At 36.4% G+C, this 72,089-nt stretch overlaps 1 protein-coding gene across 4 annotated transcripts; it reads right to left on the reverse strand.

Moving 5' to 3' along the window:
• Positions 1-10,183: 10,183 nt before the first annotated feature.
• trbd (ubiquitin thioesterase trabid) lies at positions 10,184-55,045 on the reverse strand. Of its 4 annotated transcripts, XR_014127846.1 has the most exons (10): positions 54,808-55,045; positions 44,281-45,665; positions 39,775-39,974; positions 36,954-37,224; positions 35,226-35,470; positions 31,932-32,173; positions 28,807-28,955; positions 22,900-22,947; positions 17,793-17,972; positions 10,184-10,513 (listed from the first exon to the last, which is right to left on the reverse strand). XR_014127846.1 is itself a non-coding variant. In XM_081734660.1 (9 exons), exons 2-9 carry the CDS (start codon positions 45,378-45,380, stop codon positions 17,894-17,896), a joined length of 2,334 nt encoding a protein of 777 aa, XP_081590786.1. In that variant the 5' UTR covers positions 45,381-45,665; positions 54,808-55,045; the 3' UTR covers positions 11,657-17,893. The 4 variants fall into 4 exon arrangements, 3 of the variants coding, with proteins under 3 accessions (XP_081590786.1, XP_081590787.1, XP_081590788.1); XM_081734660.1 differs by lacking the exon at positions 10,184-10,513 and having other exon boundaries at positions 11,657-17,972; XM_081734661.1 differs by lacking the exon at positions 10,184-10,513 and having other exon boundaries at positions 11,657-17,972; positions 54,787-55,045.
• Positions 55,046-72,089: the final 17,044 nt, after the last annotated feature.

The following is a 72,089-nucleotide window of genomic DNA, read 5'->3' on the forward strand; positions in this document are numbered from 1 at the left end:
TGGAAGGTTTTTTTGTTGTGTTTTTCTTGTGCTTGTATGTAACTTCTGTCATGGTTGGCACATCTTTGGTGGAAAGAAATAAAACATCACGCTTATCCCTCCACTTCCCCACAATCACATTGGTATTGCTTTGCAGAGCTATCATTTCACCTTTTTGGAGTTTCGCTGAAACTACTGGTTTTGGATTTCCTTTCCGTTTTTTCCTCAAGGTTCCTATCAAATGTGTTTGATTGCTGTTGAGTTCGTGAGCCAAAGCAACACTGGTATAAAAATTGTCTGTGAACAACGTTCTACCGGCATTCAATAACGGACTCATCATTTCCATCACTATCTTTGTTGACACAGCTTGCTTTGTTGATTTGGCCTCCTTTCCTCCGTAGAGTTTTACGTACCAAGTGTATCCACCCTTGACACAAAGCTTGAATAATTTCAGTCCGTATTTGTGTCTCTTCCCTGGTATGTACTGCTTGAAACTAAGTCTTCCTCGAAACGGAACCATTGTCTCATCAATACATACAGTTTGCTCGGGTATGTACACAGTCTTGAATTTTTCATTCAGCATGGCAATAAGGGGATTGATCTTATGCATTCGGTTAGATTTGTTTTCCACTGATTCGTTATCAGAGAAATGAAACATACTAAGAAGTAGTTCAAAACGGTTTCGAGGCATACACTTACTAATATTGTTTTCATATAGTGGACTTTTAGACCAGTATTTCCTGATATTTGGTTTTTTATCCAACCCCATCCATAAAATCAAACCTAGGAACTGGAGTATTTCACTCTTATCTGTATCATACCACATGGACAATCGTGCATGATCAGTTGACGTTTCGTTTTCAATATGAGAAATAATACATTGTTCTGCGTATCTGTTCGTTTCAGTTACAATTAAGTCCAATACTGAGTCATCAACAAATAGCTCATAGTATTTTAGAACGTCTTTTGTACCTTGCAAAATGTCAATAACCTCGACCGCCACACCACTATCGAAATCACATTCAAACTCGTGCAAGTTTCCAGACACTGGATACCACACAATTTCTTTTGTGGAACTAGTCCCAGATTGGGTTTCCTTTGGGTCCGTTTCGGAATCACTCACTTGAAGGCCACTAAATATTGATTCACTATTTTCTGATCTACGTCTTCTTTTCCGGCATGGCTTAAGGATATGTTCGTATTCTTCACTGCTAGAAGAATCACTGACAGTCTTGGGTGGTGAAAAAGGAGGATCATCAGAATTAGTAATGTTACTAAATAAATCTTCACTTAAGTCACTCATATCACTTTCCATTCCTTGCAAGATATCTCTTATTGCGTCCTCGTTTGCCATATTGAGGTGAAAAAGAATTATTACACGGAGCAGGTGCTTCTCACAACAGCGTAATGTTAACTGAAATGCACTACAATTTAGCTTCTAACAACAATGAACTTTGACTGCCTGCAGCGGTACCAACTTTTGAGTAATTAACGGCCTATCGCTATATGTTGTTCCCGGGGGCCAGTACTAAATAAGTGTATATCTGTTTCAACGATAAATGTATAGAAAATCTCTACACAAGCCTATAATCTGTACACTGAATCATGCAGAAAATATATGCACATGGCCCACAGGTAAAAACTTTTTGTGCATACAATTTATGCACATGGCCAAATAAGGGAAAATAGAAAATATGTAGTTGGTCCCAAGAGGAAAATTCTGATTTTGACCCTTGGCGCTTAAAGTGTTAATATCTTTAACAACGAAAGATCTGGGATTTGCATGTACGCTTACGATTTGACCTGGAGTCCAAGTTTGACCTGTTTGTATCAGACAATTGTCCCCAGGCTTTAATTCTACCAATTGTTTTGATTGTCTATCATAATACCTTTTGTCTTTGTTTTGTTTTTCTCTTAACAATATACCTACATTCTCTTGTACTTTCGGTTTTAATAATACCTTGTGTATAGGCAACCTTGTTTTAAGTGTGAATTTGGGCCGGTGAAAGCTCACTGCCCAATAAGGGAGAACTCCTATACTCAAGTAAAGCTAAATAATACTCTTTTCCTTCCTCGTTACACTTTTTAAGAATTCTTTTTGCTATGCCTACCGCTTTTTCCGCAAGACCATTTGATTTTGGATATCTAGGACTACTGTTAACAATCTGAAAACCCCACTCTTTAGCAAATTGTTTACATTCTTTTGACCCAAACGGAACATTATCACAAACAATAATAGCTGGAATTCCATGCGTCATAAAAATTGTTTTGAGTTTCTATCACTTCACCTGAGGATTTTGAATTTAACGGTAGCAGTTCCAACCATTTAGAATAGTAATCCATTAACACAAGAAATGATTTACCACCATATTCTAAAATATCTAGACCTACCTTCTCAAAAGGTAAACTTGGGATTTCATGCGATTTCAGTGGTTCTTTACAATTTGATACTCTGTATTTTTCACAAATTCGGCATTTCAGAACCATGGTTTCAATATCAGTTGATAATCCAGGCCAATATACTACTTGCCTGGCCCTAGCTTTTGTCTTTTGTACACCAAAATGTCCCTGATGTAACTGATTGAGAATCTCTTTTCTCAACGTTGTAGGAACAATTATCTTATGATTTAAGAAGACAATACCATCCTCTACTACAATTTCATGCCGTAATTTGTGGTAAAACCTGACTGACTCATCGAGCTGTTTTCTATCTTCAGGCCAACCTTCATAATACATTTTCATAATTTTACACAGAACAGGGTCCTTTTTTGTTGCTTCAATTATTAGTTTTTTCTTTGACTCAGTAGCTTGTACATTAGCAGCTAAACTATGTATTACCTCCGTAATAAAATTATCTGACTCCTCCGTTTCATGCAAAAAATCACGAGACAACAAATCAGCAATGTACATTAGTTTACCTGGTACATATTTCAATGAAATATCATACCTTAACAATCTAAGACACATTCTTTGTAACCTACTTGATGGTATATCTGATACATTTTTCTTTACAATAGCCAATAATGGTTTATGATCTGTTTCAATAGTAATTGGTTTGCCATACACGTAGTAATGAAACTTTTTAACCGCGTGCACCATACTCAACAATTCTTTTTCAATTTGAGCATATGATTTCTCTACTTGAGTAAGGCTACGTGAACTAAACGCTATCGGGTGGCCATCTTGCATTAGGCAACAGACTAGCCCTTGGCTTGATGAATCACATTGTATCACTATTTCTTTCTTTGGGTCAAAGGTACGCAAAACCGGAGCAGTTGATACAATCATTTTTAGTTCATTAAATACTTTGGTATGAATAGGTAGCCACTGCCACTCTACATTATTTTTTAACAGTTCCCTTAATGGAGCTGTGATAGTTGAATATTGAGGAATAAACCTACTTAAATACGTAATCATGCCTAACACCCTTTGTAGCTCTTTCTTATTGGATGGAATACTCAACTCTGTGATAGCTATAACGAAATCATTGTTAGGTCTCATAGGCTACCTTGCTTATTAAAAATATACCCTAAGTATCTCACCTCACTCACTTTATACTGAAGTTTTTTGGGATTAAATTTGACATTAAGCTGCCTAGCTCTATCTAGTACTTGCTTCATTATTTTATCATGTTCCTCCTCTGAGTTTGCTGCAATTAACAAATCATCAGAATACATGATAACACCTGGAATGTCACCAAAATAATTCATGTTGAGCTTCTGAAATATTTCCGGGGCAACTGACAAGCCAAATGGTAATCTTAAAAATCTCCAACATCCCAAAGGAGTACTGAACGTACATAATTTGCTTAAGCTCTCATCTAATTCTACATGATAGAACCCATTTTTCCAATCCAGAACACTAAATACATTTTTATTACTTAACCTTGCACTAACTTCCTCTACTGTTGGAAGCAAAGAATAATTTCTTTTCAATGCCTTATTTAGATCCTTCGGATCTAAGCACAGTCTTAGTGAGCCATTTTGTTTCTCTACAATAACTAAATTACTAACCCAGCCACTAGGATTTTCCTCTTTACAAATCCTTTCTTTTTCCAACCTACTTAAAGCATCTTTTAATTTTGGCTGGATTGTCAACGGTACCCTTCTGGGAGGTCTAGTTATAGGTTGTACCTTTTCGTCAACCGTAATATGCAATTTACCAGGATATTTACCAACACCTTGAAATACATTATTGTTGTGCCTTAAAAATTCATCTTTGTTTACAACATCTACGGGGTTTATTGATACACGTTCTATTAACCCTAATTTCACACAACCATCTAGACCTAATAACGGTTTGCATGCATTATTATCCTTAATTAAAAGAAAATCTATGTTCGCTTTTACATTTTTGTGAGTACAACACAGATTTACAATACCCAACGGTTTTATTTTTGTACCACCATAAACTTCCAACACCACATTTGTAGCCTATATTGTGCTTGTGAGTCAATTTGCTTGTAAACCTGTAACGGAAGAATATTAGCTTCCGCTCCCGTATCAAGCTTGAGCTTAACGTTTTGATCTTGAATTTCTATCATTTCAGTCCATTCACGCACTTCCCCCACTTGTGTAACTGAACAAACCTGGGCAGACGATATCACTAACAAATCACAGTCTTCATCTTCCGACTGAATTTGGTTATGTTGTACTCGCTTTATCGCCTTCATTTTGCACCCCACTGCAAAATGGTTGTAGCCCTTGCACTTCCTACACTGCTTACCAAACGCCGGACAACTTGCTTTACTGTGTGACGTGTTACACTTTTTACATAAATACACTAACTGTGAAGTACCGTCACTTCTACGTGCCTTATTTTTATATTTTTCTGTATCCACCTGCTTTTGCTTTTCTACTTCCCTTGCACTTTTTGTCGCCGCTGCAGTTTTCTTTACGGCTCCAATCGAGGCATCATTTTTATGATGTATTAGTTCAGTTTGTTGCTTACACAGTTCCGCTGCTTTCCCTATTTCTATGGCTTTATCCAATGTCAGTTCTCCAGCCCGAAGCATGCGCCCTTGTACTTCTTTATCTCGAACTCCTAATACAATACGATCTCGTATTACGCTATTTGTCTGCTCACCAGTCACATGTCTTCACTAGTTTCTTTAGGTCAGTCACAAAGGAATCAAATGTTTCACCTTCTTCTTGTATGCGGGAATTAAACACATAACGTTCCACCACCACATTTTTGTGCGGAATAACATATTCCTCAAATGCTTTGAGTACTTGATCGTAATTATTACGTTGTTCGTCAGTCAAATTAAACGTATTAAAAAGTTCAACTGCTTCCTCACCTATTCATTGAATAATATAGCAACCTTTACGTCATCTGCCTTAGCACTATGTCCTGCAGCCTTCATGTATATAGTGAAACTTTGCTTAAAACTACGCCACGAAGCTTGGATATTTCCCTCCAATTTTAATTTTTCTGGTATGCGTGCAGATTCCATTTTCGCAATGTTCTGAAAATCACTTACTCGCCACAAAACAGCTATATTATTAATAGGAACTTAATGCCCACCTGTATACTGGCGTATTTTCACGACTGCGCCATGTGTCGTAACCTTTAGTCTTTCTTATTATACTTTAGGTTTCTCTGAATAATATTTAACACGTTAAATGTGTTAAAATATATTTATTACAAAGCTTAACTACCAGTTGCTGACTACCCCTCACTACACACACAGACTACTCTACTTCTTATGACAGGCAATGTTGCCAGTCCTACATTTCATCTCCAACGACAAACTTTGGGAGGTGATTCCTTATATGAAATGAAAGAAAAAAGTTCTGATAAACATAGATCGAAAAACGTCTCCTTTCAGAGTTATGAGCCGCCGAAAATTCGAAAATTCACGTTTCGAAACGCTCTGCCTTAGAAACTACAGGACCAATCCCAAGCGGTTTAAGGAATTACAAAGGAACTAGTATGCACTCTATCTAAATATCCATGTTCTACCGTGGTTCCTTATCGGCGAAACGAACTGTAAAAAGGAAGTTGAGGTATAGAGATACTCCTTTAAGTACTAATGACATGTTCGTTTCGCCGATAACACAGGATGTTAAAACATGGATGTTTAGATAAATCGCATACTAGCATATATATACAGTGAAACCTCTCTAAAGTGGACAGTCGTGGAGAATCAAAAATTGTCCGCCTTAGAGAGGTTTCAACATCTTCTTACGTAAATTAGTACAAAATATTGTGCAATTAGAAAAATATTTTTGCATGAATCATGTATTTACGAATATTACCAAAATATTACTGTACCTGCATTGTCTTGCGCCATCCAATGTTCTATGTTCGAGGCACAATACGGAAATAAGATGTTATAGTTCTCTGCACTTTACTTATCACTACTTACTACGCTTTCGGTGAATTGCTTTAATTTGTCAGTTAATTGCAGTCTAATAATGACTTTTGAGACAATGTGCGTACCCGCGGGCAAAAAACACCAAACTTGTCCTTTGCTTAGTTAGAGATTTCAGCGGACAGTAGAATGACTTATCATCCCAAACGGCGGGCAACTGTCAATCACTTTTGTATCTAAAACAGGTTGGGTGAGAGTAGAATGCAAGCAAAGAACATGGTGATGTTGTTAAACGGAGACCTTTCCTCTTGAGCAGACAGTTGAGGAGGCAAAATGTCACACCCTCATGTGCTTCCTTGCTGACACACGTATGGATCACAAAAAATGCATTATTTTTTACTGTACTTTTCAACTTGTTTCTAGAGAAAGTGTCCGTAATATGGAGTTAATAATACCTATAAAAGACAGGAAAGACTGTCCGTGTCCGTACTAGAGAGTGTCCGCTTTAGAGAGGTTTGCCAATGTGATTTTTCCTATTACAGTGTTTGGGGAGGTGTCCGCTTTATAGAGGTGTCCGTTAGTAGAGGTTTCACTGTATATATAGATAGATAGATATAGATGTAATATATACTCAGGAACAGGTTCTTTCTTTGATATTATTCTTCTATTACATCCAGTAGTTGTAGATTTTGCCGACTACTTCGAAGTTTTGAGTATTGTATTCGGATGATTTGGAAGTCTTCCATAGTTTCAACTGTGAAACAACACTCACTTGTCTTAATTTCATCTAGAAGTTACCAGAATCCTTCAGCGTAACGAGAGGTTCATGAAGGGAATGATATAACACTCAAACCATATTTATCATTGGAGTATATGGCGTAAGAGTTGCATATCTTTATAAAAAGGATGAATGTTCTTCACTGTTCCTACAATCATTCCATCAACTTATAATTTTGATGTTATGATTCATGTATCAATAAACAAGGTTCGAGAACTACGACGAGGATAAAGTAGAGTTGCCCGCCAGAATCGTGAAGTGTATCTCTAGTCTCGAAAATTAGAAGAAAATTATTTTTCTAATCTCATCTCGAATTTACAAGATACCATCTTGGGGGCAACACTAGTCTAATACTATATATTCTAACAATAAATTATACTTATTTAGCCATGAGGAAAGACGTGGAATTAAAGCAACTCTAGGAAAAACTCTAGGTGCTAGTGAAAAAATGTGAAATAAAAAAATCCTGTAGCATTTGACTCAATATAAATTAGAAATGAACATCTGCGTGGATTCATGCTATTGTGTTTTTGTCATAATCATGAAGGTTTATTTTTTGGGCTGCACAATTCCAATTGCTTGTTTCTTGAAGTCATTACAGATTCAGTAGTTAATATAGAAAATCATATGTGCTCATTTAAAAACCTACTTAGGCAGTCTGTATGACAAATGTAATACTTAAATAATAATGATGATTATTATTATCCCTTGCTAATCACTTTTATATACATATATTAGCAAGTTTGCAATCGTGTTCTCGTATACAAAATTCTTAGGTATTATGTTTTAATATAGTCCTTTAAAAAAAAGCTAGAAATAACACAAAAAGGAAAATGTGGCAACTCAGATCTGTCACCCTCACCCACTTTCTTTCGACCAGCCATAAATAAGCCCCCATACTGAGTTTGGTGACATCCTTCACCACCCGCAGTGTGTCGGCATCGGACAACAAGTGTATACGAGGATAGCGACGTACTATAATGTGGGTGCAGGCTAGGATGGAACAACACACCCTAACATTGTTGCCAGAACGCTATACACTATTGAGTCGTAAGACTTCAAAAACAATCCCTAAGTTTTACTTAATAATAATAATAATAATAATAATATAAAAATGATAGCAAGTAACTTACGAGAGACTTAAGAAGTCCCTCAAGTATATCCAAACAGGAAACAATAAATATACAAAATATAAAGGATTATTGTAGGAAATCTGAAAATCGAACTGCACCCACTGTGGCGCCGCCTATGCTCATTACTCCCAAACCGTAAATGGCACACAATTCCCGATAGATGTCAGGCGTTCAAAAAACATATGACATATCTCTCACTTCACATTTGGTGGGAGTTTATATTCGACAGCCATTTCACCTTACTACTACTCCCACCTCCCACGTACGCAACTCCACTCATATGATTTTATCTGTTGCAAGCATAGAATATTACAGCATGCTCCACTTCATCAGTTTTGCTAACCCCACGTAAGAAAGTCAGCCCTCTTTTTTTAACATGCGCCTCGTAAGGATATATCTTAATATTTGGCCACAATGTCTTGCTCAAGGAGGGGTTTAAACCTCGAAGGTTCTCCCTGTTGTGTACATTACTGCTTTCTGTGAAAAGCACATAATCAAGGAAGACATGTATGAGGGAAACGAAATGCCTACCATACTCTCATTAAAAAGATTATACAGGAATGATTTCAATTTCAGAACTGTGGCTGTGGTAAAACACTCATCTCTGGTGAGTGGCGTCCCTGATTGGGACGGACCCCGCCAATTGTTTTCTAAGCTTTTCTGTTCCGATATACAACTGAAAGTGCTCTGGAGTTCGCATGTGGAGTATTAACATCATCATGATTCTTTCTTTCTTCTCATTGTGAAACTACGACAGGCTTCCAAGAAGTGAATAACTTTTACAGCAGAAAGTAAAAGAAGAAGAATAATAAACAATGCTTTTAGAATATGCACAACAAAGGAGAAACTCTTTTTTTTTTTTTTTTTTTTTTGGTGCAGAAATAATTTTATAATACTCAATCCTATTGGGCGCGTCTGATTGTAGTGGATTACAGTGAACTGATGCATTTGAAGTCCTATTTCATTTTACTCCCCCCCCGAAACAACATGTTCATATGTTATCATTTTCGCAGTACTGTTTTCACTTCCGTATATATTGAAAGTGGGAGAAATCTTCTGAAATCATCACTGCCTGTAATGTAATCCAAAGATTAACCCATTAAATACTTTATGAAACTGTTTAAAGCTGCGCAAGACACTAATACAATGTACAGTGAAACTTGTTTACTTGTTTACAATGTCCAGAACTTGCATCAGGAGGAAATCTGTCTAGAACGAAAACTTTTCGAAGTCCCGGCAGCTCTTATGGTAATTTCTTTATAAATGCTTTGTATAAAACGGAATCTTCTATAACGCGGAAACGGAAAGCAAATATAGTCCCTGATATCTTTCAAGACTTGCATAGAAAGGAATATCTTTTTCGAAAATCCACACACACAAGCAATGCTTTTCGTATGCGTGCCTTGTTCGGAGGTGAAGCTGTCAATATGGAAGTCACTTGACAACAAAAATGGTCTCTCCTCCACTCCTTCTTGCCTTCAAATTATGCATCACAGAATACCGCCACCACCACAAACTTGGCTCTCTCACTTTTTCATTGTACTCTTTATTCCATTATCGGGAAACCTTGGGGCAGCCTTTAGGCTATTTCAATTGTACTGTACTCTTTTTCTCTGTCTGCAGTTGCTCTTAATCCTCCGCTTTGCTCTGGATACACGTATGTAATCCCTGCACTTAAGATGTGCTGGAATCCACAGCTCTTTGTATCGAGAGCTTTGAATCTTTCTTATACAAATGTTTTCCTCTATTTATTTTCAAATTTGTATAAGACGGAAATCTGTCCAAAACGGAAATAAAATTCGGATCCGTCGATTTCAGTTTTATACAAATTTCACTATGTTTTAAAATAAATCATTCTCTCTTGTAAGGATAATTCCTTATAGTGCCTAGAATTTAGTGCACTGAATGACGAAACAAATCAGCTGAAAGGAAAATAAAAATATGGTTAAAAAAAAGGTTAAAAAAAAGCCATACGTATTGGTTAACACATAACACTTTAATATGACACTAACAATATTTATTTTCTCCAACAGTTCTATAAACAAATAATTTAATTCTTCAATAACATCCCACTATCTTACAGAGCTCAAGAAATTCGTCAACAGACCTTCAAGTAAACTCCTTTTATAAAACACATCATCTATGTACTATGTAATCGTTACTCTCTTGTTTTCTTTAGGTTAAGTCTCTTCTATGAAGCCGCAACAGATAAGATTCATTTCTCACACTACATTATCTGGGAAAGGGACCACGGGACTCAAAAGGCAGGAAGGAAGGAACTAAGGCGCGGAATTTCTATGTTGAGAACTAAAAAGAAAGTTTTAAAAAATAGTTAACCTTGTGACTGGTTATTTTTCTTATTATGCTTAAATCTATCAGCTGGACATACAGCTTATTAATGAAATTACCACATAGAAAAAAAAATAATAAACACTACATATTATTTTCTTTTTTTTTTATGTTTTCTTACGTTTCTGAATACGTCTGTATTTTTTCTTCACTTCTTTTTTTTTAATAAATAAATGATAAAAAAACTTTATCTTGCTTAAAAATAAAGCATGAAATGTGCAAAAGATTAGTTAATTGTTGATGATGGTGCATCGTCATAAAAACAGAATAAGAAGTAATGCTTCTTAATTAACATTTTTTTTTTCTGAAGATTTTTGCCTAAAATAAGCATTTTCGAAAGTCACACAATATTCATTCAGCACATTAATTATACTTTTTTTTTTCCATTTCGTAAACATCAAAGAAAACAAGATTGAAAATATAGATATTTATAATATATATATATTTATAATTTGTTCAAGCATAGATTGTAATTAATTCTCTCTCACCACATACACACAACACACATATTTGTAGTCATTTTCATTCATTTTACACTCATTTTGCATCCTGTATTTACACACCCAAACACACAGATTCTGACATTCATACACATATACATCATATTTCTACTGTTCTCACATACACACACACAGTAGTGCATTTGCACAAATTCACATGCACACACGACAGTATATTATGCTCGTATGTTTTTTTTTAAAAATAATCACAGCTACGAAAAAAAATACCCTACCGTATTTTGGTTCAGTACAAAATAATAATAATTTTATCTTCTGTAAATGAATTGAACTTAAAAAGTTTCTTATTTCAACTACAGGAGAGTATCATTTCAACAGAATCGGAAAGTAGTAGAAACAAGAGGTGAGCAAAGACACAGTGACTAGTTAACGTAATTAACAGAGGGAGAGAAAAGTTACAAATAAATATATATAAACTGAAATATCAAGGCATAAAGATAGAACAAAAAACTATTAAGGACGGACAGGTGGTTGGAACAAAATATGCTTCACAGACTTTTATACATATACACATAAGTATACATACATGGTCAGAGGACAAGAATTCCAATGATCGGAAATAAGAGGTAAAATAAAATTTAACTTTATATGTTTTTTTTTTTGTACAATCACGGTCAAAAGTTTTATAAATTGAATTTCGAAATGTAAACCCAACAAAAATTTGGCCATATTTGTACAACAAGAACATAACGCACATAAAATAAACTGTTGCATCATTTGCATTTTTCACATACCCAGGATAGAAAAAGAAACAATGTCGCTATCTTTACAGAGATAGGCTTTTTTTTTTTTTTTTTTTAATCTGAAGAATTATTGCCAAAACACTCAGTACGAAATGTGCCACATTCGTTAGGTTCATGGGGGAAGACTCAGAGGAGTCAAAATCCCTTCCACCCCCAATATGAATAAAGAACTTTTTAATTGTAGTTATTAAAACGAATATTAGATTTCTGTAAATTCACTTTTAGTAAACTTAAGTTTTACTTTCCAAACAGGATCTTGGACCTGTGGCTGGTTTTACCTGATCGATCATAGACAGTAATAAAATTCTCGGGAAGAAGATAGAATTACGAGGCTCGCCTCCAGTTTTCCGCTATTACGAAAATTTTACATAACAATTATGCTAGGATTACATATTTACAACTTCTTGAAGACTTGTTTCACCGAAAACATTCATAAAACAGAATGGGTATGGTATTATTACTATTATTATTTAATCTTTGTAAACACGTCAGTTTGAGAACAATTAAGCAGAAACCTATTTTGTATTATGTGGTCTGTTTCTTTCTTCCAACAAAATAAAATATGGTGTTTCCGCATAATTACTAACAGATGCTATATTCCTATAAAAACTAAACCTATTTTCCCCACGAATTCATTTTACTCTATATTTTAACTTACACGGGGGCTTGAACGCGAGTTTATTTTCTGCTAACTTGAAAAAACTAATGTGGCAATCTGTGCTGTTTTCTTGTCCTGTAAAAGAGAAAAGGCTTCAAGTTAGATACTTGCACGGGCCGGGCTTGGGCGGGCTGACTCTGTTATTTCTTTGGGCCGGGCCGACACTGATTTCTCTTCAGGTCGGGCCGGGCTGGGGCCGATTAATTGCAATTCTTTAATAATTATTGACTTTCGTTAAACGATGATTTGAATAAAGCCAAACGTTGAAGAAGTGTGCCCGTGAAAAATGTTACAAAGAATGCAATAGCTATTTACAGTTTGTGTTGCTCAGCGGTTCCACTTTCACTATAAAGGATTGCAGGCATTGCGCTGTAAATTGAGCTCTGACCTTGATCTTCACTGAACCCAAAATATGACAAGAAGGGGTGGGAAAGTTTTGCTTGTCGCTAAACAATATTGCCATCGTCACTTTATGGTAAAATCAATTAAGTTAGATTTTTGTTAGAGGAAATGGAGTTTTTGTTCTCTCGATGACAGGCAAAGTGCTAGGAGGCAATGGTACCATTCGGGAGGCAAGCATCAGGTTGTCAACCCGAGTTTAGAAAATGTTTCTGAGGATTAGGTAAAGTTTAATACTAAATTTTGAGAAAGATTGGGGCTCGAGCTAATTTTTTTAAAAAATTTATCGGGCCGGGGTCGGGCCAAAACTTTTAAAATTTATCGGGCCCGGGCCGGGCTTGGACCAAGATTTTTTTAAAAAAAACTTATCGGGCCGGGCCGGGCTCAGGCCGAAAATCTCCAAAACTTATAGGGCCCGGACTGGGCCGGGCTAGGTACATTCGGGCTGGATTGGTCTCGGGCCGAAATATTCGGCCCGTGCAGGTCTCTACTTCAAGTATCACGAAAATGACACTACATTTTTGACACTCAAAGGCTGATATTGCTTCAAATCATCATCTTACAAAATTAAGATTGTTCTGTTCTTGTTTTAGTAACTTGGGCACTTGAAAATTCACTAAAAATTTCACTCTGAATGATTCTTTGTAACGGCCTCTATCCACCGTCGTGAGGCAAGTTTGGGAGTCACGTGAATGAAAGACGTGACAGCCACTGTGTCTAGAAAGTCCCTGATACGCTGGTTAGTGATAGGGCGACGCAGCGTGCTGAACATACCCGTCTATAGGCTGAATGTACTGTAGTTCATCCGGTCGCTGACAGATAGCGTTGGAGCGGCTCAGGCCCTCAAGATGGGCTGTTACGCCATTTCTTTCTTTTTTTAATTCTTTGTAATTTGTAATTGTTTCAATATTTTCTTGGATTTTCTTTTCAAAAACTATCAACGAGCAAAATGAAGATTACGAATGGGTACGACATTTAGTCTGTTCGCTCATTGACAGTTTCTGAAAACGAAAATTCAACAAAATATTATTCTCAATAAATTACAAGAAAGAATTTATACATAATTAAAACAGACAAAATTGAAACAATTACAAAAATTACATATTTTAAGTTTTACGTCCCATGGTTAAGCCAGCTAGGCTAAAAGGAGGCGGTGAAGATGAAAAATTAATGAAATGGTGGAATGAATAGTGGAAGAACGGGAGAACTCCGAGAAAACCCACACACACGGTGTTTGAAACAATTACAAGTTACAAAGAATCACTCAGAGTGATTTTCTAGTGAGAAGTGCCCCACTTATTAAAACAAGAACAAAACTGTCCGATGGCACTATCGTAATTTTCTTAAATGATGAATTGACACGTATCAGCAGCCTTTAAGTGTTAAAAATATAATATAAAAGTATCTTCTTCGCAATACTTGCAGCCTTTTCTCTTTTACCGAACAAAAAAATAGTACAGAATGTCACATTAGTGTTTTCCAGCTAGCAGAAAATAAGCTTGCGTCCAAGACCCCACCATGAAAATTGAAATATAGAGAAAAATAAACTCATTAAAAAAAAGAAGAAGTACCGGGTACTAAAATAGGTTTAGTTTTTATTATGTTCCTGCATTGGTGTGCTTGGCAATCCTTCGCCAAGAAAAGCTTTTCACAAATACAGAAAGTCGAATTCGGTTTTAATCTTTCAAGACGGTAATACTTCCTTTCAATGACCTGATAACACATTATTATTATTATTATTATTATTATTATTATTTTGGTAGATATGAAATGATTTTTAAGAACTTTAATAAAACACATAAACTCGTGCTTATATTTTTTGCTCGTATCACTCTTACGCTTAGAAACTATTTACTATATTTATTATTATTATTATTATTATTATTATTATTATTATTATTATTATTATTATTATTATTATTATTATTTCAAGTTTAACGTTGCAAATCTATGCACCGACGCTGAGACGGTGATGATGAGAACGATGATAATGGTGGAAAGTAGGAGGAAACGAGAGGATCCTGAGACAACCCACGCACACGGTATTTGTCCACTACAAAACCCAGCTTTCGGGCTTGGATCGAAACAGAAACTCCACGCACAAGGGGTGGGCGCTCTACCAATTAGCCACCACGGTACCGTATCTACTATCATCTTCATACACAGTCGCTATTCAACAAGGGAAGAAATCAATTTCCCTTGGGGATAAAGGAAATTGTCAGCATGGAGAAGGAACATGGAAAGAAGTCATTCTGTCTGTTGTTTTAAAATTGATTATACGAGGGCAGTGCAATATAAGTGACTGCTCCTGTTCATTTTGGTTTCGAAAGGCGAGGGATAAGTACATGCAATTCAATCACTATTAAAAAAGGTTTTTTTGTCCTTATTTGTTATTTATGAACGTTCTTTTCTTGCTCTTTCTAATTTTTTTTACAATCGCAGTTGCCAACTCACAAATTTTTACACTACATCTGATGGTTCATTTTATGGTTAGTACAAAACAGCGAATTCTTCTCGAAATCGTCTGAAATACATTAATATTTCTGTGAAAGTAGTAGTAATAACTTCAATCCTCTATTCAACTGTATAGTTTTATTTTTTCTTTAACGTCCCACGATTATGCTCCAAGAATAAGGGAGATGGTGATAATGAACGAAATGGTGGAATGAAGAAGTCGAGAACTCGAAAGCCAACACACACGGAATTTGTCCACCACATTTTCGCTCTAGGTTCTGTTCACATATATGTGGGATATGTGAGAAGTAGTGGTATGCACTAAGACACATTTTTAGATGTTTGAAAAAAAAATCTTCGTTAACCTGTTCAAAAAGTGAGTAGAACAAGAACAGGTATCAGCTTTAACGAAAATCACAATGGTCCCAGTAAAAACCCTGAACTTCGTGGAAAAAATGGAAGCTGGTTTTGGAATAACTGAAACATCGGTTTATCTAGTCGACGAAACATTACTTTAACGGATACATTTTTGAGACTTTATCCACTTTAATCTATATTTAACCTAGACACAACTACCTATACTTCTATATCTTCCAGTCGAAATTATTAGCAGCAAACTGGAAAAGTAAATATCTGAGGTAATTAGTATAATATGTTCAAAAGAGTAGAATCTACATTTTTAGAATTTACTTTAGATCCAAAAGCGGTAGTTTTCTATTCTAACTTTCGCTAGTGATTTTATTTTAATAAATTTTCTTTAAAATGAAGTACTATCTGCTACTGGGAAATAGTAACTCCTATTTGTGATTGTCATTATTGAGAAACACTTCGCATAATCTAAAGGTGTCACAACTGAATTTCTGAAATGTTACTCAACCATCTTCTGAAACAGTAACACTAAAAAGCTTAAAGCAAAACGGTATATTATTAATAAATTTAAATATTCTGATAACTGTGAAAAAGTGGAGGCGGATTTTGAATGAAACCTCTTAACGCTGAACAATTTCATCTCCATTCTGACTGCTCTGGCAACACTTCTCCGTTAAGCAGAATAATTCACAAACAGTTCATTTACCCCATATTCTTCATTCTTTTTAACATATTGACTGCCACACTAGAAAAAGTATTTTCCTAGAGGCCTCGGTGTTTTATTATGGAATTGAAATAACAACTTCGAGAACAAAACGACTTTTCTACTTCAACGGGGGAAAAAAAAATAATGAAAAAGTTATTTTTATTGTATGTCCGAGATATCCAATTGCAAAGTTTTGCCCAGGGAACCATCCATAAAATGACAAATGTTATGGCATGGAAGGTGAGCCGCCTGCACACCACACGGCTCCTAAAAGTTCTGAGCTTAAAATCAACAAGTTAAATTCAACTCATACGACAATTAATGTGTTAATAACCATTTAACCTATCAGAAAAAAATGCTACAGTTTATTTCTGTATGTGCTTTATGAATAATCTCGAACAGAATTAATATCAAAAATTAATTTTATTTTACTTTTTATGTATATATATATATATATATATATATATATATATATATATATATATATATATATATATATATATATATATACACATATGTGTGTGTGCGCGCGCCAGTGATGTGTCACTGAGAAGCAATTGTTTTGTTGTTAAATGATTTTATACTGGCAGAAAGAACCATGAAATATAAAGTACTACGCACATTGGTAGTGCTATGCCACGTAAGTTAAACACAACCATTTTCGTATTACCCTTACAAAAATAACAACAAAGGAAAACTGAAATCTCCAGAGTAATAAAAGCCCTTATTTTGACAAAAACAACTGGACTCTTACAAAGCGTAACTACTTGCACACTAATAAGCTGAGTTTCGTTATATCTTTTTCCCTACTTTTTATCCTCAAAGCCTGCTTTATTGTTTTTATCTATTTAAAAACAAGAAGAAAGCATCCTATCATTACATAGCAACAATTTACATACCTAGTCTTACAAAGAGATTCTTTATCTTTACTTTATTTCATTGCATAATTAATTAAATTTTTCTCTATGTTTGGGAAGAAAAGAAAAAAGTACTTCACTTTGGGCTGAAAACAGGCTTTTTACTGTTAAAAAGTGAAATCATATTTGTTTTGCTGGTGATTATCAATATATATATTCTTGGTAAATACATAAAACTCCGCTGGTTCACTGACGCGATAACAATAGAAATTCTTTGTGTTTTGTACTTCACAAGCATATCAGGTATTCTTTTACTTTTTTTTTTTTTTACATACAGTGTGTATACATAACGCGAATTTGTCCGTTACCATTTAACCACTCAAATAATTATTCTTCTATTATCCTATGGTCAAGGAAAAATTATTATAGTGAAATCTCTGAATTCTACTAAAAAAAGACAACTTTTTTTTTTCTTTCAATTAATACATTCTATGAGGTTCATTTCGTAGAAATGAGGAAGAGAAGATCCTTACACATTTAATACTTGACATATTCACCGAGCCTACGATGTCTCACTACATAAAATAAGGTGTTTGTTCTTCTAAGACAGCTGCTACTATGCAGCTAATAGGCATCACTCATCCTCCGAATCCCCTTCACTTGAATAGTCTTGTAGAGGTGCTGGTCTTGTGAATGGAGCTATTGCCATCTGCCTGTAGAAAAGAATTTTTAAAAAGTCAGTATCTCAAAAACAGTGTTCCTTAATACACCAATGAAGAATTTGAAAATTTTCACTGTTGTCTCTAATCTAATAACGATATTATCCCAAAATTCCATTTTTAAAAATTTTCAGAAATATTAAAAAGACATCCTAGACTTTTTGAAACATCTAAAAAACCTTGGGGGGAGGTATGGAAAATTGACCTATTAACATTCTCCTCCTACAACATGGTAGTGAAACCGATATTTTCTCCGAAATCCGGTGTTGCCAAGAAATTCAAGCTAGCTGTCAATTCTCGACCAGAGGAGTGCGCATTCCTCTGTCACTCAAGAAATGTTTTGAAAAAAAAAAAAAAAAAAAAAAGTAGCGTGGAAACTCCGAATGGTTTGTGTTGTTTTGTTATTTGACACTTTGAGTGGAAAAATCTTCCTTCTTCCTTTGGAGAGGAACAAAATTCGAACTGGACGGCAGCTCTCGGCAAAAATAGGGGGTGAGCAAAAGCTGATCTTCTTCGTCATATGAATATGGAATGGAATGTCTCGAATGTTGTGGCGAAACAAAAAGTAGTCTGAAAACTCCGAGTGCTTGATGTTGCTTTGTTATTTGACACTTTTAACTTGCTTTCAGCAGAATATTTCTTTTTCCATTGAGAAGGAATGATCTATATATGCAGCCAAATTGGTCAGTGTTTGTTTATTTCCCCCTTCTCTATATAGAAAGAAAGAACCCAATGTGTAAGCCATTAATCACAGTGTGATGGGGACCAAACCTATGGCAACGTCGTTGAACATAGTTAAGTTACAATGTCACTAGTAAGAGGATATGATTGTTCGGACAATTCCGATTACCACCCACTAAGGTTTTTAAGATCCTGCCAGTTCTATACCGTCCATCCCTATATTAAGTTATAAAAGTAGTATTCAATCTGGGATACATAATGACTTCTTTGAGGGTATGTAAAATTAATTTTAACTGGTTAATTTTACATACCAGTAGAGAATGCTCTAAGAGCATTGCCAGAACAAACTTAAAAACATTTTTTTAATTTAACTTCTACAGGCTTTATACCAATTGTTCTATGTACTTTATTATTATACTCACTAAACAATTCTTGTAATATATATCTATCCATTTATAATTTCCTTGAGTACTAAATTTTTTCCACAGGTTTTGTTTAAGAATTGTGTTAAAAACGTTCTACGATATATTGTTTTATGAAGACACGTGCTCAAAATATATGGCTCGAAATTTCATTAATTCGCAAAATATCATCTCTCTATGACTTACGCTTTCCGAGATATGGCTCCTTAAATCTCCCGAAGCACGAACGTTTTTGGCCAATATCTAAGGAGCGATAGCTAGTTGGCCAGTGGCCACCGGTTGCTATTTGGTACAAAAATGTTTACCATCCTGTTAGGTATTGAACAACACCAATATCTTCTCTTTATGAGTTACAGTTCCCGAGATATGTCTCCTTAAATCTCCCAAAATCGGAACTTTTTGGGCCAATATCTCGGGAACGGTAAGAGTGACACGAAAAATGCCATCACTTGTTTGAGATAGTTCTTGATGCTCTATCGAATGGAGGGTTCAAAATTAAAAAATTCGCAAATAACAGAAACACACACATACATAGAGAATTCGGTAAGTTCGTTGAAAATAACATCGTTCTAAATTTATAGCATGATTCTTCTATTTATAGAGAAATTGGGTTTTTAATTAGTACTAATACATTTTGTAATTTATTTTTGATATAATTGCTTATAACTTGAATTAAGGATACTCTAAATCTTGGGGTCAGAGGCGGGCTTAAAATTTGCGGGGATTAAAGCAAGAGAACTTGTGGGGCCCATCGCCGGATGCATAACGTAATATTAAAAGTAAAAATGTCGACGACAAAAGATCACTGGTCAAAGTATCGACAAGAAAACATGGATCAGTATAATGGGTTGGTGTGACTGTTCAGTTGATAGACAGTGAATGTACAATAATAAGCACCAGTCACCAGTAGAAAGATTCGCTTTAAACGTTAATGCTTCACAAGATGGTGCTTCTCTCCAGTGGAACCGGGGATATTCAGGTTCAGTGAAGAATGCTTACCTCTGGTGCGTGGGGTCATTGGTTCAATTCCCGGCCAAGTAACTCTGATGGACAACATCGTGTGTGTAGGTTTTCACACAGTATTCCAGTTTCTTTTCACATTTCATTTTACCAATTCCTCCATCATCATTCACTTGCCATAAATCATCCGTCTCCCTTACTCTAGCGGGCATAATTGTGGGACGTTAAACTGAAAGATTTCCAGTGAAACATACGAGCTTCAGTAGTCATTTCGAGGAATTCAGGCACATCTCGAAATTGTAACAATTATTATTATTATTATTAGTTTTTATGCAAGTGTATTATAACTGCCATACAAGTTTTACTTTCCTTACTCGCCATATCCATCTGCTCTGTATGCTTTTACCAAAGCAAACACATTTATATTTGTAGGCAGATACTGCTATTCAGCAATATTTTATAAATGAAGGGTAAGGGGAAAAAACAAGGAATGTCCATGTGTGTGCTTTATTGGGTGCCTTGTCCTATTTGTTGGTGACTCTTAGTACTATTTGACAGTATATGCCATGCATGCCTAAATGTCGAAATTTCCATGTAAAACGGGGCAAAAGATTTGACTACCCTATTCTTTATTACCCGGTTTACAATATAAAAACGCTGTTTTCTCGAAAATCCAGTCTTGTGACATTCCTCCTTTTTTCCCTTTAACTTTCAAATGTAAATGAAGGGTAAGGGGAAAATACAAGGAATGTCCATGTGTGTGCTTTTTCGAGTGCTTTGTCCTATCCGTTGGTGACTGTTGGTACTATTTGACTGTATATGCCATGCATGCGTAGATGTAGAAATATCCATGTAAAAAGGGGCAAAAAATTTGACTAACACTATTCTTTGTACGCTGTTTTCAATATTAAAACGCCGTTTTCTCGAAAATGCAATTTTGTGACATTCCTTCTTTTTTTTCCCTTACCCTTCAAATGTTCACACACCTATTTATATATGATTTTGAAATCTGGGGAAGAGAAGACGTTTAAAAATGATATATCTCGAGGTCCCCTTCTTTCTCTGTTGTCTTGCGGTTTACACGGGAAGTTGAAGTTTCAGTCTCATAAATTGTGATGTACGAGTGCGAATCAATACTCATCTAAGATGTGAAATTTGAAAGAGAAATATTTTGAAGTTCACTCTGTAGTCGGCACTTGTTCGATCAGGTGTGGCTTTAGCGACAGAAACATGAACTACTGAGCAAAGTCGTGGCGCCTATGTTACAGTCATCTACTATTTAAGGGTCTTTACTATAGCGAAATTAAACTACTGCTAATTTTAGAGTTTTTCTGTAATATCTTCAAAACAAACAAAAATATTCGAAAAGCAGAAACGTAGTGAACTAGACAATGCGATTTTGCATGTGATACCTTTATCACAATTCACCTATCTGCTTTTGGCATGCCGCTATTTACAGAATCCGCAAAAAATGCTATATCTATCGACAGTTGCAAATCGAAAGTAGATAGATGAGTTGTGATAACGATTAGCGGTAGTTTAATTTCGCTCTAGTGAAGACTCTTAAGAGCAGAGAAGCATAGTTTGTTTTTTGTCGGCAAAAGGACAAAACCCCAGTGAGATTCAGAAAAAATTGTGTGGGTGTATTGACCGCAACATTTCCAAGTGGTGCAAATGCTTTGAATCTTGCAGATTAACACCTGCCGGTCGTCCAGTCGCAACATTAACCGAACAGAATATTACAGCCACTGAAGAAGCAATTCGTAATGGCCGGTGAATCCATCTTCGAAGAGTAAAATACACTGTACAATGTTAGGTAGGACAAACTAAAATTTCGTAATGGAAACACTGGACTGAGCGTTTAGTGAGTGACAAAGAACCTTACAGACATCCACAAGGAGTAGCGAATGATAACAAGCGTGAATCACCTAGCACGAGACGCTGAAGAACATAATTTTCTGGAAGAAATCGTTAGAGATAAGCACACTGGTACACACCTGAAACAAAGCGGGTATCCACGGAATGGAATCTACTGATTCCTTGCTAGAGATTCAAACGGCCAAAAACAGTGTCTGTATTCCAGGATATGCAAGAGAGTCTACTGGTGAATTTTCTAATATGCAGAACACTGTGAATGCTGCATCGTTTGAAAAAAACATTGGCAAAGCTGTATCGTGCGATTCATGATAATGCACGTCCGCATTTGCTACTTTCGTTCGTGAGAAACTCTAAACGTTTGACTAGGTGGTAGAGAACACGCCGCACTGTCTTGATTTGGCACCTTCAGGCTATCATCTTTTTGACCCGATGAAAAAATTCTTGACCAGCTAACGTTTTAATTCCGATGATGAAGTCAAACTGGATATGCGCCGATTGCTATGCTCCCAAAAGACAGATTTCTATGAACAGGATGTTTTGAAACTTGTGTCACGATAGGAGAATTGTGTTGAGAGACTTGGTGGCTATGTTGAAAAGTAGTTCTGACATGAGCCTTTACTTCGTATATGTTCTTGAACTTTATGTGTTACGAATTACATCTTTTTCTTCTACATCACTGTTTTGCATTAGTGAGGAAAAGAATAAAGAGAAATTTCCCTATTATCAGTTTGTACCTGAATTGTATACATAAAATTCTTGTTTTAATTAGTAAATTATGTATTTAACAACATCACTTAGAAGACTACTCTGTTATACTATTCTGCCTACGACAACGCATGTATGATCCAAAATTTTAATGCCGCAGTGAGCAGGACACACGGTGAACCGCGAGTAAAAACAAAATAAAATAAAACTGTCTTAAGAGTGAAGTCGAAAAACGACCGCCAATGATTACGTGTTAACAATGGATTTTAACTTACTGCAATTTCCTTGTCTGCCGTTTGTTCATTTTCTCATTCCTTTTCGGCCTACAAAGAGAAAAAAAAAAAAAAAAATACTGCCTCAACCTATTCACGAACTGTATTTTACCAAACTTAAAAAAATATTGAAGCAATTACATAACACAATAATAAATTTTAGAAATAACCAGTTGAGAATGCTCCAAGAGCATTGCCAGAACAAACTGAAAAAGAATGGAGAGATGAAGCGGGAAGGATAACTGTGATTGTTCCTACATGTAAAAGTAAACCTTTTTATCCGCACCTTCTCTTTCTCGCAAAAAACTCACAAAATATCATCTCTCTATAACTTATGGTTCCCGAGATATGGCTCCTTAAATCTCTGGAAATAGGAACTATTTTCTGACCAATATCTCGGGAACGGTAAGTCATAGAGAGATGGTATTGAGGTTATTCAATACCTAAGATGATGGTAAACATTTTGGTACCGATATTACCTGATGGCCACTGGCCAGTTAGACAGTGGCCACCGGTTACTATTTGGAACCAAACTGTTCACTATCCACTTAAATATTGATCATCACCAATATCATCTCTCTATAGCTTATGGTTCCTGACATAGGACTCCTTAAATCTCTGGAAATCGGACATTTTTTGCCAATATCTTGGGAATGGTAGGAGTGACGCGAAAAATTCCACCACTTCTTTCAGATAGTTTTTGATGCTCTATCAAATGGAGGGCTCAAAATTGAAAAAAAGTGTAAATAACAGACAGACGGACATACAGGCAGGTAGACACACACACACAATCAAACAGTTGCCGCGCACTAGGCGTCCTCTCTCCTCAGGCTCTCGAACTCAATATGGCGGGGCTAGCCTCTGCCATCCACTTTTAAGTTGTGGATGGACAGCTGCTGTTCCCTGATTGGTCGAGGGCATGAGAAGAATCGGGCGCCAGCCCGCGACAAGCTGTCAGCTTTATTTTCATTTGTAGGTACATAGTCAATGGAATACATAAAGTCATTGAATACAATATTAGATATAACATACAAATAGGGTACACGACAAATTCTCTTTCGAAAACAGTATACCACTGCCAAATTATCAGTTCAAATATAAGGGTGATATTCCGCAAAGAGGAGTATGGCTATAGCCACTGCAAGAAATTCCATTACAAATATTGGATATTGCTGAGATATTGTGATAGCAAATAAAGGATTGGCATCGTTATCCACAATGGCAATAGAGTTAGGAGTAGCATCCACATGGGCCTGGGTTAGCTTTTTACTCTAAGAAAGAGGATTGATTAATGAAATTGAACAGTTATGAAATAATTGGTGGAATGTAAATGTGAGGAAACGGGCGAAACGCGAGCAAATCCACGGATAAGATGTTCACAGCCTGGGATGTAACCCGGGACCCCTCGCATCAGAGGTACGCGCTCTACTCCTGACCCATTAAGCACCATAGTAAAGGCAACAAGAATGATAATGATAGCTGGAAGTACACATTAGGTAAATCGAATCTGTTTCGGAGTCGGTCTGCATCGTTGCTTCTAGAACCTCAGTTTCGGGCTGACTCTCAATTTATATACGAGGTGTGGTAAAAATACGGTGAATAATTTTATTAGAAACAAAGTAGTAAGTTTACATGGAATTTGATTTAATCTTCAAAATACTGTCCTTGGCTAGCAATGCACTTATCCCGACGTCGAATCTATGGCTATAAGCATTTCTGAAAGGAGTCTTTTGGAAGGGCGTTCAGCTGCTCTCTCATGGCACTCTCAAAAACGTTTTCCTTTAAGCACAGTTTTAATTTCTGGGAAGAGCCAGAAGTCGCATGGTGCTATATGTGAAGAGCACAGCGATTGTGGACAGACAGGAATAATTTGACGGCCCAAAACTCGCGGATCAAAATCAAGGTTTTGCACGACGCGTTTTCGTGGTGAAGAAGGAAGTCATTTGCCCATTTAAACGGCGGTTAAAATACTTTTCACAGACCCATACAAGATGTTTAGTCCTTCGGAAAGCTCTCGACTAGTCATTCGCCTGATTGAACAAATCATTTGTGCTACTTTTTCGACGTTTTCATCTGATTTTGCCGTCCAAGGACGTCTCGATTGTTGCTAGTTTTCAACCGACTCCTTGCCGCTTTTGGACCGCTCATAACACTTGTTAACAGTCTTCAATGCCAGCGCTTCATCACCATACACTGATTTTGACATTTCGTGATCTTCTTTGCCACATTTTTTGCAACTTAGAACAAAACTTAATGTTGGCGAGCAACAGACACTCTTTAACACGTTCTCACTCTTCTGCCTCTGGAAGCCAACTATCATGTCACAACTTGTTCAAACTCGACACTTACTGTACCAAAGGTTTACGCTATCGGGCTTACAAGTTGAAATGGATAAAACATCGATAGGTGGCACTGTGCAACTACATTCCCTGTAGTTTTGATCACACCTTGTACTCTCTTCGCAATCAGACTCCCTATTGACAAGACATGAGAATGGGTATGGAGGGCAATGGATAGGACCTGGATCGCACAATGATTACGATGATAAATCTGGGTTGAAAAACGCCTTATCAGCGAGAGGTATAAACACACTTCTTTGGCTTCGACACAGAAAGGAAGCAACGCTTCGACAACCTTAATCTCTCACGTATTTATTTGAGACTGGATAAGCCCAGAGCCGCCTTTAGACAAAGATAGGAAGAGAGAATGAACCCATCCCCACCGAGTTCATCATTAATTCAAAAACTTGCAACAGAGGATTACTTACTCCTAGCGCCATATGAGTAGGACAAAGATATATTAACATGAAAACAAATCTTGACATGGTATGAAATATTATTAATGCTTTATATGCAAAATAAGGAAAACAAGCAATGCATTATACGATTCCTAGTTGTGAAATACTGTTATATATCAAAATCGAAAAACTCTTCAACACTTCAGTAGTACCATACTCTTATTTACTGCGTCTACTATATAGGGGAATACTTTTGATTTATTGTTTAAAAATTATTAACATGTAACTACTTTGTAGAACGAAAACGTAGGACAAACACAATAACACACCACACACTGAACTCATGTAAATACTTAAATCGGAAATGACCAAGAATCATTCGTATGGGTTCATTCATCTTCAGCCATTCGTCATTCATCAGTTGGTCATTCATCTTATTCAGTCATTAGTCTTGTCTTTGGTTTTGTCAACATCATCATCATGGTCATCATCTAGCCAGGACCTTGTCTGTGATCTTAGTATTTGGACTTAGTTATAAACTGGATCACCAATACAAACTAAGAAGTTTAGTCAGACCAAGATGGGAGAAGAGCGAACAATATAACTAGAGTGGAGACAACACGACTCATTCATCAACCTTAGAGAGGATTATCACTAAGGAGGAGTTTTGGAAAGCAGAACAGATTTATTCAGGTCTGTCTTGGTTCATATAGTGTTATATTATAATTACAAACTGTGCAATCCACTAAGACATAAATTGAAAACATATACAACTTAACCACAGAAACCATAATTAATCATTCTCAAACATTAAAAATCTTTGTTCTTTAATTAAATCATACCACAGTAAATACATGCACAACAGGGTGCTTAGTTCTATCATTCACAAAAAGGTGTGAGTGGTGTTCGCTTCTTCTCACTGGTAATGAAAAGTAAATATTTCACGACCCTAATAGCATACAATAGAGGGCATACAAATATAATGTATCGTTATTAAATAAAAAGTTTTATCTTTTTGCTGTATGTATTCTTCAATCCACACAACATAAAAATAAAACTTTATTTAACTATACGTATAAGCTGCGTACGAAATTAAATCTGTAATATACTATTAACTGTACTGTTTCGGTGTTTATTGACATCTTTCTCAGCAGGTCCATGCAATTCACATGGAACTAATTTCCTGTGTAAAGTTTTATCTTGTACTATTTCGTTTGCACGGAAATCAATGATGAGATTAAAACACTTCATAATATAATAATTTCAAGTCCTTGCAGTACGCAAACGACTAAAGAGGGACTTTTTCCCCTTCCCCTTGAATAGTAATATATCTGATCGGGAATGAGAATACTATGTTATCTTTAGATCATAGAATTACTGAAATCATACTATATATATATATGAGGGCTAATCAGAAAATAATTCACGCTTTGGAATAAAAAGAAAACGAAAGTAGACTTTTTTATTATACACATTTTGAATTGATATTTTTAAACTACTTTATGATATATTCGCCGTACAAGATTAGGCACCTATCATAGTGATCAACAAGTTTACAAAGTTCACTTTCATAAAAAGTTGCCGAGTGTAAATTCAACCATTCCTTCACGCTAACTTGATGGTCTGCGTCATCATCAAAGCGCCATGTTACTAGCCAGTCTTCATATGGGGAAACAAACGGTAGTCACTTTGTGCAAGATCTGGGCTGTGTAACAGATGGTCGAAAACCTCGCAATGCAAGGCCTGTAAGAGTTCCGCTTTGCCGAGTGCGGGCGAGAGTTGTCATGAAACACCAGAACTGTTCTATTCAGGGTTTGTTTTGAATTGTTCTACGCAACTTATGTTTCAGTGGTAATTGTTGCACCACGTTCAAAAAAATCAACTAACAATACACCTTTCCTACCCCAAAACACAATAGCCATACATGGTTTGCAAGTATTATTTCTTTTCTTGAACTGGTGTATCCCCCACTCCATGGGCTGTTTTTAAAATTAACGTTCTTAACCCAATTCTCGTCCGCAGTAATGATACCCTTAAAAAAAATAAATAAATAAAATAATAAAAAAATGCCGTTATAGTCTTCAAGGGATTTCAAGGCGGATGCCATCCACCAAGTTTTGTGTTCCTCTGTCAAAATTTCGGAACCCATCTTGCACAAAACTTTGGTAGCTTATGTTTTGAGTCACAACTTCATGCAGTAAGCTACGTTAAATTTAAGGAAATCAAACGAGAGCTCCGTTATCGTAAAACAGCGATTTTTACGAACCTTGCCATTGATTTTTGAGACCAGTTTATTTGTCACAATGCGCGGTCTTAATCGTGGACGTTTGTACGGCCATCTTTAAACACGTGGCATTAATGCATCAATCCACTTTTACTCACCACATATATTCCGTAAACTTCACACAGTTATGTTAATCGGTTTAATGTAACTCGACAACAAAAATCGTATAGCCGATCTCTCACTTTACAACTGGCGGGATTTTTAATTGGAGCGCTCATGTTAACAATGTATTAGGAACAGAGCAAAAGCAACACGAATTTCACACACCCAAAGTTGGGTGTACACTGAATGGGCGTAAGTCCCTGCACAAATTAGCTGCGCTCGCCCCGACAGGGTGTTAATGAACTTTACCGACAAACTTTAAGAGGTGATTCCTTACATCAAAATAAGAGAAAAAGTTCATATGGACCTATGGCGAAAAGTGCATAGTTTCAGAGCTAGGGCTGTCCAAAATCGCGAAAAAGCCAAATTTCTAGAGGCCCTATTTCGAATTCGAGAGACTGTGGATGGTGGTCCTTATCAGCGTAAAGGAAGCCAGGCATACACAATCCAAAAGTGCACATTTCATCAATTGTCAATAGGTGTTAAGGAATCACTGTACTATAGAGCACACTAAATTAATAAGTTGAACCTAAAATTAGATATAGTGATCGCTGGATTGGAGTCAGCTCCAAAGCTGTAGAAGATGAGAGCTATAGTACAAGGTGGGATCTTAACTACTCGGGTTGGTATCTAAAAGAAATACCTCATCAGAGATCGAATCCAGGATCACACATGTTTGCCACTTAGCTAGAAATAGGGACTAAATTTCGCCATATGTTACAATATTTGAAAATTCAATGTTAAGTAACAAAGCAATAATGTGAATATTTAAAACATGGTCACTTACGCAAGCCTTCGATAGTGATTCAACCACTCTTCTATCATTTGTGCTACGAGAAGCGGTCGTTTCGTTAAGCGTTGCTGAGCTACCATGATCCCTCCTTCGGTGACACACACATCTAGCCACTGCCTCAGAATAGCTTCCTCTCTTCCGATCTGAAATATGCAGTAAACAGAATAATTACCATACATATCAATAAACTCTAAGGATACTCACTTCAGCTTCTTCAAATTCTTATAAATTCTTTACAAAATTTAAACGTCAAATGTTCGCAGACAGATGTCACCACTGTCAAGACATAAATAAGGAATCGTACTAGGTTGGGATGAGATGTACGGAAATTAAATGTTTACAATTATAAATAAAAAAAATCTTGCTGCTCCACAGAATGCACATCTTAAATCATCACCATCTTCTTTAGTCGTCGGTGACGACGGTGAAAGTGATGTTATTCCAACCTTTGTTCGAAGTGCTCATGTCCAAATTTAATTCTGATCACCTCCTTTGAATGAAAGAATTCTCGTGCCCGTCTTTCTTTGAATGATGCAGAAGAATTTGTAGGAGTAAAAATTAGTATCTTATAAGTTTATTCATAACATTGCTATCCAAGCGAGTCATATTACAAAAGCAATTTATATCCTTAAGTTTGAAGTTAGACTTTATGGCATCGCACAAATACAAATGTTACATTTACGTAATACCGTAGTACAGACGGATATTTCCGAAGCTATACATCTTGGGTTTAAAGCATCTCTCTCAAACTATGCTCCTCTTAGATTGAACGCTGAAGGGGGCCGGTGGCTCAGTGGTAGACTGTTCACCTCTGGTGAATGGGGTCCTTGGTTCGATTCCAACTCGCGCCAAGTGATCTTTGTGGTGGACAAAAACCGTGTGCGTGGGTTTTCTCGGGGTTCTTCCGTTTCCTCCCACTTTATTCATTTCTCATCATCATGTCTCCTTTAGCCTTGCCAGCATAACCGTGGGACGTAAAACAAAGTTTTTTTTTTTTTTTTGATTGAGCGTTACTCCCAAAGAGACTTGAAAATTAAGAGTAATTTGCGTATCATCACACATTACAGTACAAAATCTGAAAGTAAATTTGGAAATGAAACGAAATGAAATCTTTCAGTTTAACGTTCCATGATTTTGCCCTTTACGCTATGGGAGACGGATGATTAAGGAAAGTGAAAGATGATGGAAGAATCGGTGAAATGAGAAATGTGATAGGAAACGAAACTACTCCGAGAAAACCCACGGACACGATGTTGTTCGCTACAAATTTATTTACCCGAAGATCGACTCAGGGACCCCACGCACCAGAGGTAATTGCTCTACCACTAAGCTACCGTTCCCCATGCAAGAATAACTTCTATCTTCGCTGTGTAGAAATCTGCTAAAACATTTGTTTTCAATTCTGATCCCTTTATTGAAAGGAACTGTAACAGAGATAAAACTGCTTCATTCATCTTGGATCTTCTACCCTATTACAACTGGAAGTGATAGGCTTCAATATTGAATCCCCATACCTTACAAGTCTACAGAGAAATAGAATTCACTTGTTCATACTAAAAATGCGTTCGACAATGTAGACTGTGTCTGGAACATTACGTTTACAACACTCAAGAATCTGACAGCAGATTTCTGAGAAAGAAGATGGAACATTGCTAATAGAATTAATGAGCTTACGAGGAGTATCGAAAACGCATTTCCAAATACAAAGATATCACGTACGATAAAATGTGATAAAGGCATATGATATAATTACAAGCGTTGGATAAAAAGTAATGACAACATCCTTATAATTCGTACCTGGATTTATTCACAGGAAAAAAACCATGTTAAATTCCTTCAGAGTGATTACCTACCTACCACTTTGTCACACGTGTAGAAGGCGTCGTACACCATTCACTACGTCAATCTCTGTCAATGTCTCTCAGGAATTGCCATACAGCACGTTTTATTATTATTATTATTATTATTATTATTATTTTTAATGTCGTAATCCTTCAAGCGAAGCAGTTCCTTTATTTTGGCAAAAAGGCCGTCACGAAGTCCCAGAAAGCATTGCCTCTGGTTGGCAATAATACACTTATTGATTTGGAAATCCGAAACACTAATCCCCTTTCAAAGTAGTCTCCTTGGTAAAGTATACACTTCTCCCAGGGATACCACCATTGTTGGAAATACTTCTAGAACGAAGTTTTTAGAACGGTGCGCAACTGTGCCGTTGCATTTCGCATGATATCTTCTCTTGACTCAAATCGGGTCTCTTTGAGTGGCATTTTCAGCTTGGGAAATAACCGACAGTCACACGGAGCCATGACGGCTGAGTAGGGAACTTAACGACACATAGGAATGTTGTGTTTGGCGATGAAAGCCTGAATCAAATTTCGCAGGCACTTTCCTCATGCCCAAATTCTCGTTCAAAATTGAATGTATCGATCCGATTGAATGGTTTTCGCTTGCCCATTGCCAAAATTTGATGCAATATCGCTACTCAAGTTTTTCTGTGATTTTACAAACTAACTGAAACACAACGACCGCTCACTACACGTCTTCACTCGTTGGCCAACTGCCAGCGACTGATAATTTCTGCGGGCGGGAAAAGATTCATGACAGCGCATGGGTGTCCTCTCTACATCTACACTGAAGAACGTCTGATTTACGCGGGAAAAAATAATATATCTCCGGGATTAAATTTGGACTTAGGACAATTCAACACAAACTGCAATACAATTCCGGGATTATCTGAAACGTGCAGAAGGCGTACAAAGTTAGCAGTTACTGGCAATTCTTGGCACGAGTATGGTGACTATAAGCTGATATAGGTGGACTGACTTGATGCAGTACTCGCGGTTTTATTTATTTACTTATTTATTATTCTGTGAATTTTAGTTGCGGAACCCAGATGTTTTGTTACGTCTTCATATAAGTGTCATGTAATGTTTAGTTACACTTCGCTATTATTTATCGTCCCTTATACACTCCTTCTATATCATTTGAGAAGTTCTAAAATGTCCCGAAACGTAATGCAAGTAACTGGAAGTCTGTGCAAACCTTTTCAAAAATATTGCGTACAATTATCATCCTGTATAATTCCTACTACAAATCATCAATAGTTTAGAACTCACCTCCGTTTGAGTAAGAAAGTGGACTGGAAGCATTTTTCGATCATGGGTCATCAAAGGCAAAAATGTAACTTGTAAATCATCGGTATCCCCTAGATTGGCCCCGGCACTAGCTCCAAGCCCTAGTTGTACTGATGTGTACGGTTCCATGGGAACAAGAGCTGAGAAGTGGCCTCGAGTGTATCCAAGCGCAAGCGGAGACTTCCAACAGAAACTCGGCTCCCAAAGCAAAGGCAAGTAAACACCTGAAAGAATTTTATCAAACAAAATATTTCAGAATGGCACGTCATTCATAATCATACACATTATACTTTTACACATTTTATTCCATATAATGTGTTTTAGAATCGTAACTGCTTGAAAGGGATGGTACTTTAACAGAATGTGTATTAATCTTGGTTGACAGATTCGATGCACTCTAGTTCATTCAATAATCTTTATCGGCCATTTAAAAATAAATGAGTACATCTACTCTACAAGTATAAAAAAAAGATTAGCAAAGATGTGAAATGGTTTAAGTCACGTTTAAATCCTACATATTATATATATATATATATATATATATATATATATATATATGATTATTTTCAGAATTTATTTAACTTTAAAGTTAAAATATCAAATTCTTAAATCGATTTAAAGTTAAAACTAAAGAAAAAAAGTAACACGGAAGTTGTATAACAACAGCTATTTTTCAGCAATGGAATAAATCAATAGTAATACATTAACTATATTCATTATTGCTCCTTGTGTGAGACTAAATTTTCTACAATTTCGATATTTAATAATTACTAGTACAATTAGAGGATATGTGCAGTGCACAAACTTTTGATAAACACTTTTCTATGTACGAGGGAGGATCAGAAACTAAGGTTACAAGGCCAATATTTCTGAAGTTTCGTCTGTTATACAGAAATTAAGATTATGTGGTAATTTTAATACATGGATTTCGCAACTGTGTCGAGTTTCAGCCACCTACGTCGCTAGTTGTAGGCAGTGGCGTATTTACGATTTTGTTTCGGGAGGGGCTTTGCTAACTTTCGGGATGGGGGGGGGGCTTTGCCTGAAAATGTGAAAATTCTGCAAGATATTTCATATACTTGACTATAGTAAGTAAGATTTCGGGGGGGGGGCTTAAGCCCGGAAGCCTCCCCCCTAAATACGCCACTGGTTGTAGGTAAACATAAATGGCGACTCATTTGGAAAACTAGTTTCGCGAAGAAGTCCGCTCAGTTATTCGATTTTTATGAGTGAAACATGTAACCGCAGCTAAAATTCACTGGCAACTGGTTGAGGTTTACGGAGAGATTATAACGTCTCGTCAGCATGTCTCACAATGGTGTCAAAAACGTAGCTGGTACAGAAAACGTCATCGATGAGGAGTGCAGTTGCAGACCCAGCACGGCATCAACAGATTTGAACACAGCTCGCGTGGAGAAGCTGATTCAGGATAACAGGTGGATCACGTTACGGCATCTGATGGCAGAATTAGGCATGTGGTTCGGAAGCGTTCGTTACATTGTCACGATATTTTGCACTACCGGAAAATTTGTGAAACGTGGCTGAACAAGCAAGGGCATGATTTGTACCAGGAGGGAATCTTCAAACTTATCCCACGATATGGAGACTACGTTCCTCAACCGATATGGAGACTATGTCGAAAAATAATCTAATACATGTACTATCTGTTGGCTGTGTTGGTTGTATGAAGTAATATACACACACATTTCATTGTACGCTTTGTAACTATAACCGCTACCAGGTTATAGAAGTATTTTTGTGGACGCTCTGTATATTTCGTAGAGACAGTGATTATTTTTTCGATTTATACTTTATTCTGCGACGCAAATAATTTCTTTCTTCGGTGGGAATTGCTTCTTTCCCACACAACTAGACAAAGAAGTCTTTCATTATTTTTCATGTATATATTTAAAATATTGCTTTTGGTGAGAACATTTCAGTTAGTGACGAACCATTTCAGTGTTTCTCCCTGACTTATTATTATGCACAGTATATATTCTGCAGTTATTTGGAACTAAATTAAGTGCTTTCTTTAATCGCTTATGGAAATATTGCAGTAGTTTAGAGAGATACTGGCTGACCAGATGTTCAAGTGACCAAAGTGGCACCAACTACGTTGCTTTTGCAGCTCGTTATCTGTACTTTCTCACACCAGAGTTATCGCAGTGTCTCGTGCATCGTAGCCAGTAGACTAATATTAACATAAATTATTTTCTGTATTCCGTTTGCATGTGCATATAGGTGATCTAACTGAGTGTTTTTTGAAATGAACTGCCAACCCTCTTCAGTCGACCACTGCAACCCGTACCTTGAGCTTTGGTGCTCAGGGAGTTTGACTTCGGTATTGTGTGCAGCCACCACGCACGTTGCGTCGGGAGTTAAGTATGATTTTGTGTTAAGGGGCACAAGTTCTTAGCCGGCGAAGGACGTTTTCTTACGGCTAGCCCCAACTAGTGAAGTCCCAGGTTCTCAAACCTTGTGCGTACATGTCAGTTATATACGCGCCCTCCAACATCAGCATTCTACTTTGGAGGCTCTCTATTTTAATTTGCTGAAGACTCATCTTTACCCTTCAGGATTGTTTGGCGCAGCAACTGGATTTTTATGTGGGATTATCCCGGCAACTTTTCCCCAGTGCTAATCCCTCAAGTGCGTCAATGGTGTGAGAGAAGCATTTGCAGTGAAATCTGAATTATAATCTTATATATATATACAAAGGGCTACAGTGCATTAGAAAGACAAAGTGCGATTTTAGTGATGAAAATTCTGTGTTAAGTGTTGTGCTCATTTCTCTTCGTTATTTTTTTTATATATATATTAGTATTCTAATAAATAAGCATAGTGTTATTTAATCCAGTGTGTTTTCGTTGTTTGTGTGAATGATGTTTGTGTGCGTTATGGTCTGGATGACCGTCTGATCGTCCGTGAGGTTTTCGGGACGAGATATCCGAACCTCTCGGTGCCTAATGCTCATCTCATCATTGAGACCAACGAGCGATTTGGAAACAATTTGTAACCTCTTCTTGGAGAGGTCCTTCATCGTCCTGTCCAAGTAAGTTTCAGTCTTAGGAAAATACTTATTGGTAGGACCACAAACCACGCACTGCAAACCATCCTATTATACTCAGCGAGACAATACACAGCAAGAAAGGGTCGAGAGAAGCCTTGAAACTGTATGTTTTATGATTAAATACAGGGATATTAAGATAAATGTCTTTTTAAATATTAAATACGCATTCTTATAGCACCCATCACTAAATATACGTATCTACTTACCTTCGAATCTCGCGTAACCCAACGCTTCCCCTCGAAAACTCTTTACATATTTGACGCCATAAACAATAATTGGCCTCCGTAGAATGTGAGCAAGAGCGAACACATGAAGCTGCTCTAAACTAGAACCTGGCTGGCTCGCAAGAGATAAAAGTCCAGCCCAATCCTCTTCCCACTGTTCCTCTTCTAGGCTAAATTCCAGTAATTGTGCCTGAGTTGCTTCATACTCCTTCCACCGGGGAAAAAATCTGGAAAACACAACACACACAAACAACTTTAATATTTTTCCATATTAAAAACACATTACGTTTTAAGTCACAACAGATTAATATCTCTCAGGAATAACAACCAAAGCCTCTAACGTGTAGTATATGACAGAACTGTTGCATTTCCTCGGCACAAACCACTAATAAATTAACACAATATCTTTCAATTGAACATTTCTAGTCCATAACCAGAACACTTCCATTTCTTCTTCTTCTTCTTCTTTTTCTTTTTTACCGTTTATACTCTGCACATTTATTGGTATTATATTTTACCGCTATATATTATATATACAGAGTCGGATCCAGGATTGTCTGAGGGGGTGCACCAATAATTACCAAAATAACCAATCACACTGAAACTCTTCAAAGTGATATGTGACAATATTCTTTACGCCTGACAACGCTGATATATAGAACGGGGGGAGGGGATTATTTTAAAGAGGGTCACAAGTGATATGCAGGAAAAATTGTTCTCTCTTTCTGGTTTCTGCTTTCTTACCTACTTGAGAAATGTTATATTGCTTTGCTTGGTGAATCTTTTCCTTCAACCTTCAGAAAATCGACTTAAACTATTGCTCTTAAGCCCCAAACAGAAACATGGCGGTAGAATGTTTCGGAAAGTGTTGCTACTTTCAGTGCTAGCTTTTCATTTTAGTGTATATTTAGAAGGGGGGTGCACTTGCACTCCCTAAATCCGCCCTGTATATATACACACACGCACTGCTTTACTCTTATCGCATCCGATTACTGCATCACACTATATACATACATAAATGCAGTGGCGTATCGAAGCGGGGTTGTAATCCCTCCCACTGAATCTTTCATATACTACTGAAGTGAAAAGGATTTTAGCCTTCTTAAGCTTGGAACTGCAACAATGTATGTGGAGGATGGGTAATTTGTACGTGTTACGATACATCACTTCAAATGTTTAGATGTGAATACTTATCCATGGAAGGCAATGAAATGAAGGGATTATTATTATTATTGAAGTTAAAGATAGTCGAATGCCATTTCTAGTGATTTCAGTGTTTATTTAGCTATGCAAAGCTAACGGAAGCTGGAAGAAAATAGCTGAAACACCGCACCATAACCGCATTGACGGGAGACCAGGGTCACATACTGTAATGTATACTTTCCTCAGCGTTTCCCAGAGGGAGGTATTGTGTATGGAGAGAAGACAGGAAGGTGTCTAATGTGGAATCCGAACTATTAGTCGAGTTTTTATTCATATCGGGGATCAAACCCGGGATCCGCAAAGAAAGAATGCGAGTTAGCTATTGGGCCAAAAAGGGGTACAAAAGATGCCTAAGTTTCTTTCAATATGTTTTCACATCTATCACGTACAATTTTCTCTAGATGTGTATGCAGCAGTATACCTTCTTGTTTCTCGCTTACACAGAAAGGTTTTCTTGTGAAGGCACAGCAAATCACAAAAGTCTCCTTATTAGTTGTAAATACTTACACATGGCTACCCTGGTGCAAACTGTCAGCCAGCGCCCTCCGCAATGTGTTGTCTCTGTCAAACACTCCCCACGTGGCTTGCATAGCAGAATCTAAGAGGCAGTCACCGGCCGAACGGTTCCACAGCGCATAGAGCTTTGATCCTAGCCTCACAGTTAATTCCAGAGACCAGTTGAGAACAGGAGGTTCGCACTCTAGCTGCTGTTGGGCGTCTCGATCCAGAAGTTCTTCAAATAGCTGCTCCTGGACGGCAGGGGTCAAATCTTCTACTTCTATTCGGAAGTACACAAAACAAATCATATACACAGATCAAATACATTTAAACTTTTAATGAGATTTTACACTTCCAAACTTCGCTACACGTTAAATATGAAGTGTGATCAAAACATACGGTGCATGATTTTATTAGAAACAAAGTAATAACCTTACATGGCACTTGATTTAATCTCTTTGAAAGTACTGCCCTTGGCTAGTAACGCACCTACCCCAACGTTGAATCCATGACTGGAAGCATTTCTGGAAAGCTTCTTTTGGAAAGATGTTCAGCTGCTTTGTCGTGACTCTCTTAATGTCAAGAATGGCATCAAAACGTTCTCTTTCAGCACGGATTTAATTTTTGGGAAGAGTCAGAAATCGCATGGTGCTATATCTGGAGAACACAGCGAACAGACGGATATTTTTTCGTCCCAAAACTCGCGGATCAAAAACGTGTGGCACGGCGCGTTTTCGTGGTGTACAAAGAAGTCATTTGTCCATTTTATTGGAGGTTAAAATACTTTTCACGGACCCATATGAGATGTTTAGTTCTTCGGAAAGCTCTCTAATATAGTCATTCGTCTGTTTGAACAAATTATGTGTACCACTTTTTGCATCTCATATGTTTTAACGTCCAAGGACGTCTGAATTGTTGTTCGTTTTCAACCGACTTCTTGCCGCTTTTGAATCGCTCATACCACATGTAAACAGTCTTCAATGCTGCCGCTTCATCGCCATACACTGATTTTGACATTTCGTGAGTTTCTTTGGCACTTTTTTGCAGCTTACAATAAAACTTAATGTTCGAACACTACAAACACTCTTAACACGCCCTCACTCTTTTGCCTCTGGAAGCCAACTAACGTGCCACAACTCAAACTCGACACTGACTGTACCAAAAGTTTAGGCTACTGGGCTTACTAATTGAAATGGATAGAACATCGATAGATGGCGCTGTGCAACTACATTCACCGTACTTTTTGATCACACCTTGTAGAAAAGAATGTTCCATAATACATTCAATAAGTCATAAGTAGATAGAATAAGAAAATCCTTACTAATTCAATCTGTATAAAAATAGTATGACGAATAATTACTTTGACATATATTATAACAATATTTGAAGGGTAAGGGGAAAAAACGAGGAATGTCCATGTGTGTGCTTTATCGGGTGCTTCGTCCTATCTGTTGGTAACTCTTGATACTAATGACTGTATATGCCATGCATGTGTAGATGTAGAAATGTCCATGTAAAAAGGGGGAAAAAAATTAACTAACCCTATTCTTTTTACATGGTTTTCAATATTAAAACGATGTTTTCTCGAAAATGCAGTTTTGTGACATTCCTTCTTTTTTCCCCCTTACAATTCATTTTTAGTCACATTGACCTATTCTTAGTTAAATATATTAATACATGTGGATATTTTTCTCATTGTTTAAAGAAATGTTGGAGAAAATCCTAACTTTAATGTCTTTTATATGCCAAGCTAAAAGGATCAGGAACTACCACTCTGATGGCGCGATTTCAACTTTTTTTTTTAAAAAATAATTCTAACATTACACACGATTCCCTGCGGAGAGAGAAAACGAAATAAATGTTTGGTTTAACTTCTCCTGAGGAAGCCCACGATGCTCTCTCTACCACAAATTCATATATCACAAGAATACAGTATATTATGTCAATTGCAAACAAACATGACCGAAATCGATTTCTGTAAACCCAAGTTAAGCTTCCCACACTTACATAAGTACTTGTTACTTAAAAGAAAAAGTAACGGGTGATCCAATGTCGCGCACAAAAAAAACTAGACGACATTTAGGAAACACTATTTAATACTATTTGACATAGTATTATATATTTTCACATATTCAGAACCTATGATTAAAATGGCTGCCCCGTTCCCCGATGCAAGTATGAACTCTTTTCACCATGTCTGAAGCCACTTTGTGGAGCACGGGTACACTGAAGTTGTTAATCTCCTTTCTTATGTTCATCTTTAGTTCCTCCCGTGTGTGTGGCCTGTTACACATCTTACCTTTAAGGTAAACCCACAGGAGGAAATCAGTGAATCAGCCAAATCGAGTGAACGTAGAAGCCATCATCTTTTAGAGATGATACGCTCACCATAAAACTCGAGCAAGAAATGAATGGTGTCGTTAGATATGTGGCCCTGCTCTCCTGGAACCAGCCATCACGTTAATCCTCGTCACGAAGCTAATGTAATGGTATCTTGATACATAACACTGTTTACAGTAGTTTCAAAGAAAATGGGGCCCACTATACTACGACGTGATAAGCCATACCAAATTCCAGTTTTCTAAGAGTATAAGGGGGTGTCATGTAACACATGTGGATTTTCAGTTGACCAAATTCGAGTGTTTTTGACTATTCACGTTGCCATTAAGGTGAAACCACGCCTCACCAGTAAAGCAAACACGGTCAAGCTCTGTAATCTCTAGGTTGTCAATAAATAAGACACGTAATTTTAGAAAGCTACTGTAAACTCCTAAACATCACGTAAGTCATGAAGAAACATGAACATTAGACGAACAAGAGCAATACCTACCTGCTGGCAACGCAAATGTAGCTAACTCCGTTACGAAATGGCAAGGAAATGTACCTTTCCTTTGCCTTACAGTAGATGCCACATGTCTCCTAATATCAGCTGCTAAGTCGGGAGCAACGTACGACGGCACCCGTTTCACTCCAGGTCCACCACCTTCAATCTGAGATAGAAGGGTTGCTAACATATCTTCACGATGAAACCTACAACAACAACATATTTGTTTTAGTACACAAGAATGGACAGGCTTTCCCATGTTTATAGTTGTAGAATAGGACAAAAGAATGATGACCTATATTAAGTCATGTAGCTCTAAACGCACTCTCAGTGGCTCATGATTGGTAAACTAAATACAATACATGATATATTACTTACAACTCCCAAAATAATAATGTACAGATATTATATTACTAAAAGGCTTCCTTCACACTGGAATCTTGTGACCCGCTCATGTGAACCTGTAGTGTGAAGGCACTGAATATTTCTGAGCCGCTCAAAAGATCGTGATACCAAAATGGCAGCGATGCTAGAGCCAGCTGTTTTAATCTTGACGATAAACTGCAAGAAAAAAGGAAAATAAGTTACAGAACAATGTGGATTCATCCTATAGACCAATGAAGACTGGAAGAATGTTTATTTTACAGTCTGTTTTCTAAACTGAGAGAAGCTGAAAGAAATTTTCTCAATTACTTTAGGATGTTTTTATCTTCGTTTGACGAACTGTATAATAGTATAAAGTGTCTATTTCATCAGAGTAACACCAAAATGAGAAAATTTTCAATATCAAATAATTGTACACTTTTTTCCATTCCAACTGAGTTCAGTTCACATGTGAAGGGCTCTCATAAGACTGCGTGTTATTTTCTTCCCCGCCAGCAGCTCGCTCGAACCAGCCACTGGCGGGGTGATCTTCATAGCAGCCCACCAGAGCCGCGGCTCACTTGCACCGAAGCGCATGTGTAAAGGCTACCAAAGTCACACACTAAATGTAATTCAGAGTAATTATACGATAAAAATGAATAAAAGTCTGAAAGCAAACAATACAACACACGCATTTAATTGGACTACAATACGCATTAAGAGAAATATACTAACTTAACACATTACATGCCGCATGGGTTGTATTCCACTTTGGCTAGCACTGAGCCTAGGTCCTTGCTGAAGCATACGTAAGTCATAAGAGTACCTTGGGAACTGCGTGGTGTGCAGGCGACTCATGCCGCCATGCTCAAACTTGTGTTACGTGACAGGTGGACCCTGGGTAAAAACCCCAGAGTTAATTCGTTATAATCTAACTTCTTCATGTTTTTATTGTTACAATTAAAGGCTTTCCCTACGTTAAACTAGTGAAATTAAGTAGCATCTAGGTTTAGGTCCTATTATAACCTGTAGGGTTTCAGATTTGTAGTTCTACGTCCCACACTTATACCCTGTAGGTAAAGGAGACGGATTATTAAAATTATTATTTTACGTTTGACGGTTACAAGCCAAGCCCTATGAACTTAAAGAGCCGGACGATTAATGAGATTCTTTTTCTTAACGTTCGACGGTTATACCCGTAGGCTTAAAGGAGTTATTATTATTATGTCCAAAAGTTATGACCTATAGGCTAAAAGAGACAGACGAGTGATGAAAGTCAATAAGAATGTGGGAGAACATCGAGGAAATCACGGACAAGCTGTACAATAAAAGAATGAAAAGCATAAAACAATTTAAGTAAGCCACATATTATCTGCAAAATGCTATGAAGTAAAACAAAAATTTCCGGAGCAATTGTTATAGGCCAGAAATCTACCTGTGCAGTTTACGTCCTCAGAACTGTCGGATATTCACATTTATCACTATAGAAAAGGTCTTGAAAACAACTATTTGTTCGTGTAATAGTATTTTGCAGCAAACTTTGTTTTCAAAACTTACAGATGTAACAACTCTTTACAATTTATATATGACTACAAAGGAAAGGGCCTATCCAGTTACAATGATGTGAACAGACTTTGGGGAGATGGTTGAAAGTCAGTTCGAATGTAGAAGAGACTATGTCAATTCTACTATATTCCAAAAGCAAACTGTCCTAAAATGGATAGGGCACAGTAGAAAAAACGTGAAACACTAATGTCAAAAGAAAAAAAATGGAAAAACAAATAATTTTTCCACTTATCTCAAAAACCAAGAGAGAAGAAGATGGCTCAAATTCAGCTTAAATATAAAACAGATTATGTGGATTCTACATTCAAAAAGAAACTGTACTAATATGATTGGAACATAGTAAAAAAAATCACGACACATGAACATTAAAAGTCAATGGAAAATCAATGAAAAAAAAAATCAAGTCGTCCACGTATCTAAAAAACTATAAGGAGACGGCTAACTGAAAGCTTATTGTAAAGACATAATGAAGAGCTTAAAAACGATGTATAGGACGTAAGGTAAATATGGATAGAACATTGACAAAAGTCAAGTTGTTTGAGTAAAATCAATAATAATGATAAAGTATATGCATATTCTGCGAATTACTCAGGGCGCCCCACGCGAAGGTTGTGCTTGAAATATCTCACATTTGGATTTCGAATCTCCAGACTCGATGTAGCACGCAACGTGACTTTTGACCTGATCACGTGAGACTGTCTGGTCCTTTAGGCAAACTGGATAGGCCCTTACTCCATGGTGAGGGCACAGTACCTTTAGAAAAGTAAAAGAATGAACAAAAATATTTACATTAAACAATATTTAAACTGGAATATTTTTCTTTCGGATATTTACTGTCTTTACTTTTAAAACAGAAAAAAAAAAGGATTATCTTTTTAGAACATTTTGTTATTGCTACGATACTAAATTACCTGGAACGAAGCTCCGAACGGCAGACTAGTTAGTGATACTACATAGATTAAAATTCAACATTTAGTTCTGCTCAAACAACAATAATGGTATTTATTAACAAACTCATTTTTCAATTTATGTCGACATAAAATACAGTTTGTCAATTCAAGGGGAAAAAATACTAAAAGATTAAATATGAAAAAAGAAATTGTTTAAAACATTTTTCTACAATAAATTGTCGTCGAATTAGAGATGTATTAGAAGCCAAGAAGGAAAGAAGATTAAAATTAATGGTCTATATTGTAATGTGGCACGAAATTCTGTTCCAACTTCGCTCAATACTGAAAGATAAAAAGAAGACGAATAGCCAAATGAAACATGTTTACATATAACTAACTTAAATATTCTTATATTTTCACCAAAACAGCACTCAGGGACACTAATATAGTACAGCTGGTAGTACATTAAATATCAGAGGCAGTAAATAAAAGAGTATGTTTACATATTGAAATCACGCGCAGATTCTTATCCTTAAATAATTAGAAAATATCAGAATTATTCAAAAATTTCTAGGCTAGGTCATGAGTCTTGCAATATTCTGGTACACAAGACATTTGTATTTATTACAGTATAATCAAAGCAGGTTAACATACTAAGTTCAATCTCTTGTGTTCGACTGTTTACAGTCAGTCACCTTTCTGCCAGTTCGTCGATACCACGTCTTGTCCTTAAGAATCTTCATGGCGGAGGAATTAAAATACCGCTAATTTTACAGTAATTATGTGATATCTTCAAATAGATAAAAAATAATTGAAATATGGAACAAGAGCGCCCTAGACAATATTATTTTGCGTGAGGTACCGTTATCACAAGTCACCTAGCGGCTTTCCGTTTTCAGCTGTTTAGAAACGCGTAAATAAATGCCGATTTTCAAAATGGCTCGAAATCGAAAGCAGATAAGTGGAAAAAAATGAAATCTTTTAAGTTTTACGTCCCACGGTTATGCCGGTTAGGCTAAAGGAGACGGTGATGATGAGAGATGAGTGAAATGGTGGAATGAAGAATATGGGAGGAAACGGGAGAACCCCGAGAAAACACACGATTCAATGCTACATTCTAAAATGTACTGGACTTTTAAGGTTTTCATTTGATTCTCCCTCATAGCATTATTTTACTTACACTTGGTTCTAATTCAGTGTTTTCCAACCTGTGGGGTACCCCTTGGATTGCGTGAAGAACAAGCAAGGGGAAACAAACTACTGACAGAAATAACCTGTGAAATTATGAATAAACCACCTCTTGTTATGACCTTTACAATTTAGCTTTTGAAAACTTCATAGACACTACATGTTTGATATTTTGTCTTTGGCATAGGTTGGAGGGGGACGTGAAGTATGTAGAGGTTACGAAGATAAACATAGTTGGAAACCAATGTTTCTACTTCCATAAAGGTCTATATAAATTTGCAAGTTTCGCCCTTTTTTCTGGACATAATAGGCAATTTGAAAACTCCTACCTCTATTATTTTTATATTTAATTGATATCTTAATATCTCATTGTATTTCATTAACCGTACACAAAGTTACGTCGTGAAGACGAAAGCTTATCATTTATAGACCTTTATAGGTCCGACCTAGTTTACTTGAATGCATGAGATTATGAGAAAGATGAAATGAATAAAAGAAAACTTACCTAATTGCCAAATGGACTAATGTGTGACCTACGTCAAATGCAGAAGGCCTATTAAGTAGCGTAACTTCACTTTGAGTTAACTGCCTCGCTGGATCCCCCCCTGAGGATAAGTAAGCTTCTACTGGATTGGGGTCTCCCTCAACAACGGCTAAGCATGCGTTCAGCCATTGCCAATCAGCCTCGCGCATTCTTTGGCGGAACTGCCGCAGCCGTTTCTCATACTCGTAGTTGTTGGTAGCTGGGTCAGCAGGAGATTCGAGATGCTCCACCGAAGGATTCGAGCGGTTGTTGCGCAGACTTCGTCGATTGTCTTCACACTGGTTGGAAGTGTGACCCTGGGCAGTAGCTTCTTTGTCTGGAGAGTTGTCCTGGAGTTTATCGTAAATGCGACTACCCCTTGAAGTACCACACATAACGCACTTCCCAGATTTGGGCCAGTTCTCGTACGTGCACACATTACAGGACCATTTGTGCACAAGTAGCTGAGATTTACTCCGATCATTTTCAACTTCTTTATTTTCTTTCACATACTCCGGAGAATTGGGCGACTCAGTCCTTGCACCGGCAAGGGATGACGCACTTCCTTCAGGGACGTTGATGTGCAATGGTTGAAGCTGTTCGTGAAGATTATTGGTGGAGACAGGGGAAGAACGAAGTCTCGGGGTCAAACATTCGGAACAGTAAGCGGCACGGGACCAGTTAAGATACGTACACATATGGCAAGACCACTTGCCGTTGGAATTGCCAGACTCCTGGGAGCTGTAAGAAGCGGTGTGAGTAGCGGTAGTTGTGGTAGTTGAGGAGGTTCTCGAATTCTCTGAGGAGGGGCTGACAAGGGTAACAGCGGAATCATCCTGCAACTTGTAGATGTCTTGGTTGCACATAGCTTCTGCAATCAGCTGTGGTGGTTTGGGAGCTCTGCACATGGTGCATTTGAGTGATGACGGCCAGTTCTCGTATGTACAATATTCACAGGTCCATTTTCTTGTATCACAACTCATAATTAAGAAGGTAACAAATCTTAGAAATAGATTTGTCTTCTTTCCGCCCCCTCGTGTCAACTTGCCACTGTCTCTAGGAAATGAATCAGATACATTCATTCATACAAACACAACTAGATAGAATCTTTTTGCTAAATGGTATGTCTATGTTTAAAGTCAACAACTATCATGAGTTTATCATGTTGCCCAGAACGTTCTTCCTCCTGAAAGTTCAGCACAAGGATTAAATCCAGTGAAACCTTCAATTGCCAGTGATCTGCCTCGGACGCTCCGCTATCTTAGCATAGAGTGTTCTTCGTGAAGGTTATCCATGTGCCACCCAACATAAAGGCTCCTTTAACAGTCCATGTAGAAAACATCCAGCCTGCATAGGGTATAGTTTACCTAAAAAATACAATGAAAGAACAAAATGGAAATTATTAGCATTCTTTAAAAAAAACTTAATGAAAAACACAACAACATCTAACAATTTGTTTCCACAATACACAGATTTCTGCTAAAGACTCTTCACGATGTTCCCTATTCCATTTAATGGATTTTCGTGTAACCCAATAACAACGCGGAAATTTATTTTATTCGATGCTTCAGGCAAGAACAAAATTGATCCATTTAAGCAGATAATATTTATGAAACGATATTAAATGAGCCAATAGTTTATTCACATGCTTGGTTGTTTTAAAACAAGATTGACAACGCTTGGGAGGTCATTCCTAACACCAAAATAAGACAAAAGGTATAGACCAACCTGGGTGCAGAAATCAGTCATTTCCGTGTTATGTCTCCGAAAACAGGAAAAAATGTACAGTAGGTCCATTCTTCCAATACTATGGGACCTACTGTAGTCGGGTGGGCTCGTGTCAAGACTTCACTGAGGAACTAGTATGTGTGCTGGCCAAAAATACATGTTTTAGAATCCTGCAGCAACTACAATTTTTATAGAGGGAGTTTGACTACGGGCATATAATTTGAAGTACTCACTAACTATCTCTATAAAAAATGTTGCGGAAGTACTGCAGAGTTCTGAAAGGTGGATATTTGGGAAGGGCACATACTAGTTCCTAAGTGAAGTCTTGACCCGACTACGGAAGGTCCCACAGTATTGGAGCTATGAATATTTAAAATTCATTTCTTCCATGTTTTCGGCAGCCTGTAACTCCAAAATGACGGATTTCTGCACCTAAGTTGGTCTATACTTTTTATATTCTCTAGGTGTCAAGAATCACCTCCCAAATATTGTCGGTATTGTTTTGAAATACTGTGTACATAGAGCAGAATTAGTTATTAGTGTAATATTCTGTGATATTAGACGGCGTATTTGGTGACAGATGCTATAGGAAACATAATTTAATTTTAGGATCTTACAGTGTCCAGTGTCCGATCTTCTAGCACGGATTGACAAAGATTACAAACTCAGTGTTAATATTTAATCGACAGTATTTAAATAGCAGGTCATTTTTTCCCCAAGATGTTTTGTTGACGTGTGGAAAGTGATCAACGGTTTTGTGGAATTTTGTTATTTTCCTCAACCACATGACGGTTTAAGAACAAAAAGTAGCAATATTATTTATTAATAGTAAAACACACGGATTTCCACAGGGGAAAACATTGTTTCAAAAATTTCCGAGCGGTAATGTTTCATTAATTCTTCTTGAATATTTGCATAGGGAGAAGGAACTTAATGCATACAGTTTATCAATTTTAAGAAGTTACTGAAGAAAGTGGTAGCGCACATTGAAACAGTAGAACGTAATAAACGGTATACTTTCAGAAAGTCTGGTTTTGCCTGCTTTCTTTGCTCTATCCTATTCACTTTAGCTCGGAAGCGTACTGGTGAGCCTTAATAGAGATGAAATTACTCTATTAGAAATGCGTACGATCATAACATTGCTACTTAAGAGCTTGAAATATTAAAAATTACACAAAATTTACCATTTTTCTTTTGTTTGTTTTTTATAAGTGAAAGGAGATGCACAATTATCGACAATGTTATTCTACAATGCAAAATATGAACCTGAAGAATTTCCAATGTTCGAAGTGGAAAAAAAGATTTTGACTCTACATACCGGCTATTTAAATACTGTCTTGATCACTGAAAAACCAACGACGGTATGTCATCATTACTGAAAAACCAGAGGCGGTATGGCATACCAGCGCATACCGTCTCACTTCGACCAATGTTGCCATCCATAGAAATTACAGTGTTACCAGAATAACAAATTCCCCAAAATCTAAGTTGAGGCAGCGACTAGAGGAATGAACTTAACTGCATTTGATTACGTATCATGTTGTTTTGGTATCCAGTGAACTACTTTTTAAATAACATTATATAATTTTAATAACTGTATGTCAATATTATTTTAAGCTAATATAAATATCATTTAAAAAAGTAATACACAGGATACCAAAACAACATGATATGTAATCAAATGCAGTTAACTTCATTCCTCTACTCGCTGCCTTAATTTAAGATTTTGGGGAAATGTTATTTTGGCAACACTGAAAATTCTTCAAGTTCATAGTCTCTGTTGTAGGGTAACATTCTCTATGATTATGTTAAGTTGCATTTCATTATCTCCTTTCACTTATGAGAAACTAGAAAAGGAAAAATGGTAAATTTTGTATTATTTTTAGTATGCCAGGCTCTCAAACACAATTTCACTTTTACAGAAGCAACCTTGGCAGGAAAATTGAGGCATTCCGGGTAGTAATGTCGAATTCAACAAAGACTGGTTTCCTGAAAATGAACTCTGAACGGTCAAAATAAGGGTCCATTTATTTTGAATCTGTATTTTCTAAGGGAAAGAGTAATGCCTTTGATAAACTATACATATAGGCACGACAACTGGTTGCCATAGAATAGCTTGGTATTATCACTCGATCTCAAGTGTGATCTTTGAGCGTTCAGAGTTCACGTAATATTTATTGAAAATGAAATCTTTAAGTTTTACGTCCCACGATTATGTCGGTTAGGCTAAAGGAGACGGTGATGATGAGTAATGAATGAAATGGTGGAATGAAGAAAGTGGGAGATCCCCGAGAAAACCCACGAGCACGGTGTTTGTTCACCACAAAGTTCACACGGCGCGAGCTGGGATCGAACCAGGGACTCGAAGCACCGGAGGTGAACGCTCTACCACTGAGCCACCGCGCCTCCCTGTAATTTTTATTGAGTTCGCCCATCTGGAACGCATCGATTCATTACCGTCATTTTTCCTTCTCTCAAAATAAGTCTGGTAACAATTAGGAACGAGATTAAAATTTAAATAACACAGTGTCCCAAAACGAAAGTAGTATCAAAGAGAGCGACGGCAAGTTTTTGTGATATACTTTACAGTCGAGAATTGTCATAATCATGACGTCATAGTATTACAGAAGCTCTTACTGCTCTGTCAGAGACCACTTTTTACGTTTCACCCCACTATTTTCCCCAAACCAGTCTTGCCATTTGTTTAAATAAAGAACACTTTTGGAGTACCATAGAATCAGTGTGACACGATGGAAATAGTTCCCTAACTGACACGCTGTAGAAGTCCTTTCAGGTACCATTTTTTTCCCCCTCTGTTCTTGGAAGGACCACTGAATATAACGTAATGAGTATCTCCGTGATACAAGCACTGATAGGACGATGACGTTAGAGAGAGGGGGATTACTGCTGCCCCACTATTTTTATTCCACTCTTGCTTTGTAACGTCATTACCCCTGTAGTGAAGTGTGCGTTGTAAGATTGCATGATGGATTGTCCGATATGGAAATGAATACAGGACTTCCCCAGAACCCTCTCCTTTCCTCCCCTTTTTCTTATATTTATTGACAATAGAAGCTATTTCATTCATTTTTTAAATATCTCTTTTTGGAAGATCTACTGAAATATATCATATACCTCTGTGTAGCCCGGGTATGAAGACTGGGGGGTATGTTGCCACACGTAAAGGGCAAACAACTATGTTGCTTCCATGTGACTATCACGTGACCCACATAATTGTTTTGTGACATTATTAACGAAAGTTTTGTGTTAAAAGCAGGACGCGTATTTGTGAGAGTTTATGATGTATTGCGAAATATATAAAATTTTACTTGTAATAGACATTATCTCCCACCAGCGGTGTATTTCTGCACAGCGTACAGAAGCTGTATTTTATGTTTACATGCGGAGCGCTTGTAGTATAAAACCATGACTACTGTTATTGAAACTCGTATTAACAAAACCCAATTTTTTCACTACCTTCGCTTACGCATATACCCACCGTCGTTCACGCCTGATCACTTCGGACGCACCCCTCGTTTACGCTTGCCTGACTCGGTTAGATTGCATTCACGCATTTTGGTGGTCACTAGCACAGGCTGTTTTTTTCTTGTAGTAGTATTTATGCCATACATCCGGACGTCGTATATATACGCAAATCGTAAAAGAATTGTAAGTTTTTAACAATTACTTCTGTGGCAACCTTCAATTTTATCTATATAAAGTGAGATATTTTCATGTCGCCCAGCGCAAATCATTTAGGAGATAAGAAGGAAATCAGGGAAAGAACTGGAATTTTTCAACAATTATCTCGAGTGTGTGCTAAAAGTAAACCTGCACGTAATAAACTATGGAAGTCACAAGACTGAAAAATATTTTATTTACGTATTTTAATATAATGTTCTGTGTATCTATAATTTCTGCAAAAGCAGAATTTTATGTTTTATAAATATATTATTAAAATGTAGCAAAATTGATGAATATATCGTATGTATTGATTTCGTCGTTACGAAGCCCATAACCCAAACTTCAAGACAAAATGAAAGCAACTTGGGGCAGGCGTCCGCATTAACCCTTTCGGACCCTAATGGTCCAAGTGACACATACGGAGTTGTCACTTATTTAATTCTCTACTGTGTGAACGCTAATTAACATATCGGGAAGATTTATCTATGCTAAATAAAGTTGAACCATAGTTTATCCTGGCAGTATTTATTATTTTCTGAGTATCGAATTTCATTCTCAAATTTCAGCCCAAAATCAAAAAATCGTGAAATTTCGAATTTTCTCTTTTAGTTTTTTTTCAGTAACTTCCTTCGTTATAGAGATCTACTTAGGATTTAACAGACATATCCCCCATATGGATACCTATTTTTTTAGACCATCAGTGTTGCCAAATAGGGAAATTAAAATTTCCTTATTTTTCGGTCAAAAAAACGAAATTTTCAAAATTTATGTTTATATATCCGCATCTATACGTATGAACGCAAGTCAACTTACAGCAATCGAACATCAATTCGTACTGAACAAAACAAAGTACAGATAGTTACAATCGGTAATTAGGGGACGCACGAAAAATTCGACCTTACGTTCTAAAACTTGTTGGTTTTTTTTTTTTTTTACTTTTTTGTTTACCATAATTATTTTTTTCTATTACAAACTTCGTTTCTTAGATATCGACATGATACTTCTGTGATATATTAGTGGGGTGCCAATGTCTGATAGCAGTGTTTCCAGCCGCAGAAAATCTTAATTTCCAATTTTAGACGAAAAGTTTGGAAAATTTTCCACCTTTCCCTTTATAATTGCCCTCTTGTTGGCTACATTGGAACAAATCCTTTTCTTCCAAACAATTCTTTTACGATTTGCGTATAAATATGGCTTCCGGCGTGAGCCATAAAAACTACAACTAAATAAATACAAACCAACTTGTGCTAAGTGGCCACTAAGCGCCACGAACACTAACTGAGTCAGGGCAGGGCGAAGCTGGTGTGCCTGTGCGGTAGCGTAAGGCTTTGTTCGAAAGAAGCTGGCGTGTCAGCGATGGTAGGCTAAGTTGTTTTTGGCAATGATACGAGTTACAATAGCCCTTGTCATGGTTTCATACTACTGATGCTGCACTTGTAAACATAAAACACAAGTCCTCTATACTGTGTAGATATACACGCCGATGGAAAACAGCAAGTAACAGAGCAATCTTTCATATGTACTCACATACTTTATTCGTCGTAAAGCACTAGTAATGATTTTATACTAGTAAGTTGTAAACCTAAAATAGCTGTATTACTTTGTATTTAAGTGTGTGGCCTGCAGAAATTTGTACCTTATAAACGTGTCTTTTCACGCAAGGTATTGAATTTTATCTGTAAATCTTCCAGAATGTGACACGTGAAAACTACACCTGGACTGAGAATTGTTTTTATCGATTACCAATTAAAATATAACTCCTGCAAAATTTAAGTGATTAAATTAAAAAAAAAAAAAAAAAAAAAAAAGTATGGAGTGAAGTGACGAGAAGTGGGTACGTGCGTAAGTAATAAGTCACCGCTCATATTATAACTTATCTAGCATTTATGAATATTATCCTGCGTTTCCTGTCGCAATACCGGAAAATTCTATGACATCCTTGATCTATATATTCACTTCCAAAAAATAAAATATCATCGTTATTAAACCGGACAGATCTTTCAATAGGTCAGACTCAAAATGAAATATTTAGACGATGCCAACAGGATTACGGAGAGATTTGACAGTGTGTATTATGCAACACTGTTCTATTCATGGCATTCGGTATACAATTTGTATTACTTCGATTGTAGTTGTATGTTGTATTTACTGCTGTCTTAATGTGTTTTTTGCAGTATTTGAACCTGTATGACAGAAAATAGCGATCGTGCCAAAAAGAAAGGCTTAAGTTTAAAGGCACCCTTCCAGTTTCAAACCTACCAAAAAACCAGCTAAATCATTAAAAATGGTTATGTTAGTTTAGTTTAGGTTACCCTGTAAGACTTTAGATAGATTAGAACAGCGACTGGAACGATCTATCTATTAAAATGCTACAATAGCAGTTAGCAACGCCTGAGCTCCAAGCTATAATTTTGGCTTTAAAATCTTTCATTTACGGTTATATGTGGTTTCACGTTTAACACAAACATTTTTAAGTGTGTATACTTTAAATAAGTTATTTAAATAGATTTCATAAAGTTAATGGTTTAAAAACATTGCTCAAAGCCTTTGTATTTTAATAAGCCTTCCCCAAAATCAGTGCAAATGAATCGTGCTGCCATCTTTGGAGTTCTTTTAGACTATATGTTTGTGGCCAATCCTTTCGACAATGAGATCTCGGAAACTACAGGCTCTAGAAAGATGACGTTTTCACTGATCAATTGCAAATTTTGAGTAATTTTTCAGTTCTAATTGAATATTTAAAAAACATGGTCATTATTTCTTTATTACATTTTTACGGGTACACTGGAAGTGTTCAAATTTAAAAAAATGCATTATACATTCCAACACCATATAACTGTATATTGGGGTTGTATATGTCTCAGGCGTTTGTTTAATGGCCAAATAATAATGAAAAAGAAAGGATAATCATTTCTCCAATCTAAGATGAATCTTTATTTTTGGAGTGTTTTGCCCAATGAACACCATATATAACTGACATTATAATTAATTGTGTATGTAATGTATTTGCCTATTACATACTGCATGCAAGAAGAAAGAAAACACTTGTCATGAATTAGAAACTTCAGCCGGAAGTAGGCTCAAATCTTTCGAACGGTCCGAGATATTGAAAAAATCTCCCCTTTACAGTATGATTTGGCGATTTTTATCACGACGTCTTTAACTTTTGGAAAGTGACATGTACAGATGTTGTGAGGAAGGCAAGGAGATTCATGATCATATGTGAATAATGCGCTGTGTAGAGAGCGCAGGTTCAGTTAGTCTATATATTAAAATGCTAGGTTTATATGTTTGTCGCCAATCCTTTCGACAATGAGATCTCGAAAACCACAAGTGCTAGAAACATGTCGTTTTCACTGGTTAATTCCAAATTTTTGTATATATTGTCCAGTTCTCATTCAAATTTTCAAAAACCGAGTCATTATTGTTCTATTCAACAATTTAGGAGCTATTTTGAGCCCATAAGATTAACATTGTTGCAGGCAGAAACTACGGTGTTAGGCAACCAGTAGAGAAGTTACGTATGGCGGGTTGACGGACATTGCAGGCGCTTTGCTTAAATCTGAATAGCAAAACCTATTGCATACTGGCAACTTCAAAGGCCTCAAGAGATGCAATGAGGCGTACTCGGAAGGATATGGATTTATCAGAAAAAAATATTTCCATTTGATATCATGTTACTTCTACAAATTTGCTACAAACTCACTCCAACACCTATACATAGCTATTCACTTCCTTTGTGAGTCTCCTATCCTTTACTTGTGTGAGTAAGGAGACATACACAGTGGGAAGGATATTCATGGTCATAACAGAACGATGCGCTGAGTAGAAAGCGCAGGTACAGCTAGTTTCTCGTAAGAAGATATAGATTCTCTTCATTATTCTTATAATTGTGGAAATATCACATTCAACGCATCGAATTGTCATATATGACTATAATGCTGCAGAATCATCGAAACCTTCCGCGTCTTTCAAACAGTACCCACTTCTACATATCTTTTCTCGTATTAAACATAACTTTACTGTCAAACTTATACGCCTAAACATCACATACGAACTCCAAATCATTTTTTAAACCTCATTTCTTGTGTAAATTTTCCTATTTTTTTAAATAAAAAAACGGAGGGGCAACTCTAAACTGAACCCAAAAGAAATTTATGCTGCGCATATTAATGTACATATTGTAAAAGTAATAAGACTTCCTATGGCACTCATAATGGTTTCAACACCAGTAACCCTAACTATGTAAACATAAACTATAGCACTCTATTTGAAATGGTACAGCGCACTAGTAATTACTCTCTTACACTTCTTTCATGTACATTTACTTATTTTAATCGTAAAATTACATTTTTCTGGACGGATCACAAAATTACACCGCAACTTTTGCGCATCTAAAATCAGGACCTACTGAATCTCAAGTCATGATCTGTCCCAAGATTACCGGTACCATTAAAACTATTTTTTAAAAAAAGTAAATAAAATTGACAAGATGTTACTGTATGCAAGTCGTTCGTTAGAATGACTGCTTTTAATAGTTAATATTTATATGAGAGAAATGAATAAAATATTTAGTGATCCTGCTTAAATTATTACGTTTTGTAATTATATAATAATGATATCACCGCTAAATGAGGCGAAACACTCAATGAACTGCTCCAAATAAAACTTTCAAAAATGATGGAAGTTTTATATGACTATCATATATCAAGTCACTTTTCTCAACACTTCAATTACGGGAAAACAATTACCACTGATAACACGAACATGAATCACAAATTAAGATTTCCAGGTAAAACAATATAAATTGTATTTTGAACAGGATATTTAAACTATTATAAAAGCTAGAAATATTTATGCTGTTATTATGCTACTATATTAGTGAAATATCTTGATTATATCCACACCAACACTGATGACCTTGGTAAGGACCATCTTTACTTAATCTTACGGTTACAGGTAAATCGTAAACCCTACATTTTATTGATTATAAATGTAACATGAAATTCAAAGAACAAGTAATGTATTCTTATAAGGCAATGTCTAAAAACAAAACAAAAACAAAGGTTTACTCACAAAGCATCTCCTGTCGCTTACCTGGCTCGAATGACTGGTCGTCGATTTCAACTTTCACTACAACATAATTGTAAATTGTATAACTATTAAGCACTACCAAATGCAAATATATATTCCTTATGCGAATAACGTTTTTGGGAAGCTCCTCAAATCTTTATATGCATTTCAACCCTAATATTTCATTGTTTTCGTCTCATAACCCACTTCACTCATCACAGGCCACTGAAGTTGCATTACGTCACAATTCACACGTCCTTTACTGCCATCTTTTGAGGATTTTATAAAACAATTCTGACTTTTCCAAATCCATACCTGTTTAACTGCGCATCACACTGTGTCATTTTTCATACATACCAAGCTATATATTTTTATATATGAATCCATACATAAATTCATTGCATACATTGCATATTTTTTCAGTAAATTGATTCTATATATTTTAAACAATTTTTAGTGTGAACTTGCATTCCTTAGTGCAGATTCACTTTAGGAGAGCTTCAGTGTACATACACGACAAGGACTATTGTACAAAAGACACTAACCAAGTTGTACTATTTTGTGATAACAAAAGCACGAATGCTATCTAACCGAGTCAGAACAGGCTCGCAGCACAGGGTACTCACGGGATTGCATCTATAAGGACAGGTGCGTGAGTGACGGTGGGTAAACACACGAAGATACACCAAAACACTGTCCCCCTTATGCAGAGTCGTTTTGACATTTGATTAATTCCATACTAAAGACCTGACTACTGCAAGAAACTTGTTAGTCGAACTCTTTAGTATGGCACTAATCACGCGTGAGATCGTCTCTGCATAATTCCCTGTATGTATACATCTTAAAAACATCTTACGTGTTGAATTATGTATTTGAACGTTAATAAGGACATCATAAATAATACTCTGATATGTTTTCATTGCTTGCATTTTGTGTTCTAGGCCTAAAATAACGTAACACATTCACAAATATCTGGATCACTTAACTCCTACTCCTTCTATCGTTGCGCGTCAAGAGTTATGCTCATTTTAGATATTTCATTTCACTTTACTTCGCAAACTGTGATTACTAATGGCTACCTTACGGATGAATCCGTGTTTAACATGTAAACTTTCATTAATGTGTTTCTACGTAAATATGATTCTCACAAGTAAAAAAAAAATGCTCTTATTTGCGCATTAGTTTATTAAAATATTAAAAATTTGTCCTATAAGATTGACAAATGTGTGGATCCGTACAGTAGATCTGCACCTAAAAATAATATGGAAATAAAAATATGTTAAGTTATGAAAATATGGCAAGTAAAATAAATGAAATTCAATATAATCTTTAATGTTTTTTTCTGCTGCTAAGTCCCAATTACATTTATTTTAAAATTGTATATTTTTCTAGTCTCAAGAATTTATTGTAATTACAACTTTAAAAAGTATTGTCGTAATGCCATACAAAGAAAATAAATCAAAAATCGTTTTAAAAAGTTCTCACAAATATGTCTGCTATTTTAAGCAAATATATCAAATTTTACAATTTTTTTCATATCTCCGAAGTGGTTTGAAAAGTCGAATTGCCGTAAAATGGTATTATGATTTGAATGTCTATCGAAAATCATGTACTTAATTTTATGTGATACTTATCTAAACACTTTTTTTTTCAAAATAAAATCCTTTGAAAAAAATCAAATTTTCAATTCTTTGTAACTTTGCTTCTACTTTTTCGAAACACGTAATGTGACGACTGTAGTATTCGACATTAAGGTACTTTGCGCTCAGTGGTAAAGCGTTCACCTCTGATGCCTGGGGTACTGGGTTCGATCACCACTCGCGGCAAGTAAGCCTTGTGGTGGGCAAAAAACGTGCGTTGGTCTTCTCGGGGTTCTCCCATTTCCTTCCACTTTCTTCATTCCATCTTTTCACTCATTTCTCATCATCACCGTCTCTTTGGCCTGGCCTGCGTAATCGTGGGACATAAAACTTAGAGATTAAGGTGCTTTGCATGTGTATTACCGTGTCCGTGTCTCTTGCGCTATTATTGTTGTAGAACCCTTCAAAATTTGGTTGTTTCTCGATGTTTCGATGTTGTTGTGTCCTTAAAAAGAAATGAAATGAAATCTATAAGTTTTATGTCCTACGAATATGCCGGCTAGGCTAAGGGAGAAATAGTGTGATGATGAGAAATAAAGGATTGAGGTGATTATGAGTTTAACGTTGCGTTCAGCAGAGACGCTATATTAGACGTAGACCTACTGATTAACGTGGAATTCGAACCATATGAGCTCCCTCCGGGAATCGAACCCAGGTCTCTCACGCCAAAGGCGCGTGCATTAACCGTTTAGCCACCAAGGAGCTCTGAAATGAAGGAAATGGTGGAATGAAGAAAGTGTGAGGAAATGGGAGAGCCCAAGAAAATCCACACACATTACGTTTGTCCACCACAAAGCTCATTTGGATTTTTTTGTTGATTTTTTGAAAGTTACAAGGGTGTATCAAGGTAAATTGTCCACCTTGTACAGTAGTATATCGATCGGTGATTCCTCACATCAAAATAAAAGTGTGTATGTGCATACTTCAAGGAAAATGTGCATAGTTTCGGAGCGAGTCCAAAATCGTGAGAAAATAAATTACATGGTTAATCCGAAGACAAGAAACCGTGGAGCTAATGGTTCATAGCCGCGTAAAGAAAATCAAAGCTGCGCTATCCAAAAATCAATATTTCAGTAATTTGGTCTGTCGAATTAAGTACCGATCGTGGACACAATTAGTAATAAGGTTTCTTCATAGGATTGTTATAATTGTCTTCCTTATTAACATACTAAAAGTTCACATTGATCTGACTAACGAGGGAACCTATCCAAGTGTAACTCTGACTTCCAGTAGGGACTATGGCCGTTGGATATCTTGTCCCAAAAGAACATAACACGAAAAGGGATACATCCTCGACCACAACCGTTGCGGAGATATAAGTATGAAAAGTTAGAAATTGAGCTCCATACTATACATTACAAAGTCAGATTCCGGGCCAAATTTTTCGGAAACGGTCGAGTAAGGAAACTCAGCGAATAATATAAAATTAGTGCGGGGAGCACATCATCTTTTGAATGAAAAATTTGTGTCCCCGGGGCACTCGCAGAGTCTCAGGCGGGGTCCAACTCAAAATTTGCAAATGGAGCCGGGGGTCAAGTAGCATACTGTATGATAGCTATTGTTAAATAAAAGAAGATAGAACAAATCTCAACTCTCTACGATAACCCTGTGCAACCGGACAACTTGTCAAAATGTCAATACAACCTACATCAGAAAATCTATGGTCACGCTTCTAAATCCGTTAAGTTGCGACAATAACAAAAAGAAAAAAACACGTTTAAAAGTGCAAGGTATTGAAGTAAAGCAAATTGCTGTAGAGTCTCTCTCTCAAAAGCACCCTCCGATAAATTTTATTTCTGCACCATTATTCCAGTTTTCTCCAACCCCACTCCTTTCCAAGTTGCCCCTTACACGTTATAGTTATAGTTTCAAGGTTACTCCTTTTCGTATTTACCATCATGTTTCTCGTTCAGCAAATCCCCCGATAGAAATTTCACAGTGTAATCTGTGAATTTGGGGTCCCAATGCGCGAAGCGTATACCGTTGCCTTTTGACCTTCTCACCCACCACGACGATTGCGATAGACAATATATGCTTTCTCTTCTAGGACACGAAATCCAATGGTCATGGTTATTCTAAGGTCCATTGGTCATTCGAAGTCACTTATACTTGGATAAGGTCCGTTGTATGACTCTGTGAAAGACTCTGCTGCAATTTGCTTTACTTCAATACCTTGCACTTTTAAACATGTTTTTCTGTCTTGTTATTGTCGCAACTTAACGGATTTAGAAGCGTGGCCATTGATTTTTTGATGTAGGTTGTATTGACATTTTGACCAGTGCCCGGTTGCACAGGGTTATCGTAGAGAGTTGAGATTTGTTCTATCTTCTTTTGTTTAATAATAGCTATCATACAATATGCTACTTGACCCACGGTTCCATTTGCAAATTTTGAGTCGGACCCCGCCTGGAACCCTGCGAGTGCCCCGGGGACACAAATTTTTCATTCAAAAGATGATGTGCTCCCCGCACTAATTTGTTATGTATTCGCTGCGTTTCCTTACTCGACCGTTTCCCAAAAATCTGACCCGGAATCTGACTTTGTAATGTATAGTATGGAGCTCAATTTCTAAATTTTCACGCTTATATCTCCGCAACGGTTGCGATCGAGGATGTATCCCTTCTTGTGTTATGTTCTTTTGGGACAAGGTATCCAACGGTCATAATCTCGACTCGAAGTCAGAGTTACACTTGAATAGATTCCCTCGTAAGCTAAAAGGTTAAACCCTCCATTTTGGGAAAATGGAGGACGAAGAGGAAATTCATTTTGGATAATTTTTCGAAATGAGTCAATTTTAAAAAGAAAATTGACTGAACCATCGCTCGGCATCGCAGTTTCCATGAGAGTAGGTTTGTCTTGACTGCTGGTAAAAGTGTCTAGTCGCAACCCTGCTCTTCACACTGTCCACAAGCCGTCAATGGTGTGGGATCTACGCTGATCTAAGGCTTGTTTGAGGAGACAATCAGTGAAGTATTCGGAGATATCACTAGAAAGAGAAAACGAAAGAGAAAGAGAAAAAAAGCCATAATTTCAGAAAACAGCTCACATACTTTGAAACACAATAGTTTAGAACTACTGTAGTAAGGTACCGTACTACAGTACATATACTACGTACCGTACTACAATATACAAAAAAATACATTAAAAACTCGTCCTTCGTGGGTGTATGTGGTGGAGGAGAGGGGTCAGAGGGGACGTATCTTCCTAAGATATCTTATCCCTTTACTGTTTTTCGTTACCATATGGTTACATAATAATCGAACTTGTCTACCGTGAACGCTATTTCAATATTCCGTTGCTGGTCATTGTTGCATATGGCTGCACCTTTCCACTTCGTACGCTGACTCATACTGACACCTTGTAGTGAATTCGGGTAACTTTACGCAGGAAAGATGTGTTATGTTTGTTAGAAGAAGCCAGAATTCACAGAGCGTGAAGAGGAAATATTCCTGGTTGTTAGGTAAGTAGCAGTAATTTTGTTTTGTTGACTTCTAGTTGTTTATAAAGCCTAATTGAAAGATTTTAAATTTAATTTTATTAATTATATCGATTTATGAGTACGTTTAGGGTTGTTAAGCTCGCGTAACCATATGGTTACATTGTTCAATGAGGAAATAAAATTATATTATTTATTAAACCATATTCTTCGAGATTTTATGTACAAGTGTATTTACTGAATTGTTGATATTCATACATGAAAGAAATGCTTTATGTGTCTTTATTCTGTAAAATTTTCCATATTACAGTTTGGTTCACCAATTTGTTTCATAAAGGCTTGTCCATTTTCATTTCCGGGTTTCGTAAATCCAGTGAACTGTGATCAGGGGCGTTGTCAGTAAAGGTTTCGTGGGTATTACACCATTTCTAATAATACTTTTATATAGGATATCATTAAATGTAAATGTGTTTTAGGTACAATTTGTGTATTTTTTAAACCAAGATTTATTCTGAACGCTGATCTATGAGAAATATATTTATAACTTAGTGACTTATATTTTTTAGTTTGTTCATTTCAGAGTTCAGTTCGTCGTCGCTCAAAATGGATGGAATTGGTATCTCGGTCAACGTGTTTTACGAAAAAGTCTTAAGGAGCAACAGCTGTGATACCCGATTCATTACAGTTGACTGACATTGCTTCGTCCGAATCCGATGAAGACCTAAGCTGCAGTGATTCTGATCAAGATTATGTACCTGAGAGTGAGGTATGTTGAATCATTTAGGCACCTATATATGTTTATGCATCTCGTAGAAGTATTCTGCTGTTGCAAATTTGCTTTGTATTGCTGCTAAACTCTAGCATATTATATGCTTGATATTGAATATACATTTCAAAATTACTAATAGAAAGAAAATGGATAAAAAAAACCCTTCCCATTTTGTTTCCTACATTTTTACTATTCTCGTCCATTGGCGTAATATCTATAACTTGCTACTGGTATTTTCAGTAAATTCTAAGTAACATAATACAATTCTAAGTCACGTTCTTTGAACCGAGATATTTACCAAAATGTCTATTTCATGTTTGAAGGTTTTACTTCATAAAAAGAGAATCGAAAAATATCTGATTTAGAATAATTTTACCTTTGTTTCTTTTTTCAGAATAATAGCATACCAAAAGGTCTTACATCTCTACCGGATGACAACCGATTCTGATGCTGACTCCGAAGTTTCAAATAGAAAATGCATGTTTAGTGCCCAAACATATGGGGGCAGTGGATAAATCAGATATGCTAACTGAAATTTATCGTACAATGAAAGCCAAACATTGTAACCTCAGAATCTTCGGCTACATCCTAGACTTGGCTGTAGTAAACAGCGGGTTCATATGGAGGAGAGACCGTAAAATGGTTAGAGGGTTACATATACAGTTGAAGGTATATCGTTCTGATATTGCCTATGCACTTGCTACGTGTGGGAAACCAAAGAGAGGATGGTCCTATGTAGAATCGACAATGGAAGCGCAAGGAAAGACACGTCGACCACTGAAAAGTTCGCCCGGGTGGGTGATGATACTACAACAGATAATATAGCCCACTGGCCTATCCATACGTCTAAAGGAAGGTGCCAGTTTAGAAATATGGTACTAGTCGAATTACGTGCATGAAATGTGATGCAAGGTTCTCTTTTACTGAAACAAACAAACAAAAAAAAAACTGCTTTCTGGTATTCTATTTGTAGAAACTAACTATACTGCTCTAAAAATGTTATTACATGGTAAAGAAATATGTCCATAAGCACTACATTACAGTGCGAGAAAACATCCAATACCATAACCATTATTTGTAATTTATTTACTCCAAATAAATACACTGTCATTTTTATACTAACTTGCACGCAAAAAAAAATTACCACATTTTCTTGGCAATTGGCTGTAAGTTGTGATTATATGCCAAAGATATTTGATAACAACTATTTAGGAGCTGTAACACAAAAGTATTGTTTATTATTGAACACGGTGTAAAATATATTCAGTATTTTGCAACTGGCCTCTTATTTCAGTTTCCTATCGTAATGCTCTAGTAGAAATGGTTTTTACATAACAAGCACACCATTTGACCAATGGTACCATATGGTTACACCTATGAATACAAGCATATTGTACAATGTAACCATATGGTAACAATTCATAACTCGTAGAGTTTTGGCGGGAAAATTTTCAAAATCAGTAGAGATAATACACAGTGCCTATATATCATCCTGTACAAGTTTGAGATTTTTTGGTCAACTGTAAGTCATAGTGAACAGTAAAGGGTTATGTGGAAAATTAAACAGATCAAGCTGGAAGTTTTTAACAAATAAGACATCTCTTGTTATATACAGCTCATAGTATCTAATTCCCATACTGATAATGAAATGAAATCTTTGGGTTTTACATCCCACGGATATGTCGGCTAGGGTAAAGGAGACTGTGATGATGAAAAATGAATGAAGTGGTGGAATGAAGAAAATGGGAGGAAACGGGATAATCCTCTCGAAAATCCATGCACACGGTGTTTATCCACCACAAAGCTCACTTTCGTAGTAATAATGTATATATAGAAATATGGAAGGAAACAAACATAAGTAAGCAATCAATACGCACCAACTACATTACTAACATCTCATAGATGTGTAGTGCTGTTTAAATTATTACTACAAAATACTATTTTTGTATTTAAATATTTAACTCAGGAGAGGTTTAGTGTTTGGTGGTAGGGGGGGCTTGCATAATAAAACTGGTGCAAAAACACAGACTCTGAATTTAATTCCTGCGCAGATCCTCAGGTTTCTGCTTTATACTTTCACTTCAATTTAGTAACTGGTTGTAAACTGTCCATTATTTCGAATTTTAGTTGGTTGAGGATATAATTCATACCTAGTTTTGGATATGACGGCGACTTAATTTTGAGGAGGTCATTAGATACTAGAAAGAAAATTGAGAAAGTCCAAATATTAAGAACATGTAATGTATTAAGAACCTGTCCTCAAATATTACATGTTTTATTTGGTATTCTAAACCGAAGAATGGAGATTAAACATATTAATTGAAAGTACTGTAAGTTAGCAAATAAATCTGTTGGACTGAATAGTTCAAGTGGAAAAATAGAACATTTAGATTCCACCAACTTAAATATAATGCCAACTTGTTCCTCTCTGTTGCCAAGATGAGAAGAAATGGTTAAAGTCCAGAACTCCATTTCTATGCATTCCATTCGATTACATCCTACAGCTATCATTGTCCAAATATGTTTGTTATCATGTACATAGCAAATGATCTGGTAACTTTGGCCAGTACGTGCGTAGTTTTATCGTAAATAAAACAAAATGAGATATGATTTGATTATCGACAACACTTGGAAAGAACTAATGAGATTTCTGCTAATTTTCTTATGGAATTACAGGTCTGGTCTCGTTTTTTCAAACGTAATGACATCTTTCGCTGATTGTCTCATGGTTACACATTTACGGTATAGGAAAAGAGGGATTAATGTATTAGAATAACTATAATGGAATTAATATTAAATTTCCTTCTTCTCACCTGCAATTTGACTCATCTTTGTGTACTGAAATAAATAACTAAACTTTGGTACAAAAAAGTTCAGAAAATACTCTGGCCCACCATATGGTCCTCATTTAAGTTGGTGATGAAACAATGCTTAGCGTGTGTCTATATACATATGCGTGTAATCGTATTTCTTCGTTAAGCAATTATTAGTGTTTTCCATGATATACTTCTTTCTATGCCACTGATCAGTATTACACTAATTATTGAATTTTGGGAAATTCATAATTATTGTGTTGATTTTGCTTATTTTTTTCTATTTTAGATCTATAATTTAATATACTGTACATACGTGACTCAGTCATGAACATAAAAAAACATACCAGTGAGAGGAAGGCGAAAATTGTAGCTAGAAATAAAATTTGGACAGGAAACTCTCTTGGCACGAAAACAAAAGATAAGAAAGGACTTTTAAAATATGTATTTTGTACGTATAATATAGTATGTATGTATGTATAATGCATTATCTCACATTAGGAAGAGAAAACTTGACATATGAGCTTGCTATTAAAAATATCTGAACTTGTATTTCAATGCCCTTAGAAAATTCTGTTTTTAACAAGTGAAAATGAAGGAATTTCTATCTTACAAAGTTTGACTCTTTATTGTACAACTGCCAATTGTGATGATTCACTCAAGTTAAAGGAGTGGAATACGATATTCAAACTCTAAATTAAAAATAAGAGAATACATGTTTCGACAATCCAGGCTCTAATAGAATCAATTTCTATAATATTCAAATTTCCCATTTTTATGTAAAGAAACTTTGTCAGTATGTTTTTAGTGGGAGGCACTGGCGCAAATCCCGGAGGGACGAGGGGGAAATGCCCCCAATCTTGGACCTGGGGGGACTGTCCCCCAATAATCTGACTTAAAAAGTGCTTTTTGGGATAAGTGTGATGATTTGTGTCCGACTGCCACAAAGGAATGTAAGATGGAATTGATTTCTCTTGGCTTTTCCATTTTTTAAAAAAGAATCGTATTCTGTAGTATTTCAAACTGCACTTCGTGCTGTAGTGTGTTTAGTAGTCTCATCAATATGTATTAATTCCACTTCCGCTACTTGGGCACAAATTGCAATAAATGCCAGAGGAGGATATGCCCTTCTCCCCATGATGGAAAGTTGTCTCAGCTGTAGGTACGGGCACAAATTCCGGGGAAATGGAGAGACATGCCCCCCCCCAATATTGGAACTGGAGGCTCTCCCAATAATCCGATTTGAAAAGTGTTTTATCCAGATAAGTGTGATGATTTGTGTCCGACTGCCACAAAGGAAAGTGAGATGAAATTTATTTCTCTTGGCTTTTTCATTTTTAATGAAAATGAAGGCGTGCGACTGTGCGTGACGTAACCTGATATGAAATCTTATCTCCTCCTCTCCCCTAGGACCCAGCACACGAAGAGTATATAGACTATCCAATGTCAGTAGAACCCATCTTTTCAGTAAATGCGCAATTAATCTATTTGTAGTAAAACCCTTGGCATCTATTCATGATTCGTAAGCTAACTAAGTATAGCCTATGGAACCCGGATGTTCAATGCCGCGTTCACAAAAACACTTCACTGACTTCTATCCTTAGCCAACTGGATCCAGTTTCTACTTTGTATTCCTATTTTTGCGAGATCCATCTTAACCCTTTCACAGAGGAAGTCTACTTTTGTCGACAGAAACAAAATTTCCTTAACATGCGAATGTCGACTATAGTCGACGTGTTAAAATTTGTTTGTCCGTATCTTGGCTTTGTCGAGAGTAGTCGCCAAAGTTGTACCGTTCATTTTTTTGTGTTCTATTGTTTTCGATAAACAATAGAAATCACACAGAAAACCTTTGGCGACTACAATCGACAAAACCAAGATACAGACAAATTTTAACACGTCGACTATAATCGACATTCGCAGGTTAGGGATTTTTTTTCGTCGCCTTCCACAGTGAAAGGGTTAATATTGTCTTCCCATCTGCGCCTAGGTCTGCCTAATGGTCGTTTTCCGATTGGTCTTACCTCTAATACTTTGAAAGCGTTCCTACTTTCTTCCGTCCTGGCTATATGTCCTGCCCACCTAAGCCTCCTATACTTGATGACCCTAACAACGTTTGGTAAACCGTATAATTTATGTAGTTTCTCGTTATGAAGTTTCCGCCATTCCCCATTCCCGTTCCTCTTGGGTCCGAATATTCGTCTGAGCATCTTGTTCCCAAACACTTTCAGTCTATGTTCTTCCCTCAGAGTAAGCGATCGTGTTTCGAAACCATACAGAACAATAGGTATGATTATTGTTTTATTTATTTTAAGCTTCAAATTCCTCGACAGAATTCGCTACAACAATAGATTCTGAACTGAACAATAACACGAATTCCCTGTTTTTAGTCGACATTTAATTTCTTCATGAATATCTAGGATCAATATTTCGTCTGTTAATATTGATCCTAGATATTTGAAAGTATCCACTTTATCAAAAGTATTATTTAATATTTTAACGCATTCATAATTTGCAGTATTACGGTCCCAACGCACTTCCATGTATTTAGTTTTCTCTGCATTTACTTCTAAACCCATGTGCCTGCAAGCGTTTAATAAGACCTCTGCATTTCTTTCTATTGTTCTCCTATCATCCCCTATTAAATTCACATAATCAGCGTACGTATAACCTGGTGAACACCGTTCAGCTCTAGGCCCTGGTTGCTATCTTTGATTTTCCTTATAGTGTATCCCAGGACAAAGTTGAATAATAATGGCGACAACGCATCTTCTTGTTTCAGGCCATTTTTGACGTGAAAGCTCGTGGCCAAAAATTTTCCTACCCGGACTTTACTTTGGGATTCATTTAAACATGCCTTAATTGATCTAATTAGATTTTTCGGTATTCCAAATTCTGTATAACGTTGTACAATATTTCTCTCCTAACCGAGTCGTAAGCCTTTCTAAAATCAATAAAGAGTTGATGTACCGGGCTACTGTGTTCCCATTTCTTTTCGAGTATTTGGCGAATGGTAAATATTTGATCGATAGTTGATCGATTTCGTCTAAATTCACACTGATAATCTCCAATAATTTCATCTGCGTATGGGGTCCATCTTACAAATAGAACGTTTGAAAGGATTTTATAGTATGTTGACAGAAGAGAAATGCCTTGATAATTATTAGAGTCAGTTTTGTCGCCGTTCTTGTGGACTGGAACAATGATTGATTCTTTCCACTCTTGTGGCAATTCTTCCTTGTTCTGGATAAGGAGAATGAGTTTGTGTATCTTGTTCCACAATTTTTCGCCTCTATTGTCGAAACATGTATTCTCTTATTTTTAATTTAGAGTTTGAATATCGTATTCCACTCCTCTAACTTGAGTGAATAATCACAATTGGCAGATTTACAATAAAGAGTCAAACTTTGTAAGATAGAAATTCCTTCATTTTCACTTGTTAAAAGCAGAATTTTCTAAGGGCATTGAAATACAAGTTCAGATATTTTTAATAGCAAGCTCATATGTCAAGTTTTCTCTTCCTAATGTGAGATAATGCATTATACATACATACATACTATATTATACGTACAAAATACATATTTTAAAAGTCCTTTCTTATCATTTGTTTTCGTGCCAAGAGAGTTTCCTGTCCAAATTTTATTTCTAGCTACAATTTTCGCCTTTCTCTCACTGGTATGTTTTTTATGTTCATGACTGAGTCACGTATGTACAGTATATTAAATTATAGATCTAAAATAGAAAAAAATAAGCAAAATCAACACAATAATTATGAATTTCCCAAAATTCAATAATTAGTGTAATACTGATCAGTGGCATAGAAAGAAGTATATCATGGAAAACACTAATAATTGCTTAACGAAGAAATACGATTACACGCATATGTATATAGACACACGCTAAGCATTGTTTCATCACCAACTTAAATGAGGACCATATGGTGGGCCAGAGTACTTTCTGGACCTTTTTGTACCAAAGTTTAGTTATTTATTTCAGTACACAAAGATGAGTCAAATTGCAGGTGAGAAGAAGGAAGTTTAATTCTTTTTTCAGTTTCAGTAGCGTAGCTAGAATTATTTTCAGGGGGGCCAATGAAGGGCCCAAGAAAATTTTGATGAGGTCATCTCCAATGAAAGAAAAATTTTATTTACATAAATACACACACACACACACACACATATATATATATATATATATATATATATATATATATATATATATATATATATATATATATATATATATATATATATATATATATATATAAATATAAATATAAAATGTGTGTGTGTGTTCAAGGTGGTAAATGTTTTCATCTTTCTTGTTCATGATTTTATTCTTTTACGGTGAAAATGTAAGAATTCACTACTTCAAACAACTGGGATACATTAATACAATTGATTTCTAATATAAGTAGTTATTTAATAGCTGCCTTTAAAATATGTGTGGCTGGTTGATTTAAGTGGAAGCAGAGAAATACACTTTTACAGGTCAAGAAAATAACTTATAGGTTCATGCCTCGACTTAAAAGAGGATCTTTCTATTCTTGTAGGCAGCAGCAAACTTACTAACAACTTCTTCAAGATCTAACGATTTAGCAATTTTCTTCAATATAAAGTGATCCTAAGTTTTTCAACCTATCATCAGTCATTGAATTGCCTATATGTCTTTAATGTTTTCGAACATGAGAATGGCCTTTCACATGTTGCATTAGAAACTGATATAGTGACAGAGATGAAATCTAGCTTGTAGATTTCTAGGAATGCGTTTTTGTAGTTGCAAAGATCAACGAAATTCATCAAGAAATTAACTTTGGTTTTCTCTCGTCTTCATACAACTTAATTCTGTTTGGGAGAATTTTGAGTTTATATTTGAATATTTCCAAATCACTTCCATAATGCTGAGCCATATGCTCGACAATGTTGTAATTTAGAAAGTTTTCACCTTTTGGGTGTAGAGTGGTGACTGATCTAATGATTTTGCTACTTGATCCAAAGCGTTTTTCCGTCTCAGTGATTGCCTTATCAATAGTAGGCAGAAAAATGTCTCTTAGTATATTATCTTTAGAAAATTCATTTTCTGCCTCCAATGAAGGAAGAGATTCATCCAAAATGAATTTGTGATATTTCGATGGCGAATGTCTAGTTCGTTTCCTCCTATATTATATCTGTTTCCGGCTCTGGAATTTAAAGCATATCCACAAATATTCTTTGCATATCCACAAATATTCTTGATAAATTTATTCGAATGTTCTTCGTTGAGAGTCATATTCTCTAGACCTCATCTTCGACAGCGTTTGAACTAGTGAATCTACAAGAATCAAACCTTCCGACATATCTGCATCTACTTGAGATAAGGCAAAGCTCAAAGTTATAACATGGCAGCAGTCATCTCAAATTTTACCAGCCCGAAAACATTCTCTCTTGTACAGATTACACTAACTGGCCGGATGGAATGATGGAAGTAGATTAATATCACAAATTCCAGAGTTAGTTTAATACCGCATAATAATATAAATAGTTGTTTGGTATGTAAACTTAATAATAATAATAAAGTAAAAAATGATGGACAAGGACAAGTGTTCTTAAGAGACAAACTTCTCACAGAAACAGGAACTGAGCTCTAACAGGACACTGATTTGTCGTTCTAACCCACTTTTAATTATAAGCCTTGCTCTTGAAGCTTAAGTTTCACTCTAAAGTAAACTGCCAATAATAATCATGTATTCTTAATATTTCAGAAAAACGTCCCGATTTCATGCTGTAAAAATATTTTAGCCTTATCATTGACGAAACTAGACATTTGGTGCCCAGGGCAAATTTTGCTATTAATATCCCTTTCATCTACATCTACACCAATACACACACACATATTAGTTTGCTTACGCCCGGGCCAACTGCCCCGGTTGCAGTATCTTGTTTTGATTTGTCCGTAGTTCAATTATTTTTGGTTACTTTTACCCTTGATCTCTAAAACTGAGTAATGTGTGCCTTTACTTTATTAAAATGATGAAGTGAGCACTCTTTGAAGCAAAAAGAGAAAATGTGTTTTTCTTTCCCTAATACCGAACAGTGTTAGAACAAACATTTCAATCGGGACTCGTTACATCAAAAAAAAGTATACGTGGCCTTTTTCTTTCGTTTGTTTACCTTCACTAATTTTTAGAATTTAACGTGAATTCAAATACACAAAAACTTAACACAAACATCGAATGGCCAAAGCTCAGCAGTAGAACATCAGCTTAAGATGGTGTGATTGATCCCTTGTGATATATATTTCAAGTGAGGAGATTACCAAGAATCTTTCTCGGTGTCACAAGGGAATTTTTTATGGCCCTATTGACTCATTTTCCTTATTTCTATCCGCTGAATCTAGGATGTTTCAAAGCCTTAAAATAAGTTCAAATGTAGTTGAAATAACGCTACTATCCTGTAGTCGATGCTAAATTAATATTGTTAGTTTTGAGATTAGATTTGAAGGAGGGGCATTAAATAGTATATCCTGTTGAAAATTCACGTCACCACAGATTTACTGTTCTGCATAGTTCCTACAATATAATTTTCTCAGAAATGTTTAATGCTTAATTTTTCTCAGAAATGCATATTTTGATGATCAATTATAAACCTGCGACAAAATTTGGTACTCACTGACTGAACTTACTGAATGGAATATCTGTGGGCCAATCACACAAACTCCTGATATCTCTCTGATTACTAAACATCAGGTAACAGGATGATAAAATCTGGTCATGGGATTAACTATCACTTTTACTGCCGCGATCAAGTTGTATCATCTCGGTATCTTGCCTGATGGTTAGTAATCAGGAGATTGTAGCACTGGCTCTGTGATAAAATTTCGGAATTTCTCTGGTAGTAACAGTTTTGGGATTAAGCTACAGTTAAAATCATTTAAAAGAAAATACTTCTGAACGATTTATTTATAAAGAATCAATTATTTTTGTTAGCCTCATTTCCCCAGGTTTTAGTTAGTAGTATAGGTTCACCAAGCGCTGACTTCGTTTTCCTTGGAGATCGCTAGTATCGCTTGTTAACTTCGTAGCAGAAGGTTTCTACTGAGTTGCCAACGGCCAAGAGCGTTAGAAAACTAGGCGTACTGGAGACAAGACCAGAAGATAGTCGAGAAGGAGAACCAGTATCGGTAGCATATAGTAGGTGTTGGTAGTATTCAGTATCTTCTCGAACCGCAGATGGAATGACAGAAATAATAAAATCTTCTGCTCTCTTCTTTTACTGTATATTAAACAAGACGGCTTAATATTATTTAATAATAATAATAATAATAATAATAATAATAATAATAATAATAATAATAATAATAATAATAATAATAATAATAATAATAATAATAATAATACCAAATTATTTAATGGATGATATGCTTTTGTTCTATGTCACCAGAATCGATTGAAATTAATTACTAAATGTACGAAGACTTGTTTCGTCCAACACGAGTGTAATGTTTTATTGCAGTGCATGCTATTTGTAAGTAAGCATCTCTTATTTTAGTATGACTTTCAGCATCGAAACGAATGAAAATGCCGACTGATTTGGCCTTTTTTCTGATTCTTTGTCGATAACAAAGAAGGTACCCAGATAAGGGACGTTCAGATGGTGAGGTCAATGCATGCACCTTACAGATTTTAATGAATTAGATCTTGCTGTACAACAAACAAAAACAAGTCTGCAGATTTTTTCTCGGAACGCAGACTATTGCAACATACGGTATGCAGTTGGTAACTCTGTTGTCGAGAGATGTTTCGGTAGTAGTTTCACTTATGGCTACTATCAACTCACCGTTTGTCGACCTATAGCAGTATAACTCTGTGTAGGGGGCACTAGGGGGGCCAACCCTTGGCTCCGCCACTGTTCAGTTTCCATTAGTTACACGGTATTAAAATATTGATGAAATATGCCAAGCGTTAATAAATTACATTGTCTGACACTACAGTTATGAAAGACTACGACAATCCAGATGGCTAATCTTAACTGGGTGATGAGTGGCAGTGCATAGGTTCCCAGGTGCCATTATTTCTGGCTTTTTGGATCGGAGTTTGACGCCTCTTAATTCAGGTAGCTACACAGTTGTCTCATGATGCTGGGTCAATACAAGAAAAGAGAGTGGAGGCGATTCTTCTTTGGTAGAGAAACCGTTTTTGACATTGAATTAACGGACCGCAGGTAGTGGAGGTGGAAATGTGCGGGTGCCCTGAGCACAACGATGTTAGAAATCGGATCAGGGCCCGTTTGGGATCGGGTCCATTCTATTCGCCTATTGAACATAGAGCTGTTGGACGTGGATGATGGCGCTGGAAAAATCCGACTCCCCTGTGCATAGCAGTGATGTCAGAATTTAGATACGGGTCCAAAGGCCCCAGAAATTGGGTCCCGAAGTTTTGGACTCTCGTCCCTTACAATCGCCTATTAAAAATGTAGTTATACGAAGGGCATGATTACGTCCGATGATCGAGTTCCCTAAGCATAATGGTACTGTCAGAAATCGCGCCCAGGCCTCAAGGCCCCAGAAATGAGATATCGAAGTATTGAGCTTGGATCTCTTCTATTCGCCTATTAAACATAGAGATGTTGGATACATGTGACGGCTACGTAAAGGTCCGGGTTTTCTGAGCA

The sequence above is a fragment of the Thermobia domestica genome, chromosome 12 (genome assembly GCF_964235325.1).
Source record: "Thermobia domestica chromosome 12, izTheDome1.hap1.1, whole genome shotgun sequence".
Taxonomy (NCBI): Eukaryota; Metazoa; Arthropoda; class Insecta; order Zygentoma; family Lepismatidae; genus Thermobia; species Thermobia domestica.

Bases quoted from the DNA above. Each gene is read 5' to 3' on its own strand.
- trbd (XM_081734660.1), bottom strand. From the start codon at position 45,380: ATGAATGTATCTGATTCATTTCCTAGAGACAGTGGCAAGTTGACACGA. The intron at 37,225-39,774 runs GTAGGTATTGCT...ACTTCCGAATAG, and splicing joins TACATTTGCGTTGCCAGCAG to AAGTAGAAGATTTGACCCCT. The intron at 17,973-22,899 runs GTAAGTTAAAAT...TCTTTTCTACAG, and splicing joins CGGCAGACAAGGAAATTGCA to GCAGATGGCAATAGCTCCAT.